The following is a 71,031-nucleotide window of genomic DNA, read 5'->3' as shown; positions in this document are numbered from 1 at the left end:
GTGTGATATACCACTCTGTGCATACCTGTTAACTGCACCTGTGTGACTGCACATTGTATTAGTAAAGTCAGTGCATACCTTTCACTTCATCCCCCCCCGATATGGAAAAAACGGACAAAACAGATAGAGGTAGAGATAGAGGCAGACCCAGAGGAAGGCCACGTGGCAGGTCTGTGCGAGGTTGTGCTGATGTGATTTCGTGCGGCCCTGGACCAAAGTACAGTGCTCAGAAGAAGGCACGTCCCATCAATTCCCAAGATTGTCAGGAGGTGGTTGACTATTCAACACAGAACACCTCATCTTCCGCAGCCACCAGCGCTACTACAAGCACCACATCCGCTGCATTTGACAGTTCGCAGGAGTTATTTGGTGGGGAAATCACTGATGCACAGCCATTATTGTTACAACCAGATAAAGGCGCTAAGCAAGTTACACCACCTCATATGTCTGAGTTAGGCGACACTATGGACGTAACGTGTGAGGAGGAGGATGATGAAGTACCTGCTGTTGGTGCAGTTTTGGATGTGTCTGAGGCAAGCGAAACTGGGCAGGATGATTATGATGATGATGATGATACGGATGCCACGTATGTTCCCAATAGAGGAGATGAATAGGGGGACAGTTCAGAGGGGGAGTCAGAGAGGAGTAGGAGGAGATGAGTTCCTGAAAGAAGCAGAGGGAGCTCGTAGTCCGAAACAGTTAGTGGCAGTGTCCGGCACCATGTATCACCACCTATCGACAGCCAGCCAACATGCCCTTCATCGTCAGCTGCTGAGGCCACCATAGTGCCATCACCCCAGGGAGGCCCAGTGGTTTGGAAATGTTTAAATGTTTCTGCCGAAGATCAGAGCAATGCCATCTGTTCTTTCTGCCACCACCAAAAATTGAGCCATGGAAAGGCCAACACCCACGTAGGGACAACTGCCTTACAAAGGCACATGGAGAAAAGCCACAAACTGCAATGGGAAGAGCACCAGAGGAAAAGCAGCATACTGAGCCAGAGCGGAAGGTGGGAAGCGACGAGTATAAGAACTGACGTCGGCAAGCTAACCACGCCCCTGATGAGTCACTCGGAGTGACGAAACGCGTAGGGTGGAGCTTGCCGGACGTCCAGGAAGTAACGGTGATGTGGTAGCAGCGGCGAGAGTGGGACTACACCTTCTAGTCTACCCGGGAGGCAACCGGGGAGAGCCCGTTTCAAACTCTGTGCCTGATTAACCGCAACGAGACTGTGAGTGTAACTTTATAATAAAACTTTACATCTTTTAACTGAATTACGCTATGGAAGCTTTCTTCTTTATATGAGGTACACATCAACCAACATACATCATTCAGGACACCGTGTTCTAAGAGGAGTTGGCAATCCCAAAGTGCTGGAGTCGCACATTGCTGGGCGCCCATTGACCAGTCTAATAGTGGTCAAACTTGCTGGGTGAGTTCAATCCCACACGGGGTGTATGGTGGTGGAAACAGGACACAGCTGAGCGCTATCTTGTATATTGGAAAACAATACCAGTTGCCTGGCAGCACTGCTGATCCTCTGCCTCTAATACTTTTAGCCATAGACCCTGAACAAGCATACAGCAGATCAGGTGTTTCTGACATTATTGTCAGACCTGACAAGATTAGCTGCATGCTGGTTTCTGGTATTATTCAGACACTACTGAGCTAAATGGATCAGCAGGGCTGCCAGGCAAATGGAATTGTTTAAAATGAAGTAAATATGGTAGCCTCCGTGTTCCTCTAACTTCTGTTGTCCTTTAAGGAAAAGGTGCTACTGTAGATAAAAAACGCAAATTGTATTTATCTTTTTGTCACAAAATTTAAATTAGGTTGCTGGTACAATGTAAATAATTATATCTGATTTTGAATTAAAGGTTTACCCTATATTTGCTGCCACTGTATCTCCATAGAATCAGCCAGTACTGCCACTCCTGTCACACCTCTGCCAGTCATTCAAAAAACATCCAACTGTCTATCTCAACCTCAAGGATATGAGGTCTTACTACTACTTTTGTAGGAGCAATGTCACTAATAAAACATACAGAAAAATGTATTAAAAAGTGTCATCACTCGGGGATACCTTACAAATATATGCAGCTTTATTGGGTATCAAATGACAAAAGACTAGTTCACTTAAAAAAAAATAACTTTAGCAAAGGGGGGAAAAAATAAATCAATACATTGAAAAGTAAGAAGTTAAATAATAGAAGAGAGATGAAGAAATGATTGATATTCACCATGTAATCTGTTCATATTGTTTGATCCACAATCAGACTGCACGTTATCATCTTTACTGCTGGCAGACATGAAAAAAAATCAGCAGCACCATCACTCATGACGTCACACACATGCGCAGAGAGTGCCCGGCAATGGGAGCGCGATCTAGGACGCGCTCCGCCGGGCCAGCGCAGACGTACTACTCCGGGTCATTGCGACCCGGAAGTAGTAAGAGCCACAGCCACATGACAGGTTGGGCAGCCGAACAGTTCGGCTGCAGTTGCGCTAACAGTTCGCCCAACCCTTTCTATAACTACACCCCCTAACAATGCAATAGGCTAAAAGCTTGATTTTTTTTTATAAATATACATATGCACAGAGGGAGATACTGGTTGCTTGGCAGTTGGGAACAGCTGTTATTTCCCACAATGCAATGAGTTTCACAGACAGGAAACTTTCAGGACCTAGGTCATGACATCACACTGTAGGTAAGGTTTCACTACAATATCAGCCACACAGACCCCCCTGATGATCTATTTGAGAAAAGGTAAAGATTTCTCATGGGAAGGGGGGGTATCAGCTACTGACTGGGGTGAAGTTCAACTTGCTTACAGTTCCTCTTTAAAAACACTTAAAATAAGTATTTGTGGAGCGCCCCCACAAACTTCACTGACATGCTTGCCTCATCCACACACTGGGTACTGGTACCACCAATAACCAATATTGTTCCCTGCGCTGCCGACTGGCTGTTCAATTGTGGCCATCCTTTCTGCCATCATTTGTGCCGAGAAACCTCATTTCACCACATCGAAATGAATTAACCCCCCTGCTGGTTTTCCCGACCCAGGCGCGGGGTAAAAAAAATCTGCTATTATCGTTGATCCTGAGCCTGGGTCATGGTGACTCACATGTGGCCGCTAATGCAGTCTGTGCAGAGATCCCGGTCTTCTGCGGTGCGCTCCAGGACTGCATCTCCCTCTCATGTCCGTCCCGATGTGCGGCGCTTCCCTGCGTGTCGCCTCCCACGTTCTGCCCCTCCTGCTGCTGTAATGAGCAGCGCATCCACTACTCTGTCCCCTCCGGCGTATCATCAGTGGCATGTGCTGCGTGATGATCGTCGGACTTGTAAAAAAAAAAAGGTACAGTGTCCCAAAAAATTAAAAATAAAGTTACAGTGAAAAAAAAAATGTAAAAGATACATTGTGAAAAAAAAGGAGTAAAATAAAGTTACACACACATACATACACAGCACGTCACAAACAAGTACAATGTAATTGTCAATAAAGCTTTGAATAAATTAGCATACATAAATAGATATATACTTACCTTAGAGTTATCTGTGGAAGTTTGTTCAGTGAGATTGTCCTTCTGCCAGTGCGATTTTCACAGCATCCATGGCGTCCAAGCGTCTGTGTACCCAAAAAGCTGTTTTAGAGCAGCTTGAAAACATCGACAGTAATTTGGAACAGCTTGATGAGAGTGACAGCGAAAGCTGGAAAAGTTCCTCATCTGACAGTGACGCTTGATATCAGCGATGTGCGCACTTGGTGCCCTCTTGACTGCAGCACACCTCAGGCAGCACCACCAAGATTTCCCTTCACTGGAGCGGCAGGATTGAAAGTGGACGTGGACCACGATGACCCCTTGGCGTTCTTGGCGTTATTCTTGACCGATGACGTCATTGATAAAATTGTTGTGGAGACCAACACATATGTGGAGCAGCAGTTGGCGACTCCACAACTGAGGCTGTCGCGAAACTGTAAGTGGGAACCAGTAACCTCAGATGAATTGTGGTTGTTTCTGGGACTGATCATCCTTCTAGGAGTGGTGGGTAAACCAGTACAGAAATGTTACTGGAGCCCCAACCGCTTACTTGCCACTCTGTTCTTTGGCACAGTCATGTCTGAATGCAGGATTTCGCTTATAATGATGTTTTTACACTTCGCGAATAATGAGGAGTATGATGAAAGTTCTCATCCTGCCCCAAAACTCCGAAAAATCTGGGATGTTTACCAGCTCATCCAAAGGAACTTCAGAGAGACCTATGTGCCAGAAAGGGATATCAGCGTGGATGAGAGCTTAATGGCATATAAAGGGAGACTAAGCTAGATCCAGTATATAGCCTCAAAAAGGGCACAATTTGGCCTAAAGTCTTATAGACTTTGCGAATTATCTTCCGGCTATATATGGAACTCTATATTGTATACAGGCAAGGGTACCCGTTTCAGCCAGTCCTTCAGCAACTACGGCATGGCGACATCATCCGTTTTAACACTTATGGAGCCGTTGCTGAACCAGGGTTACTGCGTAACTACTGACAATTTTTATACATCACCAGGATTGTGTGAACTTCTTGTACAGAACAAGACTGACTGTTACGGAACTGTAAGGCCTAATCGTCGCAACTTGCCGCCATCCTTTGCCTCTAAAAAACTCAGACCTGGGGAGATTGTTGCCTTGCCAAAAAGGCAAAATGATGGCCTTGCATTGGAGAGACAAAAAAGATGTCTGTCTCATGAGTACCGTCCATAACGCCTCAACTACTGTAGTACACACAAGAGGTGGCAAAGACATCCCCAAGACACAGGTTGTTATGGATTATAACAATGCCATGGGAGGAGTTACAAGGCTGACCAAGAGACAACATTTTACCCGGCTATTAGAAAGCAACAGAAGAAATATTACAAAAAAAATCTTCCGCCATCTCTTGGAGCAGTGCCTTTGAAACGCCGACATTTTGTTCCAGAAATACAGCGACCACCCTGGTCAACATGCAGATTTTATCTGGAAAGTGGTGGAGTCTTTCCTGATGAAACATCACATGCCATCAGTGGCTGTGAGGAGACCTGGATGCCGTGCTGTTGGGGTGGTCAACCCGGAACGCCTCACTGGCTGCCACTTTGTGGAGTATGTCCCACCAACTGCAAAAAAGGCAACACCCACAAGGATGTGTGTGGTGTGCTACTCTAAAACAGATGACAGTGGCAAAAAAATCCGCGGGGAGACCAGGTACCACTATCCTGACTGCGATGTTGGACTATGTGCAGTCCCCTGCTTCAAAATGTATCAAACCAGGGATGTGTACTAATTTTTTTCATGTTTTTTTTTTAGCATCCAAAAATATCAGTATTGTATATGAGTAATGCTGCATGTTTTATTATTTGCATTATTTTTTCATGCAAAAAGTATGAATTTTTGTGTTTTTGTTGTTTGCATTATTATTTCCCGCAACAACAAAAAAAATTACCGTATGGTTTATGATTGAGTTATGCAGCAGAACTGCAAAAAAAATGAATTGAATAAATGTATTATGTTATACGGTAATAAAATGTGAAATTCCTTGCCTTGTTATTAGTAAGCTATCCCTAAGAATTACAGGCCAAAAGATTACAGCAAATGTTCACAGAAAAAAAATTGCACCACTTTTGGACCCTAAAATCTAGAAAGAATCAGAACACCAAGGAGATTAATTGAATCAGGAAGAAATAGCTTGGGTAAAGGGAAAAAAAAATCCCAAAACAAGCTGTTTCTTGCACTAATACTTGCCTGGCAGCGTAGTGATAATGAAATCATTTTGGCACTTGCCAGCTCTCATCACTGGCGAGGTTTTGTAATTGCACCAAAGGGCAAGTCTTTGAACACTTTAGTATTTTTTTTTTTTTTTTTTGCTTATAGTTATGTCCTGGCTACTCCATAATAAGTGCAGTAATAAGACAGTTCCAAGTGATTTTTTTTGAAATGCTTGCAGTGTATCTTTCAGTACTGCGGTTCTCTCTATTAACTTTGTCTTTGAAAGATAATGGCAAACATCTGGGGCCATATGCAATTCACTTTTTCTTCTACGTTTTCTCCTAGGTGACATTTTAATATCTTTGTAATAAGATAGGTTTTAAGCCACTAGCAAACAAGGAAATACTCAGAATAATTTTGATAGTACTTTTTCTACTAAATTTTAGTACTTTTTCAATTGCAGATTGCTGGAAAATTTGTTAAATCAGAAAATAAAAAATGATGTCCTACGAAAAAACTTTGGAGATAAAGTGAATTGCATAAGGCCCTTGATGTCAACTTTTACACAATCTAAAAAGTAACCAGAAAATAAAAGGGCACATATACAATTATGTTTTTCACCTGAGTTTTCTCCTAGGTGATATTTTCATAACTTGTAAATAAAATGCATTTAAAATTAAGCAAGAACATGCTCAAAATAATTTTAATAGTACTTTTTCAATTACTTTTTGGTACATTTTCAATTGCAAAATGCTGAAAAGTTATTTTAAATACAAGATAAAAAATCACCTAGGAGAAAACTTAAAAGAAAAAGTTAATTGCATATGGGCCAAGATGTAACATCATTGTATTGGTAGAAGAGCCATGCATATGTAAATATAAAATAATCCACCCATGCCATATTCCTCAAAGACAGTTTATTTTTGTATGACCTCCATGTGGTAAGACCATTATATATTTGCAATTTCACAAAGCATGCACTCTGGGAGAGTAGAAGGCAGAACCACATGAAGAGGAGGCTAGCAAAGAGCAGTGTATATTTAACCACTTCAGCCCACAGTGTTGTTCACTTTCTTTGGGTGGTACATTTTGCTAAGAATTATTTTATTTTAAATCCATTTTAACAGGAAGATTAAGAAAGAAATGGAAAAAAATCATTATTTCTCAGTTTTATAGCCATTATAGTTTGAAATTAATGCATGCTACCATAATTAAAACTCATGTATTTTATTTGCCCATTTGTCCCGCTTATTACACCGTTTAAATTATGTCCCTATCACAATGTATGGCACTGATATTTTATTTGGAAATAAAGGTGCATTTTTTCAATTTGCGTCCATCACTATTCAATTTGCGTCATTCACTATTTACAAGCCTATCAGTTAAAAAATTATATTAACTATATTAACATACTCTCTTGACATGCATATTTAAAAAGTTCAGACCCTTAGGTTTTTTTTTTTTTTTTATTAAAAATTTTATTTGGGTAATTTGTGGTGTGGGAGGTAAACAGCTAATTTTAAATATAATATAATGTATTTATTTATTTAAAAAATGTATGTTGGTGTTGTTTTACTATTTGGCCACAAGATAGCCACAGTCAAAAAGTCCTGGAAGTGAACGATCACGCTTCCGGTGACTAGAATGAGGACAGGGAACATTTTTTTAAGCAGACTGCGGCCTCTGATAAGGTCGGTTTTTCTCCGGGGGACTTAGATCAGTGAATGGGAACTATATTCCCATTCATTGATCGGGGGGCTAACGGCAGGTGGCAGGAGCACAGGATTAAGTGGTTAATAAAGGGGCGTGTCAGCACACACAGACTCACATCAGGCAAGCTCTGTGCTGTTTGAGTTAGGCAGAAGCAGCAGAGCAGAGGGGGAGACTGAAAAAGACCAGCTTAGTATAGAGCTGATACTGCCCTCTACAGTCTGCTGCCCTGAATCAAGTGATTCAGTCTGCTTCCTGGTAAGGCCGCCCGCATGGTCTCAATTCTTTTATTGACAACTAGAAACATACACTCATATTGTTGTCAAATTGGTTAAAAATACCTGCAGTCCTTATTAATCAGCTTTTATTAAAGCGGAATATAACCCTGCATTTCAACTTTGCTCTAAAATATTATTTACAGCATATTATATGCAAAAGGCATTTTTTTTTTACTAGACCAGCATTGGAAGGGTTAAACACAGAAGTTTAAAGTTCCGTGGAGAGATATGCAGAAGTTCAGATTGTTACATTCTATCTAGTTATATGTATCTATTGATAAATGTTACACACTCTTTGGCTGTCCTCCAAGCTCCTTCTCAGTCAGAGAGATGAGTAACATTCAACACTTAGATACATTTATGTAAACAAAATGTATCTATGTCAGCTTCGGATGCGTCTGCAGAAATCTCCAGGAACTTTAAAGCCCTGTGTAACCCTTCCAATGCTGGTCTAGTAAAAAAAAAAATGCTGGTTGCATATAATATACTGTAAATAGTGTTTTAGAGCAAAGTTGAAATGCAGGATTATATTCCGCTTTAACTTTATACGCTGCACTTCACTGTGTTCAAGATGGAAAGAATTAATTTCAGCATGTCAGGTTATATAACATTATCTGGATTCATCTCTACATAACTTCTGAAATAATGAGGAGGTTTTAATCTCTGTTTCGCTTTCACAGAATTCAATTCCTTTCCTGGGAGAATCTAACATTTAGACATACAGTGGGATGCGAAAGTTTGGGCAACCTTATTAATCGTCATGATTTTCCTGTATAAATAGTTAGTTGTTACGATAAAAAATGTCAGTTAAATATATCATATAGGGGACACACACAGTGATATTTGAGAAGTGAAATGAGGTTTATTGGATTTACAGAAAGTGTGCAATAATTGTTTAAATAAAATTAGGCAGGTGCTTACATTTGGGCACCACAAAAAAGTAATGAAATCAATATTTAGTAGATCCTCCTTTTGCAGAAATGACAGCCTCTAAACGCTTCCTGTAGGCTCCAATGAGAGTCTGGATTCTGGTTGAAGGTATTTTGGACCATTTTTCTTTACAAAACATCTCTAGTTCATTCAGGTTTGATGGCTTCCGAGCATGGCCAGCCCACTGTATGCCTGTGTACATAATATTCTCTTCAAACTAAACATTCTAACTATGCAGATTCCTTAGCTCTATAAAGGTGCCCATTAACAATCCAATTTCCAGAACGATGAAGTGTCTGATCCGATGGTTGCAATCCATGCTCTGAACTCAGAATTCTGTCAAGGGCTTGTTAGAAGGAAGATTGTGGTCATGCGCATCCTCAGGCACGAATGTGGCAACAGACCATGCCTGACGAGGAGTGTGGTCCCAGTGTTTTGGAGGGTCCCAGCGAGCAGGACAAGGGAAGCCTCTACAGCATTCAGAGGCTTCACTCTTCTTCAGTAAGTATGTCTTATGTTACCCAAGCAGGGATGTAACAACCAATCCTGCAAGGGATGCAGCTGCAGGGGGGCCCAGAGGGCCCCAGTGGGGGGAGAAGGTTATTTTCCCTGTCCTGAGAGACTAACAACTAAGGGCACAGAGAGAAAAATCTTTCTGCTCTCTGCACAATTGTTCTAATGACTGCATCTCCTCAGCCACTGATAAGGAATCATACAAAGTTTTGTAGACAGTCCCTATTTAGTGTTCAGCAGGGTCTCGTGTACAGCACCCTGTCTCAGCCTCTTTACCCCCTCCCCAAGTGCTCTGTACTGTAGTGTTGCTGGAGTCTGCAGAGGCAGTTCTGCTCCATCAGAAATGGACAGAGTGAGTGTAATAAGCTGAGGCTGGGAGCACAATAGTCTGTCAGTTTATGCATTTTGTGCACATCATGTGTGTCTGTATGTGTGAAAACATGCATGTTTTATCACAGAAGCTAATGTAATTGATTGAGAAAATGTGTGCAGTGCTGCACTGCTGTCTGGTTTTGTCTGCATGGGGATAGCACACTCAAATGTGCACTAGCCAACTGAATAACATTGGTGCTCAGTTTACCTGTGCAGAAGGCAAGGGGTAAAGGGGGTCCCATCCAAAGTTTCACAGGGGGGCCCAGTAATTTCTAGTTATGCCCCTGTACCCAAGGTTCACCTTTGGGTTCTCTTTAAACCTGGTCTCAATAAGATGTGTCCCCTTCCCACTGTAACTTTATTTTATTTGGTCAGTATTTGGCCTATGGTAGCTCTGATATAACCACTATAGAGAAGGGGGCCATTTGGTCTTCAAAGACTTGTGCATGTCTCAAACGAGGACCTTACTCTTTTCTTCTTCTTTTTTAGAATTCCTCCACCATATATGGTGTTCTATTACTTACACTGAACTATGTTCTATGTTGGGCATTCTCAATATTTTGTGTCTAAAAATATTTTTTTCTGTTTCTTAATTATGTGTGACTTTCGTTATGTATTTTGAGTGCCATGCCAAAGTGATTAATTTTATTTTGCCATGATTGCATGCTGTTTTGTTACACCCTAGTAATGTTTCTCTAGACCATCCCACTGATGGCTGGTTGGTGTATTTAAGTAGCACCTGTGGGAAGAGCCAACAGTGATCCTATAACAGCACCTGTAGGAAAAGCCAGCAGTGATTCTGACATCCTTCAGGTTGGCTCACGCCAGGGATTCCAACATCTCACTTTGAGTTGGTGAGTTATTTGTACATTTGTCATGTGATTTCCCTCTCCTTAATGTGTCTTTACATTGTCCGATCATTGTGGCATAAATAGTTTGTACCTCTTTTTCTGTTGGGTTACTTTATACTTTATATGTTGTATTTATAGGCGTTTTCTATTAGTATTGTTAGTTTTCTATAGCATCTTCCTTGCAGGCTCACTTTTTTTAGTAGTATTGCGTGCCAAATATGAGTCACCTTCTGCAGTCACTCCCATTGTAAATGTTTACTAGTCAAAGAGCTTTTATTGTATTCCCACCGTAACTTCCACTGAACATTTCTAGCCTTTTTGTAGATCTAGTATTATTCCTTTTACTAATAACTAACATTTTGTATGTCCATTCAATATTTTCCTTACAGGTAATCAACTTCCAGCATAACACCAAATTTATAATCCTCAAAATGTTACCTTTTATTTCACACTGCCTCATCTTTTTCTTGGTCTTTTAGTTAATGATCAGTATTTCCTTTCTTTTTACTTTTTATTTCTCCCACTGCACCCCTCTTGCTTCTTGTCCCTCTCTGGGCAGCCCGTCAGCTCCAAATTAGTTATTTTAAGTGTACATCCATATTTCACAAAATATAGACAGATTAACTGTCATATGCTGATGAGTTGTTTGAGGTTAGGTATTGTTTTATCTGTCTCAGAGATTTATATGGAAAGGAAGAGGTGCTGTGACCATCCAACATATGATATTACACCCGGAAATGAAGAAATACAATGTATTTATTCATAAAAGCACGAACGCAATCGCCAGATAAAGCGATTTGTGAGCATTTTGCGCTTTTCCTATACCTTCCATTGTAGCAAAATCACCCTGAAAATGGTACATGCAGCACTTTGCTGAGCAGAAAGTGGACAAAACGCGCTGATATTAACTATCCCATAAGGATTCATTGCACTGGCGATTTCAGGGCGTTTTCAAAATTCGCCCACGCTAATAAAAAACGCGAATGGCCCGATGTGTGATCAAGCCCTTAGATAGTAAATGGAGGCTAACACTAGCAGTTCCCTTTAAAAAAATGTATCCCTCCACCTCACCCAACTTTTTCTGCTGGTTCAAAGTTAGCACATTGAAATCCAAACGTGAACAGTGAAATGCATATGTAATGTAAGTACAGCCAATATTTAGCTACTGATATATGTGTTTTTTTTCTCTGAGACCCTATACCTAACAGCTCCTCTTTAAGGTCCAAACCAGTTTTCAATACCTTCACCTAAAGGGAACCTAAACTGAGAAGGATATGGATTTTTTCTTTTAAAATAATACCAGTTGCCTGACTCTCCTGCTGATCCTGTGTCTCTAATATTTTCAGCCACAGCCCCTCAACAAGCATGCAGATCAGGTGCTCTGACTGAAGTCAGACTGGATTAGCTGCATGATTGTTTCAGGTCTGTGATTCAGCCACTACAGCAGCCAAAGAGATCAGCAGGGCTGGCAGGCAACTGGTATTGTTTAAAAGAAAACATTCATATCCCTCTGAGTTTAGGTTCCCTTTAAATTGAAAGATCTCTGGAAATTTTTAGTCCACCCGAACACATCTAGTCTTGTTTTTTCAGGATAAATAGGGCTTTGTTTTGATATTTAATTATAAGAAATCTGTAATTTGCTTGTTGTTTTTTTTAAGGGAAAATGTGCATAAAAAATGAAAAAAAAATTGAATTTTCAACCAAAAATATGTAAATACCTCAAATTACAGCAGTAAAACTTTCAGAAACTGATTGATCCATATGTTTTATATGCAGAAATGTCAAACTTATGTAGATCATTTATTTTTTAGGTACTTTGCAGGGGCACTAAAAACAGGTGAAAATTAAGATTTTAAGAGAGAAAAGGCGATAATTATGCGATCCTAGTGGTCAGTTGATCAGGAGCCAATCAAAATCACTTTTCATTCATTCCAGAAGGTGTCAGCTGTCAAAGGGCGCAATAATTTTGTGGTAAAAATCTACTATGTGTCAGAAACTAACATTCATATAAGCAGAATATGTTGGCGCTTTATAAATAAATAATAATATAAGGTCAATTCATTTTACTACGGGCAATCCTGAAATGGTTCATTCTATTCATACAAATTGTAGTTTTCTCCATGATTATGTTTGTTATGTAAAATATATGAGTTGCTATGAAAAGGAGAGATTGTGGATAGTACATGGGAAGAGGTGATGAGGAGAAAAAAAATGATAGGAAGAAAGAGAGGGAGAAAAAGGGAGAAATTGGAGAGTGAGAGAAGCAGAGATAATGGAACTGATGTATCGGGCTGAGAATGGCAGCTGCATTTACTACCCTTTATCAGATGGCTGAACTTACCTCCTGAGTGACCCAGAAATAATTGGGTTCACCATTATACTATGGCTCACCATTATACTATGGCTCACCATTATACTATGGCTCACCATTATACTATGGCTCACCATTAGGCTGCTTACACACCAAGACGTTACAGGCGCACGTTAGTGCGCCTGTAACGCTCCCCCAACGCACAGCAATGTAACACAAGTGGGCTGTTCACACAGCCCACGTTGCGTTACATGTAACGCTGCACGTTCTGTGCAAAGTGCAGCATGCTACGGCGTTGGAGCGGCTATAGCCGCGTTAGACTGTTTGCACATGCGCAGTGGGGGGCGGAGAGGAGGCGGGGAGAGCCAGCTACAGTAGCCGCGCACATGGCTACTTAATATTCACTGCACTGGCGGGCGCTGATTGGCCGGCGGGACCACGTGATGCGGAGTGTCTCGCTCCGCATCACGTGGTCCCGCTGGCCAATCAGCGCCACTCTGGGAGACATTATAGGACTCGAGCCGCCTAACGCGGCTCACTCTACCGTCGGCTCTTGCAGCACCATACGTTGTGTTAGGTGCACGTTATGCGACCTTAACGTGCCACCTAATGCAACGTCTTGGTGTGCAAGAAGCCTTATACTATGAACATACTGCTATGTTCATAGTAGAGCACCAAGAAAACAATCCTATACTGTGTTGTTGTTGACAACACCCACTCCCATATCTGCAAAAGAACAAGAATGAATGTGAGCACCCACTCACCACCACAAGGCTGAGGATTGAGAAGAAGCTGCCTAAGCCTGATGCGATGTAGTTACAACACTGGCGACTCCCATGCACAGGACGCAATTGTGCATCTCCACCGGCACAAAGCTTGTATATGGTAATCTTGAGTGTAGCTGCTTGACAATGGAAATCGAAACAGACTTGCTAGAAATATGTCATCTTATGGCAGTGTCACATTGCTCTCCACTATGATCCATTCTACAATTAAAAAATTGTTTGTATACTTTATTTTAATCAGTTGATACTCATTAGGGAGGCTGAAATAGCCAAAACATTAGTGAAATCAGATGTGCTCTGTGGCGCTGCCATAGGGTCAACCTGGGCAATTGCCCCAGGGATGCAAGTCAGCTTCAGGGCCTCCAGGTTACCACCCCCCCCCCCCCCCCCAGCTTAACAATGTTTCCTGGGTCCACTGCAAAGTCTTTGGCAAAGTAGCATCTCACCTGTCCTGGTGGGCACGCTTCTCTATCAGATTAATTTTGCTCAGGGACCCCATTGTAAGTAGATCTTGCCTTGGGTGTGCTTATTCACATAGTTTTGCATGTCTTTGTATATTTACGTGAAGGTATTCTTTCTGTCTTTCTGCAAATACTTAAGCTTTTAAAGAGAACCCGAGGTGTGTTTAAAGAATGTTATCTGCATACAGAGGCTGGATCTGCCTATACAGCCCAGCCTCTGTTGCTATCCCAAACCCCCCTCAGGTCCCCCTGCACTCTGCAATTCCTCATAAATCACAGCTGTGCTGTGCGGGCTGTGTTTACATCTGTAGTGTCAGTCTCAGCTGCTCCCCCGCCTCCTGCATAGCTCCGGTCCCTGCCCCCGTCCCTTCCCTCCAATCAGCAGGGAGGGAAGGGATGCAGGCGGGGACTGGAGTTCTGCAGGAGGTGGGGAGAGCAGCAGACTGACACTATAGAGATAAACACAGCCAGCTCTGACAAGCTGTTTGTCAGCAGCGTGGCTGTGATTTATGAAGGATTGCAGAGTGCAGGGGGACCTTAGGGGGGTTTGGGATAGCAACAGAGGCTGGGCTGTATAGGCAGATCCAGCCTGTGTATGCAGATAATATTCTTCAAACCCACCTCGGGTTCTCTTTAATGTTGTTTTCTCTTCTAGTCATAGTACGAAGTAATCTGCAGACTGTGAGTTAGCAGTTCTTAGAAGGAAGAACACAAACAATGGTAGGTTAAATAAAATGAACCACTAAGAATTATGAAGATCTGCACATGGCTGCTTTGATCCAGGTTATATTATAATTTTTGTTGTTGCAGGCGGAACATATGGAAAAAGTACAGATGATACTAGAGGTAGGGATTTTTTTTATAAGTATACATATTGTCACTTTGTTACACATCTGTCCATACTTCATAAGACAAAGGAAAGTGTCTAAATAATGGCAATCCATGCAGAACATCTGGAATAATTTATTCCAGTTGCTTGAATCTGAATCAGAAGAACCTGTGGCCAAGAATTATAAAACAAAAAAAAAACAAAAACAGATACATACCTAAGAAGAGAGAAGTCTCTGGAACCCAATAAGGCGTCCCATAGCATCCTCTGGTCCCCTTTGTGACGAACATTACGGAAAAGCCGTGCGCTACCGCCATCGACTTTCGCATAATCGTGCACAGTACCTGTCAGTCTTGGGTAAATGCACAATAGATGTCAATTTCCCTCTCTCTTACTGAGAACAGTAACCTTCCCCCCACATCCTGTTCAGGTCAGGAAAGGATTCACAAGTAGCCAGACCACCTGGGGAGCAGCATTTGGTCACATAGCTCATGTTCCACCAAACCAGCTCAAACTGGTTGAACTTCAAATTTCCCTCCAAGCTCATAGCTTCACACAATGAGAACCTTTACTTTATTAATAATTCAAGATGGGTTTGGCACAGAAAGACAACAAACACATTTCCTGATACCCAGAAATCAGTTCTATAATTCACATGAATTATCATTCTCTAGCTATCAGGAATCAATTGAGAAACCGCTTTATCCGGCATGCGTAGAGCAAATTCGTTAGACTAGGCGTGTATAGTCTCATTTAATACAGAGTCGCATGCTGCTTATGAATATGGTCTCGGATCTGCGATGCACCCATCTGGGGCGGAATTACACAAATTATTAATAATTGGTACATTCCTTGCTCCAAGTCTGTGGGTGGTAACCTGACTTGCCAGGAGGTAACCCTGCCTCCAACACACCTACTTTCCAGGTAGTGACCGCCCCAAAACTCTGGTCAGTAAAAAGCGTTTGCAAGGAACTCCACCCAGTTCTTCAATTTACATCGACTAGGGAAGTCCAGACATGTGCTCACGGAAGAACCGGGCGCATGTTGTGTACAAAGGACTTTTAAGCTGAATGCCTACGTTTAAACTGGACTATTTTCTTCATGCTTCAAATGGATTGCTCAGCTAACTAAGTAAGAACTTTCTGTTTTATTCCTTTTATTTTTAAGCTCTGTGTTTTATATGTTAATAGGTGTATATAACTGTATGTAATGCATTTGTGTTATTAAACGTTTAAAAATCGTTTAGCGGTTATGACCTGTTGCTGAACATACACAATCGTACCTATTCTCCTGAACTCGCTACCCTGTGTTTAATAGAAGTATACATTTATAACCCGTATGCGAGAACCCGGCCCAGACATAACGATCTGGCCCAGATTCTTGTATACTGCTAGGGGTTACTAAAGTGTTCTCGAAGTCCTAGTAAAATTACAGTAGCGGGCTGTGTAACTCGCTTGGTGGCAGATCTTTGAATTGTATATGTGTGTGGAGTGATTCGGTTGGTATCAGAACGCTCCCTTCGCGAGTCAGTTCATCAAATTGCGAATGCGGGTTACCCTTCGTGATGAACAAATGACCGTGTAAGAGGATTTCTGACGCTGATCGATTTACCCCATCCGCAGACCGGCTCGCGGTCTGTGACATTTGTTTGGCAGCTTTTTGGGATTTGTGTATGTTCAGAACATCAACGGCAACGTTATTTGATTAACCTGCCAGAACAGATCAAAAATCTGTGGTCGGTAACCGGTGCATTACCATTTATATAGACTAAACGTGTAGCACAGAGTTCCCCCCCCCAATCTCTTTTCCTATCCTATCTTTTATTTGGCAAAAATGGCTGCAGCAAGATACAAGAAAATGGCAGTGGCAGACCTAGTGAACTTGTGTGAAGAAAAAGGCATTGTGACTTATAGAAAAAAGAAAGCGCAATTGATTGAGGACTTGTTGCGACTGAATACCCAGCCGGAGCAGATGCTGGGAGAGCACACTCCTGGTTCAGACGGTGCTGTAACTGGGGCAGAGGAAAGTGAGCGGTTGGAGCAAAGCAACCCACTTCCAGACCCAGAGGAAAACGGGACCGCGTCTGAACCGGTCGCTGTAACTGCTGAGGAGCATGGTGGCCGGCAGGAGCCCGTCCATGCAAACCCTTTCTGTGTTCCTGATGCTGGAATGCAACCTGGATTACAAAGGCTGTTGGAGACAAATCCTGAGCTGTACATGCAGATTGTCAGAGGGAATGCTGACCGCTCAGAACGCCAGGCGGAACGGGAAGCCTCTGAGCGCCGGTGGCTTGCTGAGAGAGAAGCGGAAAGAGAGGAGAGAGCAGCCGCACGCAGACATGACCTTGAAATGGCCAACCTGCGAGCGCAAGGCCAAAATCCCTCGCAAAGTGCTCCGGAACCCCGGCCCACAGCAGGCCCGTTTGGGACTCCAAAGTTTAAATTCCCAGAAATGGAGAAGGGAACCGACCCGGACACTTATTTACACTCCTTTGAAAAGACTTGTCGTCAGCATCATCTGCCCCAGGAGCAGTGGGCGAGATATCTGACACCCAACTTGCGGGACAAAGCGCTTGAGGCGTTTGTGGACTTACCCGCTGAGAAAGACAATGACTATAAGGCGATAAAAGCTGCAATTATGGCCAAATACCAGCTGACCCCAGAGGTCTATCGCAAAAAGTTTCGCTCCCTGCAGAAAGGCCACACTGACTCTTACACCGACCTGGAGAGTCGCCTGCTGACTGTGTTCAGGCAGTGGTCACGGGGCCTCAAAAAAGACTCTCACCAAGGTCTGGAGGACCTCATCGTGCAGGAGCAGTTGCTGAATTGCTGCACTCCAGATGTCCGGCAGTTTGTCTTGGAGCGGAAGCCGGACTCCGCCAAAACTGCAGCAGAACTTGCAGACACTTTTGTGGCCACCCGTGTTCCGGACAGCCGCAGACCTCCAGCCCAGAGCTGGAAAGGGGGGAGACCTATGCAACCCAGCTCTCCTCCCCCTGCTAACCGTGGGAATCAGGTCCCACAGCCACAGAGGCCGGATGCTGCACCTGCTACTCATCCGCCTGATGCCACATATGTTCCGAAGTGTTACCACTGTGGACAGCGAGGACACCTCAAGTCTGCCTGCCCCGAGGTGAGGACGCCGTCACCAGAGCCTAGCGCAGAAGTGGCTAGCGCATCCTCTACTGCACACGCCTACCTCGTCATGGGAGCAGCAAATCCTCGACTTTCCGGAAATCATCAAGTCGTGGAAGTTAACGACCAGATCGCTGTTGGTTTCCGCGACACAGGCGCAGAGCTTACCTTGGTTCGCTCTCATCTTGTAGCCAGGGAGAATTTCCTGCCTAATGAGCGTGTCACACTTTTGGGAGTTGGTGGCACACACGCACGCATCGCCAAAGCTCGTGTTGTTCTCGATTGGGGAAGGGGCCGCCAGTCAAAAGTTGTGGGGGTGACAGATGACATCCCAGTGCCTGTGCTGTTGGGCACCGATCTTGGCACCCTACGATCCTTTTATGAACCTGTGATCAACACCCCGGATTGCCAGTCTGGACCCACTCAGGTACTGTACAAGCTTGGGGTGGGACAGAGGGAGGCAGCCAGGGTAATGGTACCTAGCCCTCCTAGGGAAGGAGGGAAGGAAGCGGTACCTGTTTCTAATGGACAGCTGTCTAGTCACGGTTTGTCTGACTCTAAACCTGTCACTGTTGTTCCAGATACCTGTGTACATGTGAAAAATGAACGTAACTGTGATGTTAATGTTGTACCAGATGTTGCTAATAGCTTTCATGCTGAATCTCACAGTGCTAAAAATGATGTATGTTTAAATGTGACAGTCTCTAATCTAAGAGGTAACAGTCTTGTTTTGCCTGGGTCATATCCGTCCAGGGCAGTGGAAGCAGGCCAGGTGTCAGAGCAGGCAGCTGGGGGCCTAGACCTCCCCTCCTGCTATGACAGCCAGAGTGCTCCACCATTGTCTGCTGTTAACAAACAGCTGGTGGAGACAGGCCGTTCCTTCCCTGTCTCACCCTTGCATGTCTTCCCCTTGCAGAAGCAACCCAGTGCAAAACTGCCCACAGGTCCACCCTCTATCCTTCCTGGAGAAGGGGCAAGCCTCGCCACCCAGGTGAAGGCAAATTCGTTTTTAAAATTGTGCTCTAATGTTCACCTAGGTTGTGCTGACCAAAATGTTGTGCCAAGGTGTAGTCAGTTAGAGCAGGGGTATGCTACGCTGCTTCCAGATTCGCAGGCTGACACCCGAGAGTCAGGAAGTGACCCGGATGTCAGCCAACGACTCTCTCCCTTACAGGAAGCGCTATGCAAACCCAGCCAGGCCTTTAGAGGTAAGCCTGTTGGTGTGCATCGCACCGTCCGCAAAGCGGACACTGGGACACACCGGACCATGAGGCCTTACGCTTCTGGTGAGTTGTCTAACGGGCAGTCAGATAAGAAGTCGAGAACCCGGTCAGTAGCTAAGCGCCGCGTAGAGCGGGTCATGCAGACCCACTCTGTGCGTCCGGCTGGTAGGAGGGAGATGTGACGAACATTACGGAAAAGCCGTGCGCTACCGCCATCGACTTTCGCATAATCGTGCACAGTACCTGTCAGTCTTGGGTAAATGCACAATAGATGTCAATTTCCCTCTCTCTTACTGAGAACAGTAACCTTCCCCCCACATCCTGTTCAGGTCAGGAAAGGATTCACAAGTAGCCAGACCACCTGGGGAGCAGCATTTGGTCACATAGCTCATGTTCCACCAAACCAGCTCAAACTGGTTGAACTTCAAATTTCCCTCCAAGCTCATAGCTTCACACAATGAGAACCTTTACTTTATTAATAATTCAAGATGGGTTTGGCACAGAAAGACAACAAACACATTTCCTGATACCCAGAAATCAGTTCTATAATTCACATGAATTATCATTCTCTAGCTATCAGGAATCAATTGAGAAACCGCTTTATCCGGCATGCGTAGAGCAAATTCGTTAGACTAGGCGTGTATAGTCTCATTTAATACAGAGTCGCATGCTGCTTATGAATATGGTCTCGGATCTGCGATGCACCCATCTGGGGCGGAATTACACAAATTATTAATAATTGGTACATTCCTTGCTCCAAGTCTGTGGGTGGTAACCTGACTTGCCAGGAGGTAACCCTGCCTCCAACACACCTACTTTCCAGGTAGTGACCGCCCCAAAACTCTGGTCAGTAAAAAGCGTTTGCAAGGAACTCCACCCAGTTCTTCAATTTACATCGACTAGGGAAGTCCAGACATGTGCTCACGGAAGAACCGGGCGCATGTTGTGTACAAAGGACTTTTAAGCTGAATGCCTACGTTTAAACTGGACTATTTTCTTCATGCTTCAAATGGATTGCTCAGCTAACTAAGTAAGAACTTTCTGTTTTATTCCTTTTATTTTTAAGCTCTGTGTTTTATATGTTAATAGGTGTATATAACTGTATGTAATGCATTTGTGTTATTAAACGTTTAAAAATCGTTTAGCGGTTATGACCTGTTGCTGAACATACACAATCGTACCTATTCTCCTGAACTCGCTACCCTGTGTTTAATAGAAGTATACATTTATAACCCGTATGCGAGAACCCGGCCCAGACATAACGATCTGGCCCAGATTCTTGTATACTGCTAGGGGTTACTAAAGTGTTCTCGAAGTCCTAGTAAAATTACAGTAGCGGGCTGTGTAACTCGCTTGGTGGCAGATCTTTGAATTGTATATGTGTGTGGAGTGATTCGGTTGGTATCAGAACGCTCCCTTCGCGAGTCAGTTCATCAAATTGCGAATGCGGGTTACCCTTCGTGATGAACAAATGACCGTGTAAGAGGATTTCTGACGCTGATCGATTTACCCCATCCGCAGACCGGCTCGCGGTCTGTGACACCCTTGGGTGCTGCTTGTGGACCCTACAGCTTAACAGGGCTGCAATCCTCATCTGGCATAAGCACTGTGCAGTACAGCCGCGCTCATGCTTGAAGAGGAGCGTGGCTCTGATCAGCGTGCTTGCGCATACACAGTACGGAGCCGCCCATCTTTGGGAGCATTCTGGCTCTCAAAGACTTACGAAGCCTCCTGTGGTGGGAGATGTGAACAAAGGATCCAGCTCTGGAATGTGAGAGGAATCATTAGGACCGAGAGCCTTCCCTTTCCATAGGTTTTTCTTTTTTTTTAAATCACTTCAAATTCACTTTAAGAAAGCAGGACTGTTATTAACCCAAGTTGGGTGGAATAGCTCAGAGAAGCTCCTTTGCATAGATAACAACTGAAGTTTTTTTTTTTTTTTCAAACCAATTTTTATTATTGGGTAAAGAAGCATAATATCAAAAACAGTATGTTTAAAATAACTTCACTTGATTAGCCAAACATACACCGTTATGCAACCTCAATAAAAAGTAGTGCGATATTAGCCATCCCAAAAAATTTTCCCCATTTTTCCCACCCCTCACCTCCCAAAATCAACAACCCCAACCAAACCCAGCCAACTTTATGCTGACAAAATGGATTATTGGAGCAACTGAAGTTTTTTAACTAATCCTGTACTGGAAAACAATATAAGACTCTTTTCTTTGTCACTGATGTTTTATTTCTTAGCTGTACTACACATACAGTTCATTATATCAGAAGTTTATTTAAAGAGAACCTGAACTAAAAATAAAAAGTCAAAATAACCATACACAGATCATACTTACCTCCTGTGTAGTCTACTCCTCAATCTCTTTCTCCTCTCCTGCATCCCATTTGTCCACTGTGATCAATGGAATTCTCCGTCCTCCATTTTGAAAATGGACATTACCCCATAACAGCTTCCTGGTCAGCACACTGTTAAACTGTAATATCACCCACTTGAGCCATAGGGAAACATGGACATTACCTTGCACATTCAGTTGTAACTGACAGCTGCTGATGTATAACTGACAGCAACTGGTATATTTCAGTTCTGACAAAATATTGTCAGAACTGGAAGGGATCACTGTAAGAAGAAAATGGTGAGCTTCTGAGAGGAAATGACAGTAAGTTTAGTATGTAATATTCATTTGCAGTTACATCATGTGTTTATTTTAAATAATTTTACTCGCTTCAGGTTCCCTTTAAGCTTCAGGTTCGGGTTAGTGGCGTGCCCAATTCATTCACATTTAATTGTTCTGTCAAACAAATTGTGAATCCTTTAGCCTGTTTGGATTGCTAGTATTCTGTACTAAACATGCTTTCCTTCCTTATTTTTTATTACTGTGCACAGATAGCAAAGTTGGCTCAACAGTATGAAGACCAAGCATCACTTTTGGAGACAGCCATTTCACAGTGTGTTAACGGACTGCTCAGTATTGCCGATGACATAGACAAGTTCCATAAGGGAGCCACCATCACCAATGTCGTTGGAAGTTCACTTGGAATTGCAGGTGGAATCACCACCATTGTAGGCCTGTGTCTGGCTCCAGTGACATTTGGTGCATCTCTGATTGTCAGCGGTGTTGGAATCGGTGTTGCTACAGCTGGTGGAATCACTGGGGCATCTGCTTCTATAGCTGATATTGTAAACATGAAAAATAAATGCAAAAATGCCAGTGAGAGGATAGATGTAGTAAATGAGATTATTAAAACCATGCAAGACCTTGCAAAAAACATCACAGGTATGGTCGAAAGTCTGAGAGTTGTTTTAGAGGTAGAAGAAGAGGATGCAGCTGAAGCTGATATAGCCAGGATTGCAGGAAGGGGGGTGTTTGTAGGAGTGGAAATAGGCAGACTGGCCCAGCTGGGGAGGCTTTCAACTATTGCAGCTCGAGGAGTTGAACTAGCAGCCCAGGGGGCTCGGGCCCTTCGTGTTGTTTCTGGGGTCTTTGCTGCTCTGTTTGTTATAATTGATGTTGCCTTTGTTGCAAAAGCAGCTATAGAGCTACAAAAAGGTGCCAAAACAATTGAAGCAGCACAAATAAGGGAGCAAGCTCACAGTCTGCTAGAAATACAGGATGCCTTGAAGAAAAATGTTGAAAACATGAATTTTGAAAAAACAAAATTTGTTGCAGAAATGTTTAGATAAGAGAAAACATACTTCAGCTCTCGCTAAACCAGGCATGTCGAACTCCTCAAGGGCCGAGGTCCTCACACATTTTTGGCACAGCTCAAATTTAATTGATGGGACTGAATCAGGAAAGGTGTGATTCATTTTTTTAATGAATCAAAATTTTTATTAAGACAGTATTTGAATACATACAGACCCTGATATAAACATTAGTATAAAAAGAGGTACAAAAGTATGAACATTCCACCATGCTGGTACAAAAATTAAAAAAAAAAAGGGAAAGGGAAAAATCTACAACAAAACAAAGAGAGGGGAGAAAAAATCTCAGAAGCACTTTCTAGCGCCCTATACCTAATTAACCCCCTCACTCCTAGAAGGCCCCTAGCATTGATGTATGGCCCACTACAGACATACTTAGAAAAAGAGGAAAGAAAGAAAGAGAAAGAGGAGAAAAAAAGGAAATGCATATCAATATTATTATCTTAGTTTGATATTTAATGGCCACCCCCATCTACGTCTAGTCCCCGATAGTGATCACTCCCCGAGCCTCCCTCTGAACTCCACCCATATTGCCCATTGGCTGTGGAACTTAGCCATTTGATCCTGTGCCAACAGAACCAGTTCCTCCATCCTCATTGTATCATTAATGGCTTCAACAAGATCTAGAGCACAATTTGGCATCTATTTTCCAGTTTTTGGCTATCAGGTACCTGACTGAGCACATTAAATGACCCAAGATGGATCCCTTTGTGTGTTTTATTGCCCCAGGGTACAAGGAAAGTAGCGCAATCTCCAGGGAGTGGGCTATTTGACATGAATTAATTTTTTCAAACCACCCGAATGATAGTTTCCATAGATGAGATATACTATCACACCTCCACCACATATTTATATAATCCCCTGTCTCCTTCCCACATCTCCCGCAAGCATCCAACCCCCCCTCCCGCCATCGGGAGATCTGCGCTGGGGTGTGAAACCAACGGGTCAAAAGCCTATAATTTCTTTCCTGCGCCTTGCTTGACCTAGAGGACCCATGCCTCAGGACCAACGCCTTTTTCCAGTCCCTAGATGAGAACTGTTTGCCCAAATCTGCTTCCCATTGTACTCGAATGTGATTAAATTGGCGGGGAGAGATATCCAAAAGAATCTTGTGAATTTTTGATAGAACATGATCTGGTCGATGTTCGCAGACGCATAGGTTCTCAAAGGCCGTGCAGCTCCTCTTTATCTGAGATATTAGGGAGAGTGATTTAACAAAGCTACATAGCTGTTGGTATTGGAACCATTCCAGCGAATCCGGGCCACTGCTATTCTTAAATAACAAGTCCTTGATAGCTGGAAGCATTTACCAAAAGGCTCCCCATTCTTGGCCAGTCCCCTCTGTTAAGGCCCAAAAAGGACCTAACTCTAACTGCGGGAAGAAATCCCAAGTTATCAAAAATAGAGGTTAGAGGGCTTGGTATAGATGACAGAGAAGGGGGCGAGTTCCGAGCTGACAGAAAACCATCCCAAATATGCAATACATTCCTTACCAGTAGGGAATAACTTCCAGAGACCTCCTAAGACACACTGGGATCCAGGGCAAAGCCCTAACGTCTAAATCCATAATCTGTGATTCTAGTTCAACCCATTGTTTCGCTTCACAGCTATGACTCCAGTCTACTATATGAGATAACCCAAAAGCCTTATGGTACCATTCGATATCAGGTAAGCCGAATCCACCCCCTTGTCTATCTTTTGAAAGCAGGGTATAGCGGAGACGCGGCACCTTCCCAGAACCCCAAATATATCTAGTAAACATTGATTTAACTGATTTAAAAAACTTTTTGGGGATATCTAGGGGAACCGCCTGCATTATACGTAGAAATCTAGGAAGAATATCCATTTTTAACACGTTAATACGGCCTATCCAGGAGGGCTTGCCGTATGTGGGAGAGTTTAAATTCCTCGAGATCTGATGTAACAGTGGGGTATAGTTTAGTCCATAAAGATCACCAAGACAAGTTGTTATAAAAATTACCAAGTATTTAATGTGGTGTGCTTGCCACTTAAAGGAAAACCCGTCTTTCAATTCTATCATTAGTTTTCATGGTAAGTTAATGTTTAAAACTTCCGTTTTCAAAGTATTTATCTTAAAATTACTAAGATCGCCAAAAGTACGAATTTCGGAAAGTATATTTGGGATAGAGGTTTTAGGCATAGTGATAAAAAAACAATATATCGTCTGCATACAATGAAATCTTATGGTGACCAGTCCGGGTTCGGAGCCCCATTATTGATGGATTTTGTCTAATAGCACTTGCAAGATGCTCAATAGTTAAAATATACAATAGCGGAGACAAGGGACACCCCTGCCTGGTACCATTATGAATGCTGAAGGCGTCCGACAGTAAGCCATTTACTCTCACTCTGGCTGTGGGGAAGGTGTATAAAGACAATCAGAATATCAGACCCGAACCCAGGCCAGCCTGGTATAGTGCCATTTCTAAAAATACCCAACTTACTCTGTCTAACGCCTTCTCTGCATCAATGGAAACCAGGCAGCTGGGCATCCCCGTATGTTGAGCATACTCAATCAAAGTAATAACTTTGAGCACATTATCCATCAATTCTCTATGGGGAACGAATCCGGACTGGTCACCATGTACCAGACGTGGGATTAACGGTCGAAGCCTATTTGCAATCAAACCGCCAAAGAACTTCATATCCAGGTTGATCAATGAAATAGGCCTGAAACCAGAGCAATCCATTAGGTCTTTACACAGTTTAGGTAGTACAACAATATGTGCCTGTAATGCCTGGGGAGGAAAACCGGTGGAAGCCGAGATAGAATTGAAAGATTTTAGTATCACTGGTATCAACTTCTTCTGGAAGGCTTTATAGAAAAGAAAGGTGTGGTTCATCAAGTAGAACACAAAAGAGAAAAAACAGAGAGCCCATTATAGTGTAGTATGTATAGGAATTTGAGAGAAATGAAACGTAAGCAATTATGATATTCACAAACCAGGGTTACCGCTTGGGCAACCACTGTAAATCCAGGTGGCGAGATTAAAGCCTGTCCCCACTCAGGGTTAAGATGTTGCTCTTTGTAGTTAAGGAAATAAGTGTATATCACCCCTCCACTGGTATAGCAGAAGATGAACAGAGGATAAAATATGCTAAAATTATTTAAAAAGCTGAGAAGGTAGCGGTGGACTCACCTCCCCAAGCAGACATGAAGCTGTCAATTATTCATCAAAATAAATGTATTGCCATACTCCAAAATACAAGCAACGCGTTTTGCAGGTATAGTCCTGCTTCCACAGCCAAGTGTCTAGTGAATGCCTAGCGCCTAGGACAGAGGCGCTAGGCATTCACTAGACACGTGGCTGTGTGATACTCCTACCTGTTATTGCCTGAGGAAGCAGGAATATACCTGCGAAATGCGTTGCTTGTATTTTGGAGTATGTGAATACATTTATTTTGATGAATAATTGACAGCTTCATGTCTGCTTGGGGGAGGTGAGTCCATCGCTACCTCCTCAGCTTTTTAATAATTTTAGCATATTTTATCCTCTGTTCATCTTCTGCTATACCAGCTAAATATTGTTGCTATAGGGATCGATTTCTGAACACTACAGGGGAAATGAATTATTATTAAAAATAATATTATTATTAATAATAATAATAACAATCAGTATCAGAAAATAATCAAAAACAGCTTATCTGCAGTACTGTTGCAGCTGAGTGGCATAGATGGATATATCCAGTGCATCCATCAACAGTACAGTTAAGAAACTATCCTATGAAGAAGGAGGACAGCAATAGTCACTCTATATTTCTCGTGTGATAGATTACTATGAAGTGGTTAAAATGTGACATGATGAGATAAACATGTGTATGTACAGTACACTCCCTTTCCTGCATAAAACTATGCTGTGTTCCATTTTGGTTTTTTTTCTCACTGCAAGGTTAAGGTTCAGATATGCAAATGACACTTTGTCTTTATTCAGCCTTCTGGTGTATATCACAAATCGCACTGATACCTAATTGCAAACCATGAAACTCTTGCCTTGCCTTTCAAACAACTTTTGAGAGTAGTGAATAGATTTTAAAAAAGGTCAATAGACAATAATAACATTAAACATACTTGTTTTACCTTTTCAACTCAAAATGAAACTGTGGGATGCTAGAAAGATCCTAATTAGAAGTGGAACGATAGAAAAAATTGTTAATCGCAATTTGTCAATTTATTTTCAGTTCAAGTTTGCTCTAACAGATAGATCATTGTTTTTTTAAAAAAATACTTAAAAATGTAACTATTCTAATTACCCTAAAATGTTCAACAATAATTTTTGAAAGGTGATATAATTTGTGGATAATATGTATTTTGTAAGTCTGCTTTAGAATGCATACAGTTTTTTTTTCTATGGAAATTTTACTGTTTGACAATCGGTAAATAAATGAGCCTGACTTTTGCCTCCATTTTTGTTCAACATTATACATGCTTAGTTGTTTTGGGTGAAATGAGAAGAATAATACTGCTAGAAGGTATACACAGCTGTTCTACACTGTGCAGGGGGATCTCTCCCACCATGCTTGGGAAAATCAAGACAACTGAAGAAAGAATTCAGGTGAAATCAAAGCTATGAGAGTTTAGCAAGTAATGTCCCGCAAGGGGCATAATAAATGCACCCATGACTCCCACAACCATGGGGGAAAGGGGGTGCCCACTCTCCTCCTCTCCATGGCCATCTTTCTTCCCTAGATTTGCAGAGTTGTGTAGTGGAGCTTTATCTGTTCCAGTGCCAGGTTGGTCCTCTCTGATGACATTCACCACATCTATTGTACAGGATACCTCACATAACATACATCGGGAGCCGTAAGGAGCAGAGGCATGCTGTATAGATTGCCTGGGGTAAAAAAGATCAGCAGAGATGACAGACCTGGAGCTTGAGCAAGTAAAGCTCATCTGCTCTACTCTGTAAACCAAGAGGAGGAAGTGTTGGGGTGGTAAATTGCCCTGACTTGTCTGGGGGAGCGATGGAGTAAGCTATGTTTATGGAGCTCACACTATTTTTCGGAGGGGAAAGAGTAGTAATTATGTTGTCCACACATGAATTGGCAGCATGTAATATTTGTTATTGGTTTGCTGGATGTGTCGTGGTGGAGGGGCTGAGGAGTTGGAAATTGGCCACACTTGTTTCTGAGAGGCATTTAGTAGAACCTGGGAGGAACCCCATAACATTTTTGCTGGGGGACTTCCTGGTTTTCAGTTACACAACTGAGCCCCAGATTCTTTGATATGGGAGGGAGGCATGGTTTGTCATTTATGGAGGACAGCAGTAATTCTCTAAACCTCCTGCCAAGCGCTACTAAATCCAGCTCCATCCTGCACCAGGACCACTGAGTAGCCCTCAAAAACAGGGGTGTAACAATAGACTCTGAAGGGATGCAGCTGCAGGGGAAACCCAGTAGGCGCAGGGGGTTGAGAGACTGACAACTAAGGGTGCGGAGAGAAAAAACGTTCTGCTCTCTGCACAATTGTTCTAATGACTGCATCTGCTCAGCCACTGATAAGGAATCATATAAAGTTTTGCAGACAAAGATTTGTAGACATTCCCTCTTCAGTGTGCAGCAGGCTCTTCTGGCTCTTCTGTACAGTGCCCTGTCCCCAACCTCTCTACTTATCCCCAAGTGCTCTGTACTGTAGTGATGCTGGAGAAGGCAGAGCCAGTTCTGCTCAATCAGAGATGGACAGAGTAAGCTGAGGCTGGGAGCACTCATCTGTCAGTTTTCTGTATGCGGTTTTTGCACACCATGGGGCTTGATTCACTAAACCGTGATAACTCATCACGGCTGCGCTATCGTTTTCGCGTTTTACGCTGGCGCGGCCGTGATATGACCTGTCACGGTTTAGTAAATCAAGCCCCATGTGTGTCTGTGTGTTTGAAAACATGCACATTTTATCACAGAAGCAAATGTAATTGATAGATTGATAGAGAAAATGTGTGCAGTGCTTCACTGCTGTCAGTTTTTATCTGCATGTAGAAAACACATTCAAGTGTGCACTAGCCAACTGAATAACATTGGTTCTCAGTTTACCTGTGCAGAAAACGATGGGGTGGGGGCCCCATCCAAAGCTTCACAGGGGGTCCCAGTGATTTCTAGATACGCCACTGCTCAAAACTATTTCTAAAAGAACAAAGGGTCTCTTTAGTAGAGATGGCCAGAACCTTCGATTTTCGGTTCACGAACTTCCACAAAAGTTTGGTTCGTGCGAACCTTCGCAAACCACAATAGACTTCAATGGGGAGGCGAACTTTGAAAACTAGAAACACTTATGCTGGCCAGAAAAGTGATGGAAAAGATGTTTCAAGGGGTCTAACACCTGGAGGGGGGCATGGCTGAGTGGGATAGACGCCGAAAGTTCTGGGGAATGATCTAGATTTGACGCACAGCAGCGTTTTAAGGGCAGAAATCATATTGAATGCTAAATTGCAGGCCTAAAGTGCTTTAAAACATCTTGCATGTGTATACATCAATCAGGTAGTGTCATTAGAGTACTGCTTCACACTGAAACACCAAACTCACCGTGTAGCGCACTGCAAACAGCTGTTTGTGTAGTGACAGCTGTGCTGGACTGGTGCGCACAATGGGGAGAGTACAGGCCGTGGCAGTTTTCAAGCCCATATGGTCGCCGGGCTGCGGTAGCTCAATGATAGAACAACAGTGACTGTCCAGCTGATCAAATTTGGTCTGTTCACAATGAAGCAACGACCTTATTATCTTGATTGTGCCCCTCCCCGAGACACTCATATAGCCGTCGGTCACTGCTTCATTGTGATACGCAAGCCCCTTCACCGCGGCAAGGTAATGATCATGAAGGGGAATTGGCACATGTACATGCCTTTTGTTTTGTTGTTGCAGCTGCAGTGCAGGCAGAAAAATTAGACAGGCATGTACACGCACCAGAAAAATTATTATAGCAGAGTCCTGGACCCGGTTGGTGGTGGCGGCGGAGAAGGCAGTCAAGCGGCCTGCGGGCAGAGGTGCTGTGTGGGGAGTGACTTGGTCTTGGCTGGGGCAGGCAGTCACACGGCGTGCAGGCAGAGATGCTGTGTGTGGGGACTGACTTAGTCCTCTGGGATCCATGCATCATTCATTTTGATAAAGGTCCGGTACTGAACACTTTTGTGATTTAGGCGACTTCTCTTCTCTGTGACAATGCCTCCAGCTGTGCTGAAGGTCCTCTCTGACAGGACACTTGAGGCAGGGCAAGACAGAAGTTGGATGGCAAATTGTTTGTGAAAGCTCTGGCCACAGGTCAAGCCTGCGCCTCCCAGTAGTCCATCACTGTTAATACTGTCTATGGTTATTTATTATTATTATTATTATTTAGTATTTATATAGCGCCAACATATTACGCAGCGCTGTACAGTGTATATATATATATATATCTTGTCACTAACTGTCCCTCAAAGGAGCTCACAATCTAATCCCTACCATTCTCTACCATTGTTAAAGAAAGCGTACGGCCGGGGAGTCAGGGTTCGATTCCGGTCTGGAGTTGGAGCCTGAGAAACGGCTACCACCACACATCCAAGGAAGGCAGCAGGCATGGCATGCAAGTCCCGAGGTAGTGACAAAAAATAACAATACAGGAGGACATTCGAGGCCCTGATGTATATGACACTGATCGACTTTACTACCTTTAACGAGAATCTGTTATGGAGGGCAAGTCTGGCATCTATTGAAGTGAAAGGTATGCACTGACTGCCAGGTATAATAAAATGTGCAGTCACAGATGCAGTGAAAGGTATGCAGTGACTGGTATTACAATACAATGTGCAGCTAACACACAGGTGCAGTTAACAGGTATGCTTGGAGTGGTATATTACAAAGCGTGCGGTCACACAGATACTGTGAACAATTATGCAATGACTGGTACTACAAATGTGCACCTGTCACACACACACACACACAGGTACCGAGCAGAAACAGTGACACTGCATGCGCTCACGTAGGTAGGTGGGTGCACTGAAGTGAACAACAGGTGGTAGGTGTATGCAGTGATGGGTATTACAATGTGCACCTGTCACACACAGACATGTACCGGACAGGCACAGAAACACTGTGTGTGCTCACGTAGGTAGGTGGGTGCACTGACTGAAGTGAACAACTTCAACAACAGGTAGGTATATGCAGTGATAGATATTACAATGTGCACCTGTCATACACACAGGTAGTCACTGAATGTGCTGGAGCAAACTAACAAGCCTACAAGAGCCTAACTAAGCTTTCCCAATGAGAGTCTGCAGCAGCTTTCCCTTCTCTAATTAATGCAGGCACACGAGTGAGTCCAATGCCTGACGCTGCCTGCCTTTTATAAGGGGGGGACTCCAGGAGGGAGTGTAGCCTAATTGGCTACAATGTGCCTGCTGACTGTGATGTAGAGGGTCAAAGTTGACCCTCATGATGCACTATGGGGGGCGAACCGAACTTCCGGAAAAGTTTGCGGTTCTCCGCAATTGCGAACCACGGAAGTTTGCCTGGAACTGTTCGTCGGCGAACCGTTCGGGCCAACTCTTTAGAAGCTTGAGGATGAAAATAGAGGGAAGCCTACTCTAAAAATAATGAGCAAAAAAATCTGCAAACAGTTTGCTGAAGACAAGCAGACTAATGGTGTCCATAGATGTTACAATTTTTTCATTTTTTTTAATTAGATAATTTCGTTCGATTATCCCGTTGGATTGAATATAAAGATTTTTCTAACACGTCCAATCAGATTTCTATTAAAAAAAACGGGATAATCGTTCCTTTTTCTTGATTGAAGAAAAAAAAAAGATTCTTTTTGACTTTCATTCGATTCAATTGATTAAATAAACAGGAAAATCAAACATTTTTATTGTACCGTGTATCGGTACCGTAAGGATATGTTGCTTGTCACTCAGCTCAATATCTCACAACCAAACCTACTAAAGTTATTACATCCTTCTCTAGATTTTCAGGACTCACCATCAATGTCAGTAAAACCAAAGATATGAACATCGCATAAGATGAACAATCATGGAAATTACTGAAGATCAATCACCCATTTGATTGGACCACTGCCAGCAAACAAGAGAGCCTGCAGACCGCACAATTTTCTGTATTTTAACATAGAACCTCTAGGTGTTAAACGTCTACCAGCCAAACTCCAAAGTTCCACAGGAAAATGACACCAACACCTGGGTTCATCCACAGAGCATAATCCCTTTTATTGCAAATTTTCATCAGAGTATACAGAGATGACTGACGCAATGTAATCATCGGAATTTTCTAATTTGGAGTTGAAAGTCAGAATTACTGGAATTACTATTTGTAAATTCTGAAATAATTTAGTTTAGAAGTTTCACATTTTTCCAAAGTATTTTCACATTCATGTCCCCTGAGCATGCTCTGTAGACATTTTTCACCTTAATTTTCAAATAAATAGTCAAAAACTTCTGTTGCCAAACATGCAAAAATATAGAAAGTCTAAGCCAATATGCGAAAATTGTCAGCAAAATGGTAATTTTCGCAAATTCATGCTAACCATTTTTAACTTTACAGTTAGCACAAAATTAATTAATGGAACATTTTAAGACAACGCATCTCACAGGTATTTCCCACTTCTTCAGGTCAATACAATGTCTGGAGGTAGAGGCCAGACGATCCCTGATGATTTACCTTCAGACACTACAGTATATTGACCTGAAGAAGGCGAAAAAACTGTGAAACACATTGTCTTAAAGTGGTCAATAAATATTATCTTATTTTTTCCTAATTTGTGCTACTTTATTGAGGTAACACATCTCTTACCATTTTAGACTGTTCTTAAACTTTTCATTATCCTGGAGCATCTCCTCCTTCCTAGTATTGTTCAGTCCACCTTTTCCTGGTACTATTATATAATCAGGGATCTAACAGAAAAAAATCAGGAAACCAAAAAATTGCAAAATATACTATTTCTTTTAATATTTCAAAAAGGTGCAGAAATTAGTATACAAAATCTTCAATCACGTGGTAAAGTGCATAAATGCTAGAGAAGGCAACAACATCAATTTGTTTCGGGTCAATGACCCTTCTTCGGGCCTTTATACATATAATGAACATCTAAAAAGTGTACATTACAATACGATTAAAAATTGCAGTGAAAAACCACAATACAATGAGATATTGATAAACGGAAGAAGAAAAAATGAGCAAAATCTCACCAAGAAAAATGCAAATAAATTAAGAAGAACAGAGCACCATACGCAAGGAGCGTACATAGTTACATAGTTACATAGTTACATAGTTACTTTGGTTGAAAAAAGACATACGTCCATCGAGTACAGTAAAGGAGAATGCAATCCAGTGAGTAACAAAAGGCGAGACACTACAAAATTGTGTCAACCAAGAAAACAGGAAAAATTGTACCTGCACCAACTAGGATATTTTTTTCACTATCCACTATTTTTATTTTTGGAGAGTGACACCTACAAGCTATACCTGAGTGGGGACACATTTTACCCTCATGTCCTATTCCACAGTTGTTGAATAGCAACCCATTTTACCATTGTTTGTGAATACTACGCTATACTGGTTTGCCCAGTTGTGTTTTTTCTCTTTTTGGAAGATTTGCCTCCTGACCACAACCCACATTGAACAAGTGCTGCTTATACTATCTTATAAAATGTGCAGCGGGGCAGCACGGTGGTGTAGTGGTTAGTGGTCTCGCCTTGCAGTGCTGGGTGCCCAGTTAAAATCCCAGCCAGGTCAACCTCTGCAAGGAGTTTGTATGTTCTTCCCGTGTCTGCATGGGTTTCCTCCGGGTAGTCTGGTTCCTCCCACATCCCAAAAACATACAAATAAGTTAATTGGCTTCCCCCAAATTGGCCCTAGACTATGATACATACACTACACGATACATGCATAGACATAAGACTATGGTAAGGGTTAGATTGTGAGCCCCTCTAAGGGACAGTTAGTGACAAGACATTATACTCTGTACAGTTCTGCGGAAGATGTCGGCGCTATATAAATACTAAATAATAATAATAAAATGTCAGTAATTTGACTGACATGTCAGCTCATGTGTCCTTTGCATATGAGTGATGTCACGCTCATGCGCAGAGAGTGCCCGGCAACAGGCGCGCGATCAAAGACACGCAACGCTGGCCCAGCGCAGCCATACTACTATGGGTCATAGCGACGTAGTATCGGCCCATAGAGATTCGCCAGTGAACGGTTCGCCAACATCTCTAATTGCAAAGTGCATAATATGAACGCGCTCTTTGAGTAATTGAAACCTCTTTGAGAGTAAGGTTAAATAACATGATCAGGAAGTCCAAATTCTTATTACCAACAATCAAAAAGGGGCAAGATAAGATCAACCATTTGTAGTAGCAAAAGTCTGTAAACTCCTTGAAACCCATGGTGGTTATTAACATTTTCTGTCAATACCAACGGACAACTTTTTTATTACACAAATAATAGTCTTACTTTAAACTTTTAATTCCCCATAAATAACTATATTTTTATATAACAAGGATAATCTTTTCCTTTCTTCTTTTTAAAATCTCCGGTGGTGATTGGTTTTACGAGTTACTTAAACTCAGACTACTTTCACTTTAACAATATACATAGTTGGCTCATTAGCACTGAAATCTGGCATGCATAACATCTAAGTTCATTATTCCTCCTAGGAAATAATACAGAGTAAATTCTCTTCCAGTAAGTGATCTGCTTGTTTTGCCACCTACAACTGAATAATGAGTTTACCAAATGTATTATTATTTATTGTATGTATAAAGTGCAAACATATTACATAGCCCTGGACAATAAATAGGGATACATGCATTGTAAACAAGGGGTGACAGACAGAGAGGTAGCAAATGGTTGTACAACATAGCACAAGTTTATTTATACAAACAGGGTATAAGATGCAGGATCATGTGATTTTACAGAGACCCAGCAATGCAAATCTGTGTTAGTCCATTGGAAGGGTGTCATAGCTGGGGTTGCAAGATTAAGAAGGACACACTAAGAGGGGGAGGGGGGGAGACCCTGCCAAAGGCTTACAATCTAAAGTAGTACAACTCCCACACTATTTTTTGTTTACATTGTTTTTTTGCTTTAATTATGTGATTTTAACCCTAAAAGGAAATAAGAGTCCAGCCTTGTTAAAGGACGTCTGAAGTGAGAGGGACATCGAGGCCACCATATTTATTTCCCTTTAAACATAAGGCATCATGCTGATCCTTTGGCTAAAGTACTTTTAGCCGTGGACCTGTCCCTGAACAAGCATTTAGATCAGGTGTTTGACTGAAGTTTGACTGGGTTTGCCATGTGCTTGTTTCAGGTGAATTAGTCAGACAATACTAATGCATGAAAGATCCGAAGGATGCTGGACAACTGGTATTGTTTAACCGCTTCACCCCCAAGGGGTTTTTACCATAACTGACCACAGCAATTTCACCTGTCTGTGCGCCTCCCTCTCATTCGCCAATAACTTTATTACTACTTATCGCAACAAAATGATCTATACTTTTTTTTTCACCACAAATTTGGCTTTTTGTGGCGATACTGGTTTTCAGTAATTATTTTATTGTCTATGCATTTTGTAGGAAAAAACAAGAAAAAATATACTATTTTTCCAATTCCATCCCCTATAGTTTTAAAATAAGCAATACTACTATAAATTAAACACATTTTATTTTCCAGCTAGTCCTTTGTAGCCGAATTTGGAATATGGGCTACACCAGGCGCCCTTTGTAGCCGTGCAATCTGCCATTTTATATTGGTCCACAATAGTCCCGTCTATAGTACCAAATCTAGCAGAAGCTGTATAGGTTCAGCAAAACAGGTGAGATATTCACTCGCACATAACCATAGACTATGTGACCAGCAGGAGACACCACGTGCAGGTAAACTTCTCAATACCCCCCTCCCTACACTAACCTGCATCTGCATACTGGAAGCTGCAAAAAAGAGAATTTAAAACACACAAACACTGGTGCACATTGACAGAAGGGTGTGTTTCTTAATCTTCCTTTTTGCAGCTCACAGTATGCAGATGCAGTTTAGTGTAGGTAATTACTAAACAATCCATGCTAAAAATAGAAACCAAACAACAATATAGTGAATATACAGAATAATCTAATAATATAACAGCAGCATAGTATTTGGCCACCATCTAGTGGCCAAATAAAAAAAGGCATAAGAATTATATTAGCATGGAATGTATCAATATACAAAAATGCAAATATACAAAATGTGACACTCAACATCCTTCAGATTTAATTCCAGAGTCTTAACTCTACACATGTAGGTGACTTAGGGACTACAATTCTTTTTTTCTCCTCAGTCTTCTCCTAGGAGATACTTTTTCATCTTTTGTTTAAAATAACTTTTCAACACTCTGCAAATGAAAAAGTGCCAAAAAGTAGGTAAAAAACACTGTGGAATGTTTCTTATTACTGTATTGCTTGCTGGTAGCGTAAAAGGCATTTTATTGAATCAATATGAAATATCACTTAGGAGAAAACTTGGGAGAAAAAGTGAATTGTATCTAGCCCTTAGTGTATAACTTTAAATGAACACCAACAAGATCAATAGTTGCTGAATTGTCAGAACCTGAAATAACTGAATTTGAGTAGGGGCTTGTCATTCACCCCTGCTAATGACTTTGACAACTTTCTCTTAAAAATATGTATTATTTATATAATCATCATGAAAGTGATCCTAATAAGGATTCCCCTGACCCCCTGTGTAGCCCTGATTCCCCCCCCCCACCCCCACACACACACACACAACCACCATCACCACCTAAAAAGCCACAGCAATATTTACTTCTGAGATCCAAAACAGACGCGGTACCAGCTTCCTCCCCCCTGGGCTCCAATGTAACTGACACAAGACGCCTGCGCAGTAAACCGGCCAGATTGGGCTCAGCTATTTCCACTGGAGCCCAGAGGGAAGATGGTACTGCACCTGCGCTGGATTCCAAAGGTAAATATTGCCATCTGGTACTGATTGAAGGAGCCAGTGCTAGAACAGTGTTGCACAGGAGGAAGGTGGACTTGTGACTTGTGTGACTTGTACATCTTGGTAAGTGAAAATAAGGTGGATAAACAACCACAAAGAAGCTTCAAACCTTGATCCAGGTACCTGCCCACCTTGACAATAAAAAGAATGGATTGGGGTCGCACACCTTCATACGTATACCAAAATATAAATTTATTGATAGCTTAACTACAGATCATCCCATAAATACCCACAAGTGTAATTGCATAAATCCCAAACAATTAAAACCAACAAATGCGGAGCATCAATAGCTATATGCATGTGACCACACTGTGATGATGCTTATATTGGATATAGCTATCCTGGCCAGGAAATATACCATACCACCAATGCAGTCATCCGCGCAATCTCACTCTTTTCACACTTGTGCCTGAGCTGATCAAAGTGTTGGGGGGCCCCCTTATCCAAACAATAAAGTCTGATGCACCATGACTCCAGCAAGATATGCTTTGAAAGTTATGCACATTTCATTTCGCTGCCGCATATAGCCTGGCAGCATTGGTTGGTCTCACCCCTCCTCTCGTCAGCTACTTCTCAGTAGTGTATTCCGGGTACAGGTATTGAACCATTCAGTCCTGCCACACTCGCGCTGGGATCAGTAGAGATGCCTCCTCACAGCGCCGTGTACAGCTACGATGCAAGACGCCAGCCCGGGATCCCGTCCGGCATGTGTAGAGGAGGATGCTGCGTCACACGCATCCGCATAGGCTCCGCCCACCCGGTTCAATACCTGTACCCGGAATACACTACTGAGAAGTAGCTGACGAGAGGAGGGGTGAGACCAACCAATGCTGCCAGGCTATATGCGGCAGCGAAATGAAATGTGCATAACTTTCAAAGCATATCTTGCTGGAGTCATGGTGCATCAGACTTTATTGTTTGGATAAGGGGGCCCCCCAACACTTTGATCAGCTCAGGCACAAGTGTGAAAAGAGTGAGATTGCGCGGATGACTGCATTGGTGGTATGGTATATTTCCTGGCCAGGATAGCTATATCCAATATAAGCATCATCACAGTGTGGTCACATGCATATAGCTATTGATGCTCCGCAATTGTTGGTTTTAATTGTTTGGGATTTATGCAATTACATTGTGGGTATTTATGGGATGATCTGTAGTTAAGCTATCAATAAATTTATATTTTGGTATACGTATGAAGGTGTGCGACCCCAGTCCATTCCTTTTATTGTCTATGTAATATATGGGTTTAACCTTCCCCTCTATCTGTGTATGGGATTAGTAGCCAAATAAGCGACTACACATACAGCCAAATTAATTAATTATATAACCTGCCCACCTTGTCCTGCTCTCCACAGATCGAAGTGTGTTATTATGGGTTGATGATGAAAGATATTGAACTGCTAAATGCAAACAAGTGGAGTAACCAAATTCTCTCCAACACTGAACATTCAGTCAACAACTCAATGCCTTGCTGTCCATTTTCAGCACCACGGAATATGTTGTCACTTTATAAATCAATAATAATAATAATAGTAATAATTAAATAATAATGACATGTCTACAATTTGTATACAGAACCCGGAATGGAATGTAGTACAATGTATCGCAGCAAAGTGTCATTTTACCTAGTTTAATAAAAAATTTCCTATGAAAATGTAAAATTGTTGTTCATGGTCTTTTCTCAAAACTTTTTTTTACCATATTTCTAATAACCTCCCTAACATACTTGGCAACACTTGGTGACAATAGCATGTACAGCGGCTTCGCTATCAACCATAGAAATCAACGCCATTGAATGCATTTTTGAGAAATCTGAATTCGGGTGTTCCGATCAACAGTCAGTTATCTAATAACCATTTTTATAGTAGACTACCAGCAGATCCGACACAGACCTTTAACCTCCCTGATGATGTATGTGCAAAAAGTGGTTCAATTAATGTTCTTGAAATTTTTGCCTTTAAAGTGGACCCAAATTAAAGTGGACCCAAATCTAAAATACATGATTTCAGAAATAACATCTATTTTCTAAATTATAATAATAAATAGCAGCCTTTTTTCAGCCGCATGATGACAAATATAAAATATTTTACATTTATTGGAGGAACCCCTCCCTTCCGGAATTTTTCCGGCAAACTGGTGGAGTAGGTGGGGTCCAGCAAAGGAGGAATTGCTAATGGCTGCCACCAGTATAACCCTAGTTATGAAAAGAGAAGGGTGAAAAGCATGCACTGAAATGCTCATAGGCTTGAAGGAGTGTTTATTTATCTTTGTATGTGTCAGAGTGGTGCAACTAAATATTTTGCATTAAAAAAAAATGTTTGGTTTGGGTCCGCTTTAAAAATACAAGATTTCAGAAATAAAATCTATTTTCTAAATTATAATAATAAATAGCAACCTTTTTTCAGCTGCATGATGACAAATATAAAATATTTTACATTTATTGGAGGAACCCCTCCCTTACTTTCATATTGCCGGGACAGAATCCGGCAAACTGGTGGAGTAGGAGCTGTCCGGCAAAGGAGGAATTGCTAATGGCTGCCTCCTGTATAACCCTAGTTATAAAAAGAGAAGGGTGAAAAGCATGCACTGAAATGCTCATAGGCTTGAAGGAGTGTTTATTTATCTTTGTATGTGTCTAAGAGTGCTGCAACTAAATATTTTGCATTAAAAAAATGTTTGGTTTGGGTCCTAACTTACCAAAATGTCTCAAGTAATGGTCTAGTATACATTTTGAATATAGTAAAAGTTTCAAACACAAAATCATGTAAAAAAATAAACGCAATGTTCCTGTAACGTTTGCGGGTTTCTATTTCCGTGGTCAGCGCACAAGATGCGCGCTGACACAGCGGAAATCCTGCACAAGCGTATAATTAGATAGTACCCAGGTTAGGTGCAATGCACCGGTAGAGGGCAATTCCCACCAGCAGATGGAGCTGTGGAGTGCAGACGAGCACAGCCTCTGCACGGCCACAGATGCCAGTTGGGAATTGTACAGATAAGGCAAAGTAGGGCACGATAGCCCTCTAAGAGAGAGAGCACAAAGACAGACTAAATGTGTGTTCCCCAATCTAGTTGCCACCCAGGGACGATGAACACACATCCGCAGAAACAAAGCGGGAATGCAATCGCAGGAAAGAGGCGATTGCCAGAAGTGACACAAGGCTGAACAGAACAGAGCACGACAGTAGCAAATGCACAGCAAACAACAATGAGAAGATAAAGAAAATAACAAACGCTAACTAAACGCGAACACCGCACTCATTCACAACAGCGAACGCGTTTCAGCACAATCACCGTGCGTTAAGCACCCAGTGATAAGCGTGCCACCCTAACTAACCAATGACAGACAAACACGAAATAGAGAACGCGAACGCTTGCTAAACGGTTACCTCACCGAGCCTACAGCAAGCGTTCGTATCAGACAAGACAGACAGACAGGTGGGGCTGCCAGTAGCAACCGCTGCTCTGGCTAGCACCCCTAAGGCAGAGATACAGGAGGAGGCACTGCCACTACCACTAGGGCAAGTGCGATCCAGACAGATAAACAGAAGGGGCTAGCAGTAGCAACCGCTGCTCTGGTTAACACCCCAAAGGCAGAGATACAGAAGGAGGCACTGCCACTACCATTAGGGCTAATGCAATGCAGACAGATGGAGCAGCCAGTAGCAACCGCAGCTCTGGCCTACACTCCCAGACAGACAGAACGATTCCCTGACGACCGCCGCTGGCGACAAGGCAATCGAGACACAGAAGGAAGCACTGCCACTACCATTAGGGCTAATGCAATCCAGACAGATGAACAGAAGGGGCTACCAGTAGCAACCGCTGCTCTGGTTAGCACCCCCAGACAGACAGAACGATTTCCTGTTGACCGCCGCTGGCGACAGGACAATCGCAACAGAAGGATAGTACAGGCAAAACAGATAATACAATCTGACTGCACTAGAGGGAATGCCTAGTACAGTCCCAAGAATTACTCTAAGAAAATCTTTAACAAACAGGCAGGGCTGACACTCTAGGAGTGTTAATCAGTAACAAACCATGAAAATGACCAGCAAAGGATTCTGGGAGAACATGGTATTTATACTGCCAGCAAATATATGCAAATTCCTCAGCAGCAGAGCAGGTCAGAAACTTGCAAAGCAAAGACAGGTCTCTTTTCCAGAGGCCTGCAGCCCTCAGACTTAAGGAATGGTCAAACAGCTGTCTGTCTGTGCAGACAGCTGAGCGGATCATTACAGTTCCCTTTGGGCTGGCTTCTACTGAGTGGTTGTGCGTCTTACAGGACACATGCCAGGACTTGCAGTGAAGTGAGTACACCTCATAATCCCTGTAGCCATGCCATGCAACACTATAGGGATTTGTGTGCATGCTGCGTTAAAATTGAGCATGCCACTCAAATCGTACTGGTATGCGATTTGTACAACAAAGCTATTATTGGAATAGGCAGCGTTTTCTCGCTTGGATTGCTTGCAGGAAAATGCTGTGGACTCCGCAGCAGTAGAATTAGGCCCTTACTGCCAGATCACAATTTCCTCACTCTTCAGGTTCTTGCTAGAAAATTTTCAGTTTTTCGCATGCAAATTTGTGTTCAGGTGCACATTTTTGCATGTAGTTTTCCAATGCAAATTTTAATGAAAAAATGCACGTGAAAAATGGAACCCTGCCTTAGATCTGCTGTACGAGTCAGGCTCGTCCATACAGTCAGGACGGTTATAGCAAAATTGGAAGAAATTCTCAAAGATGGTGTGTAGAGCGGTGTCATTTCATAAAAAGAACTGAGCTTTATCAAGGTAAATACCTACTTCCTACCCACCCAATGTTCTCCTGGACTAACTATTGTTTCAGGAACTGGAGGAATGTTAGAGAATAGTTGTCAATTTCTTTATTTTTCTCTTGCACACAAGGATTGTATTCATATCTTCTTCACACCATAGATTTATTCAACAAGATTGATCAGATCATCATCTTTCTGTCTAGTATATACATTATTAGAGATTTCATGTGATATTGAATCACTGTATACTAATATTAAACATGAACATAAATTAACAGCTGAAAAATATTTTCTGGACATGGAGGCTATTGATACTAGAGAGTTCCACCAATTTATTGTGAAACTATTGGAATTATTGTTGACACACAACTATTTTGCCTTTGATCAAAAATGTTAACTTCAAACCCATGACATTGCAATAGGCACAAAGTGTGGTCTGTGATCTCTTGATAACTTGTTTTTAGCGGGTAAGAGAGAGATTGTATGGGGAAGAGAGATGGAACAATAACATTACCTCCCATACATTTTGGGGTGGCATTACAGTATTTTATTGATGACCTGTTTACCATTTGGGGAGGCACACATACTTGATGTAAGGAATTTCTGGATAAATTAAACTTCAAGGATCTGAACATCTTTTTGTTTCATGAAATTTCTAATACCCAGGTTTCCTTCCAGGATTTGACACTTACCCTGGATACCACGCTAGTGAAGTATCGCGGTCGCGCTACAGCACTTTTGCACGGATGTTAGAAGGATTGCGCATAACTTAAGAGCGCACGGTATGCTGACAGCACTGTGTGTAATGTGTGCACGCTAATTTTATCCCACGGTGCTTGTGCATGGTGGGTTTACCACACTTAAGTGAATCAAGCTGTTTGGCCCTTATTTTATTTACCTTTTCTCCTTTGTTTTCTCCTAGAAGATAATATTTCACCTTCTGTTTATACTCACTTTCCAGAACTCTGGCCCATATGCAATTAACTTTTTCTCCTGAGTTATCTCCTAGGAGATAATTTTCATCTTCTCTTCAAATTAACTTTTCAGCATTTTACAATTGGAAAAGTACCAAAAAGTTGGTGAAAAAGTACTAACAAAATTGTTCTGAGTATTTTCTTGCTTGCTGGTGGTTTATAAGGCATTTTATGACAAGGTTTGAAAATATCACTTTGGAGAAAACTCGGGAGAAAAAGTTAATTGCATATGGGCCTCTGCAACTGAAAAAGTACCAAAAAGTATTCAATTTTCTTGCTTGCTATTGGTTTAAAGGGCATTTTATTGACAAGGACCCATATGCAATTACATTTTTCTCCAAAGTTTTCTCCAAGGATATAATTTTTGCATTCTCTTTAAAATAACCTTTCAGCACTTTTTCAGCACTTTATAAACTGAAAAAGCACCCAAACGGTTTTAAGTATTTTCAATCTTCCTGGCATTTTATGACAAGGTGTGAAGAAATCACCTAGAAGAAAACTCAATTTGCAATTTACTTTTTCTCCTTAGATTTCTCCTAAGTGATATTTTCACAATTTCTCAATTAAATGCCTTTTAACCACTTCAGGATCACATGTTTTTTCCCTTAAAAACCAAAACAACTTTCACATTTCAGCGCTCCTCCCATTCATTCAGCGATAACTTTATTGTTACTTGACACTGAAATGATCTATATATTGTTTTTTTTGCCACAAATTAGGCTTTCTTTGGGTGGTAGTTTTTGCTATGAATTATTTTATTTTACATGCATTGTCAAGGGAATAATAAGGACAAAATGAAAAAAAAAAGATTATTGTTTTGGTACATAAAACCCACACATACCCCCCTGATCCGCACGTAAAGTTTAAAGGGGCGTAGATATGCGTACCAAGGATCCTAAAGTGGTTAAGCCACCAGCAAGCAAGAAAATAAATACTCCACACAATGGTGATAGTACTTCACCTACTTTTTGGTATTTTTTTAATTGCAGAGTGTTGGAAAGTTATTTTAAAGAGAAGATGTAAAATTATCTCCTAGGAGAAAACTCAGGTGAAAAATGTAATTGCATATGGGCCTAATGACTCTTCCTCAGGCCTAAAAAGATCTTGCAATTATTATTATTATTATTATTTATTGTATTTATATAGCGCCAACATATTACGCAGCGCTGCACAATAGATAAAAGGGTTAACATACAAGGTAGGACATACAGGAAACTCACAACAAAACAAGATCATGCAAATGATTTGATAATACAGTGTCATGGGTCAAAATAGAGACTGTTCTAGTCCACAAGAGGGGTGATTGTCAGTAAGATTGCATAATCAAGCTGGAAACACTAAGGGAGATGGCCCTGCCAGAGGCTTACAATCTAAAGGGTGGGGGTGGAGACAATAGGTGTATCTGTTGAGAGGGTGTCTAACAGAACATATTATGGTGCTGGTGTAGGGGGGTATGCGAGCATGAAATGGTGAGTCTTCAGAGCTTGTGTGAAGGTATTAACCATCCTGGCGGTATGGACGAGCTCAGCTCGTCCATCACCGCCGGAGGCTGCCGCTCAGGCCCTGCTGGGCCGATTTGCACCAAATAAAGAGCAGCACACGCAGCCGGCACTTTGCCAGCCGCGTGTGCTGCCCGATCGCCGCCGCTCTGCGGCGATCCGCCGCGAGCAGCGGCGAAAGAGGGTCCCCCCAGCCGCCTGAGCCCAGCGTAGCCGGAACAAAAAGTTCCGGCCAGCGCTAAGGGCTGGATCGGAGGCGGCTGACGTCAGGACGTCGGCTGACGTCCATGACGTCACTCCGCTCGTCGCTATGGCGACGGTGTAAGCAAAACAAGGAAGGTCGCTCATTGCGGCCTTCCTTGTTTATTCTGGGCGCCGGAGGCGATCGGAAGAACGCCTCCGGAGCGCCCTCTAGTGGGCTTTCATGCAGCCAACTTTCAGTTGGCTGCATGAAATAGTTTTTTTTTTATTTAAAAAAAAACCCTCCCGCAGCCTCCCTGGCGATCTTATCAGAACGCCAGGGTGGTTAAAGGTGGGGGCGAGTCTGGTGGCTGGAGGGAGCGAGTTCCAGAGAGCAGCTTATTGCGGGTGGACCTGGCATTCCAGAGGCCACAGGAAACAGGGAGTGAATGCCTAGGGGAAGGATGGATAGGAATAAGGTTATGCCGAGGGGGTGTGTGGGTAGAGTTTGGGGGGGAGGGAAGGGGGGTGGATGGGGGTTGAGGGCCAAAAGGGAGTCTAAAGACAGAAGGGGAGAGGGTGTGGGGGAACAGAAGGGGGACAAGGTGTAGAAGGAAATGGAGGTAGAGCATGTGGTGATGGGGGAGAGCAAGATGGGGAGGGAGATAGCTTGCAAATGGTGAAGGGGTAAGGGAGTGAATAGGAGGAAACATTTTGTACTGATGGGATAAGGTAGAATGGGGTGTGGAGAGTGGAAGCATAGACAGGGGGACAGCAGTTAGACTAAGATGAGATAAATGTCACCAATGATGTGGCTGAAGGGGTTCAGCAAAGTTGCATCAGTAATCAATCTGGTAAGAAGCAGTCCACAGGAGATCATCAGTGAAGTTGGCAGAACGTCAAGGATGGCCAAAAAAAAAAAAAATCCAGCTGTGTGTGATTGGTAGATGGGGTGTCTGGTTGGTAATGACGTAGCTTGTCTGGAGGTCGGCGATGGATCAGCTGATAGAGAGTTCAGCAGTGAAGCAGCCAGCGAAGATCAGCAGTGGTGTGGTTGGTGAGGCACGGTGAAACCATCAGTAGTTTGGTAAGCGGGTGTGCAGTGCTTAAATTTAGCTGGCTGTATGTTTAGCTGGTGTATGTTCAATATGGTATTGAAGGTACTTCTATGCAGGGTGTAGAAAACCAGCAGATGACCAACAGCCCAGAGTTCTGTGCTAGTTCACTTCTGTTCCCTTCTGGCTCAATTCTGGTATAATTCGGTTTGTCTAAAGTACCCTTAAAATTAATACCCTTTAAATTTATACACTGCTGACCAAGGTCATGCTGACTATATGATCTACTAATATACCCCTGACTAGATTGATGCTAACAAGCAGACTGCTTGCAGCTGTGAATATACTAGACACTAGACTCTAGCCATACGGGGCAGGGCCAGTCTAAAGATATGCAAATTGTGACTAATGAAATGAAGTAGGCAAATGGTAACACAGGAAGAAGCCCCAATTATTAACACTTATAATTAACCTCCTTGGCGGCAGATATCCCCACAAAATGCAATCAAATTGGCGGCAGATATCCCCACAAAATGCAATCAAATTGGCGGCAGATATCCCCACAAAGTCAGGTCCCCTGTTAGTGGGGGCCCCCATGCTGGAAGGGGGTGCAGTGGGCACAGAGCGGCAGGGAGGGGGGGAAGCCTCCCCCTCCTCCCTCACCTGGAGCTCCCCCCTCCCTCACCTGGAGCCCCCCCCCAGTTTAGGTAAGCAGGTCACAGGTGTCCCCAGTTAGGTAGGTCTAAGTTCCCCCCCAGCTTGGTAGGGGGGGCAGTGGGCACTGAAAGCGGCGGGGAAGCTTCCCCCCCTCCCTCACCTGGAGCCACCCCCGTTTAAGTAGGCAGGCCGCAGGCGCAGGTCACAGGTGTCCCACAGCGCAGGAAGGGGGCAGTGGGCACACAGAGCGGAGGGGAGGGGGGGAGCCTCCCCCCCTCCCTCCCTCACCTAGAGGCCCCCCCCTTCCGCGCTCTCCCTTCTGCACTCCCCCTCCCTCCAAAATCTCAGCCAGCGGCAGCGAGCGGGGAATAGCTTACTGGCATGAAGCCATCAGTCATCAGAGTCTCCGTCTCTACTGCAATGCACTGACCAATCACCGCAGTACTTCCTGTGAGAGCGTGATTGGTCAGTGCATTGCAGGAGAGACGGAGACCAGCCAGCGGCACGCAGAGCGATGGATCTCCTCTGTCATCATGCATGCCGGTAAAGCTATTCCCCGCTCGCTGCCGCTGGCTGAGATTTTGGAGGGAGGGGGAGTGCGGAAGGTGGAGCGCGGAAGGGGGGGCCCCTAGGTGAGGGAGGTGGGGGAAGCTTCCCCACTCCTCGCCGCTCTTTGTGCCCAATTTCCCCCCTTCCTGCGCTGTGCTGGCTCTGGGGCCCCCTGGGGCCCCCAGGAGGCGGGGCCCACCGATGGAATCATTGGCAGTTCGGTGGGTCAGTCCGATGCTGCTGGTGGGGAGGACAGCAGGAGCTGGCAGAAGTGTCAGGGCTTGCTATACTATAGCATAGTCTCCAAGGCATCCCTTCATTGCTCTCATTTCATCAGTGGGTGAGCATCTGGTTGTGCAAATTCTGTCTAGCACAAATGGGGGCTTTGCTATTAACCGCTAAAGTAGGGAGTATTCTTCAATTACATTCCACCCCAAAAATTGCAGATGAATTAGCAGTAATGTGAATGAAATGAAAATGAATGTGCATGTATGCTATTATCACAATTATTCGTAGTAAGCAAAAAAGGCTAAATTCACCAGGAGATTGAGCATCAAAAATGTGCTCACTCATCCCTAGTTCTAAGTATATTTTATACCAGAGCCTATTCCCGTAAATGGTTGTGTTACTGAGAGGAAATCACATGATCATTAGTAAACAGTAGGTATGGCATCTGCCCAATATAGGGTTGCCACCCAGCCGGTATATGGCCGGTACTGCCGTTTTTTTCACTGAAAAGCCGGAAGCCGGTATCTAATTTATACCGCCACGTCATCTACCGGAAAATCCCTGCTGCGCAATCTAAGTCATGACACACAGAAGTGTCATTAATATGAAGGAAATATCTAGCCAATAGCAGCAGCAGCACCAGCTTTCCACTAGCCAATGCTGGAGCTGCTGCTTGAGGCTATCCAATGAGGAGTGGAGGAGGGAGGGACACAATTTAGAAACAAAGCACGGCGCTGCAGAACAGGGAAGATCCATCCCTGCTCCTGAATGTTGTGATGTTTTCCTCATTGACAGTCAGAGCAGCTGCAGCTGACAGGAGGTAGAGGAGACCCAGAGAAGATCGTTATCAGTAAGGTCAGCTCCCAGCTCACAGGAGTCACATGCTGAAGCTGACAGGCAGCAGACCTATAGTGAGTAATAATGAAACATCACAGTAAAGAGAGCAGCACTTTGAGTAGCTCTCATCAGTGACTATACTGCTTCCAGATCAGCTCGATTTATGGTACTTCCTTGTGTTTCTTTTTGCATTGTCACTGCCTTTGAATTGCAGACAAAGAACACTGTGGAGAAAGGGTTGTTTAATGTACATTACAGTAAATGTGAAGTGAGGTAAAATCTAAAAGACAGATAGCTATGGACAGGGAAGGATCTCTGGATCCTATAGAGTTTTCCCTGACTTTTCTTGTTCGCCTCTTTTCAGCGCTATCACCCCAGTTTACATTTGCCGCCTAGGGAGGCTTTGGAAGTACTTGTGTCCCCTCCCCGAGTTCTTCTGAAGACGTGTGGCTCTGTACTGCGCGAGAGAGCATGTTCAGTGTACTCATGCACGAATACGGATCCGCCAGTTTTTGGAAGCACTTGAGGAGGACACAAGTGCTTCCCAAGCCTCCCAGTCGTGTATTCAACCAGTTAGTCGAGTATGCACAACAGAGGTGACAGCGCTGGAATGAGGGGCGTAAGGGAAGACAGGGAAGGGTCTATAGTATCCAGAACCTTCCCTGTCCACACGTATCTGACTTTTTTATTTTTTTACCAACTCACTTCACATTTACTTTAAATAGAGCTGAGTATCTAGGCTGTGGTTGACTAAGCAGAACGATAGCCCTACAACTGTTTCATACGCCTGCGCTTCTTAATGGGGCTCTTTGTCATGACAGCTCTATTTACTGCTGTTTTTCTACACTATTATACACTGCACAGCGTTAAATTACACCTGACCCATGAAAAAGTTAATGGAAACATGGTGGGCTAGATTACCTTTTCCTACATGTCTAGATGCAAGTTGTTGTCTTCCTCAGGGTTCCTCCCCCCGGTCCACTTACCTCCTTAGCCTTTCCAGAAATCCCTCTGAGCGATTCTATACTGCACAAGAGCTAGTTTAAAGGAACCCTGAGCTGTACTTAAAAACTGAATTTGAACTTACCTGGGGTTTCCTCTAGCCCCCGTAGCCCGTGAGGTCCTCCGGCATTCTCTTCTTTCTTCTGGTCTTGGTCTGGCTGGCGGCTCCAGTAATCAGCGACTTTACTGCAACCTTTGCGTCATTACGCCAGTTGCCGTATGCCTCCTGCGCATGAGTGGTTCACTCCTTAGAGAGCCACACATGCGCAGGAGGCTTATGGCAACAGGCGTGTAGTGGGGGCGCCCACATGCAACTTCACCGCACATGCAACTCCACCGAGCCGCTAGTGGGACCAGGGGAAGGAAGAAGAGGATCCCAGAGGACCTCACTGGCTACAGGGGGCTGGAGGAAGCCCCTGGTAAGTCCAGATTCCTTTTTTTTTTATTACAGCTCAGGATCCCTTTACAACTGCACGTAATTACTGCGATGGTTTAAAGTCTCTTTCACTCCCGTTGCTTGATGACGCGGTACATGATTGCGAAGAAGGCCCAGGGAACGCTTGCATGTCCCATATCCCCTGATCCATCTTCGAGTGAGTATGTAGTTTAGGGTACACTGCTCATGTTGCCAGCCGCTTAGTGAGTAATGAACGTGAATGCCTGCTCCATTCACCCCTCTGCATCTAGATATACAATATAGACTGTACATTAACCTCCTTGGCGGTAACCCCGTGTGTGATACGGGGTAAGCCGCCGGAGGGTGCCGCTCAGGCCCTGCTGGGCCGATTTACATAATTTTTTTTTGCTGGACGCAGCTAGCACTTTGCTAGCTGCGCCAGCACCCCGCTTGCCGCCGCCGCGCGCCCGATCGACGCTATCCGGTGCGGCGCGCGCCCCCCCCCCATACCCCTGCGCTGCCTGGCCAATCAGTGCCAGGCAGCGCCAAGGGGTGGATCGGGTCTCCCAATGACGTCCCGACGTCGGTGACGTCATTCCGCCCCGTCGCCATGGCGACGGGGGAAGCCCTCCAGGAAATCCCGTTCTTTGAACGGGATTTCCTGATCGCCTATCGCCGGAGGCGATCGGCGGGGCTGGGGGGATGCCGCTGAGCAGCGGCTATCATGTAGCGAGCCACATGATTTAAAAAAAAAAATTAAAAAAAAACTGCTGCGCTGCCCCCTGGCGGTATTTTTCATACCGCCAAGGGGGTTAAAGAAGACCCGAGCCGAAGCTCAGGTTCAAAAACACATACTTACCTAATGCTGGGTACACGCGATGCGTTTCCGCGTTCGATGCGACACTCGATTCCCGTCGATTAGTTTATTTCCAACATGTCCGATTTGTGTTTCGATGGATCGTTAGGTCGATTTGCCATACTTTACATGTCATTCGACCTAAAAATCATCGAAATGCGCTTGGAAATGCTCGGAAATAAACGAATCGAGCGGCGCATTCAACGCGGAAACGCATCGTGTATACCCAGCATTAGGAGTAGGAAGCCTCTGGATCCTAATGAGGCTTCCTTTGCTGTATTTTGTACTGGAGCTTTGGCTTTTACAGTCATAAAGAGGGGCTAAGGAGCAGACCAGCAGCAGAGGAAATATAAGGGGGAGGGAGGAAGGGAGGCTATGCCGTTGTCTATATGACCACCTAATGGGGCTTTTAAGAGGACACTGAGCATTTTTTTCTCAAAAGAGTTTTATTTCTGCAGATTCGAGTGCTATTTTGGATAAAAAAAAGGTCGTAACAAACCCCTCCCACTTTTAGGCCACACCCCCAAGCCGGTATTTTTTTTGCCCAAAAGGTGGCAACCCTAGCCCAATATGTCCTGTTTTTTGTAGCATAATTGCAAGCTGTTAAAGGGGAACTGAAGAGAGAGGTATATGGAGGCTGTCATGTTTATTTCCTTTTAATCAATACCAGTTACCTGGCGGCCCTGCTGGTCTATTTCTCTGCAGTAGTATCTGATTAAAACCAGAAACAAGCATGCAGCTAGTCTAGTCAGATCAGACTTATAAGTCTGAACAACTGAAACACCTGATCTGCTGCATGGTTGTTCAGGAGCTATGGCTAATAGTATTAGAGGCAGAGGATCAGCAGGGCTGCCAGGCAACTGGTATTGTCTAAAAGGAAATAAACATGACAGCCTCCATATACCTCTCTCATCAGTTCCCCTTTAATTATGATGTTGACTTCTCAGACGCTGAAGCTTGACAGCAATTTAGGAAACAGTTACCAACAAGAAGGATAGGCTTTGACATGTAACACACTACACCAGGCAAAAGGTGTGTCCAAAACTCTCAGTTTAAAGAGGAACTCCAGTGAAAATAATGTAATAAAAAAAAGTGCTTCATTTTTACAATAATTATGCATAAATGATTTAGTCAATGTTTGCTCATTGTAAAAGCTTTCCTCTCCCCGATTTACATTCTGACATTTATTACATGGTGACATTTTTACTGTGGGCAGGTTATGTAGCTGCTCCTAGCTGTTTTGGCTGTTAGAGACAGCTGTAAACAGCTAATTCCTGTCTGTGAACATTGTTACATTGTGGCAGTTTGCCCAGAGTACCGCGGTACTCAGAGCTTCTTGTGGGAGGGGTTTCAGCACAAAATCAGTCATACAGCGCCCCCTGATGGTCTGTTTGTGAAAAGCATCATATTTCTCATGTAAAAGGGGGTATCAGCTACTGATTGGGATAAAGTTCAATTCTAGGTTGGAGTTTCTCTTTAAGAGTACAAAGAGAACAGTTCCTGAAGTAGCTTTACCTGATGCAGACACTGCAGTTATAGGCCTCATGTTAACTTGCGCATTACACAGTATCACTTGGCGACCTAACCCTTACACGACCTGATCAACATTGCAGGACATTTTAAAGCACTTTATTCAACAAATTTAGAAATGTAATGTGATTTCTGCCCTTTAGACACTAAAACACGACTCTACGTAAAATATTTTTTTTCATGGAAATTTGGCCATTTTTCCCCCTTCGGCATGCCACTGTCTAGGTGTTAGGACCCTTTAAAGCAATGCTGGGTGTGATTTGCCTTCTTAAAGAGGCACTGAAGCGAGACTAAATCTCGCTTCAGCTCTCATATTTAGCAGGGGCACGTGTGCCCCTGCTAAAACGCCGCTATCCCGCGGCTTAACGGGGGTCCCTTCACCCCCAACCCACCCCCCGCAAACCTTGGTCACTTTTTTGGTCTTCCTGGAGGCAGGGCTAACGGCTGCAGCCCTGCCTCCCAGCACGTCTATCAGACGCGCATCGCCGCCTCTCCCCCGCCCCTCTCAGTGAAGGAAGACTGAGAGGGGCAGGGGAGAGGCGGAGATACGTGCTGACAGACGCGCATGGGGCAGGGCTGCGGCGGTTAGCCCTGCCTCAATGCGAAAGCGCTCCCCCGCATTATGGAGGGGATTTGGGGGGACAGGGACCCCCGTTAAGCCGCGGGATAGCGGCATTTTAGCAGGGGCACACATACCCCTGCTATCTAGGAGGTCTGAAGCAAGATCTATTCTCGCTTCAGACTCTCTTTAAAACAGAAGGTACTTGCAATAATTCAGCTTTAAATAAACATCTGTGGTTACCCACAATGCACCGCTACTGAATATGCAAATTATCTATTTACGCCCCTGAAGCCAGGCTTGCATCCAGTCCCGCTGGTGTATAGCACGCCTATAGCTTTATATTTTACACAGCCCCAACAACCCCACATGTAGACAGCCTGTTTCAATGGTTCGCGATTGCGGAGAACCGCCAACTTTTCCGGAAGTTCAGTTCGCCCCCATAGGCATTGGACTCACTCGTGTGCCTGCAGTAATTAAAGGGAGAGCTGCTGCAGACTCTCATAGGGAAAGCTTAGTTAGGTGCTTTTGAGAGCTAATCTTGTTCTCATGATCTAATTTTTGTTTTTTTCTGTGGTCCACTTGCATTATATACAGCCCTGTCAGTCAGTCGCAGCTGACTCCTCCATGTAAAAACTCAGATGTTAGACCCCTTGAAACATCTTATCCATTACTTTTGTAACCAGCATAAGTGTTTCTAGTTTTCAAATTGGCCTCCCCATTGAAGTCTATTGCGGTTTGCGAAAGTTTGCGCGAACCAAACTTTTGCAGAAGTTCGCGAACCGCAAATCGGAGGTTCGGGCCATCTCTATACATGGCAGGGATTTATATAGCTCTATGGGATAGGGTTTGGACCAGTACAACTGAATACCCAAGCAACTCAGGGTGACCCAGAACCACTGGAAAAGTATAGGTGGACTAAAAGAGACCAAGAAACCCTTCTACTAAAAATCATGCTTGGTGTGATTTGCCTTCTTAAAACAGTAGGTACTTGAGATAATTCAGCTTTAAGTGAACATCTGTGGTTACCTACAATGCACTGTTACTAAATCTGCAAATTATCTCTTTATGCTCGTGAAGCCAGGCTTGCACCCAGAACCGCAGGTGTATAGCATGCCTATAGCTTTACATTTTACGGAGCCATTCTTTTGTACTGGTCCAAGCCCTATCCCATAGAGCCATATCAATCTCTGCCATGTACTGAGGAGAACCAAAAGTCCGAAACAGGCTGTCTACATGAGGGGTTGATTTGGCTCTGTAAAATGTAAAGCTTCCGATACACCAGCGGTTCTGGTGGAATTTGATTGAGCCCTTAAGATGGAAAGGGTGACTTTTTTGAGTAATGTTTCAGGACTGGAAGATCTCGCTTTTTCTGTGACAAATCTGACAGAAAGGCTCTCTGCTGAAGGATTGGTGAGAGCCAACGAAAAGCTCACTTTAAAAAAAACAAAACAGGTCTAACAGTTCAGTTTTACTGGGCCTTCAAAGATCTTGAAGGCTTAGTGAGACTGAGAGGTTTATTGGCTGGCTGAAGCATTGTACAAAGGCGCTGAAAGTTTGTCAATGGGTGGGTCGGAGAATCTTTTGAGGTAAAATCTGGTGTGCACCAGGGGTGTCTGAGTTCATTATGGTATGCTTTTGCCATATATTCTTTCATAAGAAGGATTGAGGGTGAAGCATTGAATAAAATACTGGTGGGCATACCATCCCTCAGAGTTGTCACCTACACTGATAATGTAATTGTGGTAGTTTTGGGTCAAGAGAAGGTGGAGGTAATGTGCTTCATGATTACCTACTATTCATTTTTATTTATTGTATTTACAAAGCGCCAACATATTATGCATAGCTGGATAATATATAGTGATACATACAATGTAAACAAGAAATAACAGACAAAGATGTAGCAACGGTTATACAACATAACACAAGGTTACCCATGCAAACAGGGTATAAGATGCATGATCATGTGATTTAACATAGATCTAGCAATTCAAGTCCAAGTTAGTCCATGGGAAGGGTGTCATAGCTGGGGTTGTAAGATCAAGAAGGACAAACTAATAGGAGGCGGGGGGGGGGGGGGGTGGCTAAAGGCTTACAATCTAAAGAGTGGGGAAGGGACACATAAGGTTGGGCTGTGAAAAATGTGCTCAGCTAACAGAGTTAACATGTGGTTGATGGGAGTATGCCATTTTAAAGAAGTTTGACACTTGAAGGTGTTATATGAAGGAGTAAGTCTGGGGGGGGGGGGGCTCTTCCATAGAGTGGGGGCAGCTCTTGAGAATTCCTGTAGACGTGCATGGGAGTGAGAAATGTGTGGTTGGGCAGAGATCATTAGAGAACTGGAGGGGGCAGTGATTGTATAATCTTTTACTCTGGCTCACACTGGGGATTCCAGCATCTCACATGGAGTTAGTGAGTTACATTATTTGTGTATTTGTCATTTACCACATTGTGATTTCCCGCTCCTTAATGTGTCTTTACATTGTCCGATCATTGTGGCATAGTTTGCACCTCTTTTTCTGTTGGGTTACTTTACACTTTATATGTTGCAGTGTTTTCTATTAGTATTGCTAGTATTCTTTAGCATATTCCTTGCAGGCTCACTTTTTTTATAAGTATTGGTGCCAAATATGAGTCACCTACTTGCTTTCACTTTCTGCAGTCATTCCCTTCCGCAAAAGTTCGGTTCGCGCAAACTTTCGCGAACCGCAATAGACTTCAATGGGGAGGCAAAATTGAAAACTAGAAACACTTATGCTGGCCACAAAAGTGGTGGAAAAGATGTTTCAAGGGGTCTAACATCTGAGTTTTTGCATGGATGAGTGGGATAGATGCCAAAAGTCCCGGGGAAAAATCTGGATTTGACGCAAAGCAGCGTTTTAAGGGCAGAAATCACATTGAATGCTAAATTGCAGGCCTAAAGTGCTTTAAAACATCTTGCATGTGTATACATCAATCAAGGAGTGTAATTAGTGTACTGCTTCACACTGACAGACCAAACTCACTGTGTAATGCACCACACACAGCTGTTTGTGTAGTAACGGCCTTGCTGGACTGGTGCGCACCATTATTATTATTATTATTATTTATTGTATTTATAAAGCGCCAACATATTACGCAGCGCTGAACATTAATTTAGGTTACAGACAATATTTAGGGGTGACATACAGCAATATGACAATACAGGAATAATAGAAAACCAGATCACACAGCACAGTATGAGTACAAAGTAATGCTTAGTCAGTCACTGGATTGAGCATAGAGATTAGGCAAGTTAGGTTCACTCAGATGCATAGCATGGGCTCACAGTAATGGAGGTGCATGATCAGGTAGGACACAAAAGGAGGAGGACCCTGCCCAAAGGCTTACAATCTAAAGGAAGAGGTAAGGACACGAACGGTAGGGGACCAGAGTTCAGCTGCGGGTTTAGAGCACTTGTCAGGGGTGGTAGGCCAGAGTGAAAAGGTGAGTTTTGAGGGCTTTCTTGAAGATGTTGAAGGAGGGGGCTGCCTTAATGGGTGGAGGTAGGGAGTTCCATAGTGTTGGAGCAGCTCTTGAGAAGTCCTGGAGGCGTGCATGGGACTGGGTGATGCGGGGGGCGGTTAGGCGAAGTTCATTGGAAGAGCGGAGTGAGCGGCTAGGTGTGTACCTCTGAGTAAGATCGGAAATGTAGGTTGGACAGGTTTTGTGGACAGATTTGTAGGTCAGACACAGGCCAATTAGCCTTAAATGGGTAAAATTGCTTCCCAACTCCAGATGGCAGTCAGAAAAATCCCTGTATCATTATTAGATCATTGTTCATTTACTGTATATACTCAAGTATAAGTCTAGAAATTTAGATCTGACTCGCGTATAAAAAAGTATAGGGGTCGACTTGTACACGAGTCACGGTCAACACTGAGTAAAGTGTATACCATTAGTGACATTCCCATTTGCAGCAATTTATCCAGTTGTAAGAAAATACAAGTGTGAAAGTCCAGACCACTACATTGCCAAGGAAAGGGGCAGGGGAGATACTGGGAAGGGGAGTGAATAATTGCTGGACTTGGGGGCCTGGAGGAATTATTGGCTGCAATTAAAGGGAAGGTTCAGGGAGGGTGGCCAAAAAACAAAAATCAATCTCCACCCACCATGGCCAGAGTGCAGGCCGTGGCGGTTTTCAAGCCCATATGGTCGCCGGGCTGTGGTAGCTCAATGATAGAACAACAGTGACTGTCCAGCTGATTGAATTTGGTCTGTCCACAATGAAGCAACGGCCTTATTATCTTGGGTGTGCCCCCCCCCCCCGAGACACTCATATAGCCGGCGGTTATTGCTTCATTGTGATATGCAAGCCCCTTCACCGCGCAAGGTAACGATCACAAAGGGGAATTTGCACATGTACATGTCTTTTGTTTTGTTGTTGCAGCTGCAGTGCAGCCAGAAAAATTAGGCAGACATGCACACGCACCAGAAAAAATTATTATAGCAAACTTTCAGAATCCGCCTGGAGTCCTGGACCCTGTTGGTGGTGGCAGAGAAGGCAGTTAAGCGGCCTGCAGGCAGAGATGCTGTGTGGGGACTGGGAGTGACTTAGTCTTGGGGCAGGCAGTCACACAGCGTGGAAGCAGAGATGCTGTGTGTGGGGACTGACTTAGTCTTCGGGCAGGCCTGACCGTGCTTTGCAGACCAGGCATCCGTGGTCAGATAGACCCTTGATCCAACGCTGTGTGCCAGAGATGACACCACTTGCCTTTCAACATCACGGTACAGTGTGGGTATCGCCATTTTTGAGAAATAATTGCGGCCTTACATCTTCTACTGCGGTGTGTGGCTTTGCTTTTGTGTGCTGCTTTTCCTCAGGTGGTCATCCCATTGCAGTTTGTGCTTTTTCATCATGTGCCTTCGTAAGGTAGTTGTCCCTACGCGGGTCTTGGTCTTTCCAAGGCTCAATTTTCAGTGGCAGAGAGTACAAATGGCATTGCTCTCATCTGAGGCAGACACACACAAAAATTTCCACACCGCTGAGCCCTTGGACGATGGCACTTTGGTGATGTCTGCTGACGGAGTATTAAGTGGGGTGCCAGAATCAGAGCATGAGGAGGAAGATATGTCACGCTTCCTTGCGGAAGCTGAGGAAGATGCGGTGTTCTGTGTTAAATCGTCAACTACGTCCTGACAATATTGGGGCTTGATGGCAGGTGCCTTCTTCTGAACACTGTACTTTGGTCCAGGGCTGCATGAAATCACGACAGCACGACCTCGAACAGACCTGCCGGGTAGCCCACCTCTGGCTCTGTCTGGTTTACCCATATTGGGGGGGATAAAGTGAAAGGTATGCACTGACTTGACTAATACAATGTGCAGTCACACAGGTGCAGTGAACAGGTGTGCAGTGAGTGACTGGTATCCATACAATGTGCAGCTGTCACACACACACACACACACACACACACACACACACACACACACACACACACACACACACACACACACACACACACACACACACACACACACACACACACAGGTAGCATGAACAGGTGCAGTGACACTGCATGCGCTCACGTAGGTAGGTGGGTGCACTGTGAACAACAGGTAGGTATATGCAGTGATGGGTATTACAAATGTGCAGCTGCCTGGGTGCCGTGAACAGGTTCAGTGACTGGTAGTATTAAATATCACATTGCATGTGCTCACGTAGGTAGGTGGGTGCACTGTGAACAACAGGTAGGTATATGCAGTGATGGTGTTACAAATGTGCACCTGTCATACACACACACAGGTACCGCCGTGAACAGGTGCAATGACTGGTAGTATTAACAATGCGTGCGCTCACATAGGTAGGTGGATGCACTGAACACAACAAGTAGGTATATGCAGTGATGGGTATTACAAATGTGCACCTGTCACACACACACACACACACACACACACACACACAGGTACCGCCGTGAACAGGTGCAATGAATGGTGGTATTAACAATGCATGCGCTCACTTAGGTAGGTGGGTGCACTGAGCACAACAGGTAGGTATATGCAGTGATGGGTATTACAAATGTGCACCTGTCACACACACAGGTACTGCCGTGAACAGGTGCAATGAATGGTGGTATTGACAATGCATGCGCTCACGTAAGTAGGTGGGTGCACTGAACACAACAGGTAGGTATATGCAGTGATGGGTATTACAAATGTGCAGCTGCCTGGGTACCGTGAACAGGTTCAGTGACTGGTGGTATTAAATATCACACTGCATGTGCTCACGTAGGTAGGTGGGTGCACTGTGAATAACAGGTAGGTATATGCAGCGATGAGTATTACAAATGTGCAGCTGCCTGGCTACCGTGAACAGGTACAGTGACTGGTGGTATTAAATATCACACTGCGTGTGCTCACGTAGGTAGGTGGGTGCACTGAACAGGTAGGTATATGCAGTGGTGGGTATTACAAATGTGCAGCTGCCTGGGTACCATGAACAGGTACAGTGACTGGTGGCATTAAATATCACACTGCATGTGCTCACGTAGGTAGGTGCGTGCACTGAACACAACAGGTAGGTATATGCAGTGATGTGTATTACAAATGTGCACTTGTCACACACACACACACACACACACACACAGGTACCGCCGTGAACAGGTGCAATAACCGGTGGTATTAATGCGTGCGCTCACGTAGGTAGGTGGGTACACTGAACACAACAGGTAGGTATATGCAGTGATGGGTATTACAAATGTGCACCTGTCTCACACACACACACACACACACACACACACACACACACACACACACACACACAGCCGTGAGCAGGTGCAATGACTGGTGGTATTAACAATGCGTGCGCTCGCATAGATAGGTAAGTAGGTGCACTGAACAGTGAAAAGGTGCAGTGATTGGGATGGGATTACAAATCTGCAGCTGCCTGTCACACACACAGGTAGTCACTGAATGTGCTGGGCCTGGCAGTGGCACAGTAGGAATTACACCAAAGGCCGGCTGCGACTGACTGACAGGGCTGTATATAATGCAAGTGGGCCACAGAAAAAAACAAAAATTAGATCACAAGAACAAGATTAGCTCTCAAAAGAGCTGTTGAGAGGTGCTTCTTTAGCAATAAGAATCAGCAAGGAGCTAGCTAACAAGCCTACAAGAGCCTAACTAAGCTTTCCCTATGAGAGTCTGCAGCAGCTCTCCTTTCTCTAATTACTGCAGGCACACGCGTGAGTCCAATGCCTGACGCTGCCTGCCTTTTATAAGGGGGGGGCTCCAGGAGGGAGTGTAGCCTGATTGGCTACAACGTGCCTGCTGACTGTGATGTAGAGGGTCAAAGTTGACGCTAATGATGTAGTATAGGAGGCGAATCGAACCGCCATAATGTTTGCGGGCGAACGCGAACCACCGAAATTTGCCGGGAACCGTTTGCCGGCGAACCGTTCGGGCCATCTCTAGCCATGTGCTCAGGAGGACCAAAAGTCTGAAACAGGCTGTCTACATGTGGGGTTGTTGGGGCTGTGTAAAATATAAAGCTATAGGGGTGCTATACACCAGCGGGACTGGATGCAAGCCTGGCTTCAGGGGTGTAAATAGATAATTTGCATATTCAGTAGCGGTGCATTGTGGGTAACCACAGATGTTTATTTAAAGCTGAATTATTGCAAGTACCTTCTGTTTTAAGGCGGCAAATCACACCAAGCATTGCTTTAAAGGGTCCTAACACCTAGACAGTGGCATGCCGAAGGGGAAAAAATGGCCAAATTTCCATGAAAATATATATATATTACGTAGAGTCGTGTTTTAGTGTCTAAAGGGCAGAAATCACATTACATTTCTAAATTTGTTGAATAAAGTGCTTTAAAATGTCCTGCGATGTCGATCAGGTCGTGTAAGGGTTAGGTCACCAAGTGATACTGTGTAATGCGCAAGTTAACATGAGGCCTATAACTGCAGTGTCTGCATCAGGTAAAGTTACTTCAGGAACTGGTTGAACTGGTTGAACTCGATGGACGTATGTCTTTTTTCAACCAAAATAACTATGTAACTATGTAACTGTTCTCTTTGTACTCTTAGACTGAGAGTTTTGGACATGCCTTTTGGCTGGTGTCGTGTGTTACATGTCAAAGCCGATCCTTCTTGTAGGTAACCGTTTCCTAAATTGCTTTCAAGCTTCAGCTTCTGAGAAGTCAACATCATTCTTAACAGCTTGCATTTATGCTATAAAAGACAGGACATATTGGACAGATGCCAAACCTACTGTTTACTAATGATCATGTGATTTCCTCTCAGTAACACAACCATTTACGGGAATAGGCTCTGGTATAAAATATACTTTTTGATGCTCAATCTCCTGGTGAATTTAGCCTTTTTTGCTTACTACGAATAATTGTGATAATGGCATACATGCACATTCATTTTCATTCCATTCACATTACTGCTAATTCATCTGCAATTTTTGGGGTGGAATGTAATTGAAGAATACTCCCTACTTTAGCGGTTAATAGCAAAGCCCCCATTTGTGCTAGACAGAATTTGCACAACCAGATGCTCACCCACTGATGAAATAGGAATACGGGTATTGAAATACCCCTTACCCATTTCCACAAAGAGTTAACCACCCTGGCGTTCTATTAAGATCGCCAGGGCGGCTGCGGGGGGTTTTTTAAATTAAAAAAAAAAACTATTTCATGCAGCCAACTGAAAGTTGGCTGCATGAAAGCCCACTAGAGGGCGCTCCGGAGGCGTTCTTCCGATCGCCTCCGGCACCCAGAATAAACAAGGAAGGCCGCAATGAGCAGCCTTCCTTGTTTTGCTTACATCGTCGCCATAGCGACGAGCGGAGTGACGTCATGGACTTCAGCCGATGTCCTGACGTCAGACGCCTCCGATCCAGCCCTTAGCGCTGGCCGGAACTTTTTGTTCCGGCTACGCTGGGCTCAGGCGGCTGGGGGGACCCTCTTTCGCCGCTGCTCGCGGCGGATCGCCGCAGAGCGGCGGCGATCAGGCAGCACACGCGGTTGGCAAAGTGCCGGCTGCGTGTGCTGCTCTTTATTTGAAGAAAATCGGCCCAGCAGGGCCTGAGCGGCAGCCTCCGGCAGTGATGGACGAGCTGAGCTCGTCCATACCGCCCGGCTGGTTAAATAAGAGTGAAATAAAAACACAATGGCAAAAACAAACAAACAGAGAGTAATGGAGGGATGCCTTGGAGACTATGCTATACAAAAGGTGGCCACTAACAGTCCAATTTCTAGCGAAAAATCGTTCGAGCGATCAGAAATTCTGATCAGATTGGGTGTAAATAATCTCTGTTGGTGGACCCAATCGATTATGAATGAGCGAAAAAAATGTCGTCCGAATGAATTCTCGTCGAACCAAAATTTGGATTTTCCTGTTGGTTGTGATAGATAGGAAGCAAAGATTGGTTCGTTGATGGTGTGGTGAACGATGTATTACAATATTTCACTTCCGATCAGAATTTCTGATCGCTCAAACGATTTTTCACTAGAAATTGGATCGTTAGTGGCCACCTCTAGTATAGCAAGCCCTGAGACTTCTGCCAGCACCTGCTGTCCTCCCCACCAGCCCACATGTATCGCACCTACCTACGCTGGCACCTAGAGCATTCACAGCACCCTGCAATGACGGAGTGCTGTGAATGATCTAGGTGCCAGCGTGGGTGGGATTTGAAAGTAATTTTAAACAGAAGAAAAAAAAATGATCTTCTAGTAGATGACTTAGGAGAAAAAGTGAGTTGAATAAGGGTCATTGGCCCACATGCAATTAACATTTTCTCTTGAGTTTTCTTCTAGGTAATATTTTCACAACTTGCCATAAAATGCATTTTAAGCCACCAGCAAGCAAGAAAATTCTCATGGTAAATTTGATAGTATTTTTTTCCAACTTTTGGGTAGTTTTTTCAATTTTAAAAAGTTGAAAATTTATTTTAAAGAGAAGATGAAAATGATCTCCTAGGAGATAACTCAGGTGAAAAAGTGAATTGCATATGGGCCATCATTCTAAATGATTGCAAGATCTTTTTAGGCCTGAGGAAGAGTCATTAGGCCCATATGCAATTACATTTTTCACCTGAGTTTTCTCATAGGAGATAATTGTTCCTCTTCTCTTTAACCACTTTGTCCTCCTTGACGTATAAAAACGTCAAGGAGGACAGGCGCGCTCCCGCGGCCGATCGCGCGCGTGCACGCGCACTCCCGGCCGTGGAGTCGGTAGCCACGGAATCAATGTATCGGGCTATGGAGCCCGATCACTGATTCTTCTCCCCCGCTGAAAAAGCGACAGCTTCTCTCGGAAGCTTCGCTCTTTCTGAAGCTGTGTCCCTCTAAGCGTACATTGTACGCTCAGAGTGACGTCATGTAAAAAAAATCGAGATTGCCATCTTGTGGCCAAAAAGTAAAACTACAAGTAAATGCCCAAAAACATTACAATACACCAATATTTCCCCAAATAAAACACTTTTATATCCCACCCTCCCAAAAATGCCCACATAAAATGTTTAATAAAAAAAAAAACAACAACATTACTATAAAAAAAAAAAAAAACAACACATAAATATTTACCTAAGGGTCTAAACTTTTTAAATATCTATGTAAAGATGAAATATTTCTCTCTATTTTTTTTTTTATAAGCTTGTAAATAGTGATGTATGCAAAACGGAAAAAATGCTCTTTTATTTCCAAATAAAATATTGTCGCGATACATTGTGATAGGGACATAATTTAAATGGTGAAATCACCGTGACAAATGGGCAATAACAATACGTGGGTTTTAATTATGGAGGCATGTATTATTTTAAAACTATAATGGCCGAAAACTGACAAATAATGAATTTTTTCATTTTTTTTCTTATTCTTCCTGTTAAAATGCATTTACAGTAAAGTGGCTCTTAGCAAAATGTACCCCCCAAAGAAAGCCTAATTGGTGGCGGAAAAAACAAGATATAGATCAGTTCATTGTGATAAGTAGTGATAAAGTTATAGGCTAATGAATGGGAGGTAAACATTGCTCGGATGCATAAGCTGAAAACGACTGAGATGTTAAGTGGTTAAAATAACTTTCCAACACTCTGCAATTAAAAAAGTACCAAAAAGTAGGTGAAGTACTATCAAAATTGTGTCGAGTATTTATTTTCTTGCTTGCTGGTGGCTTAACCACTTTAGGATCCTGGGTACGCATATCTACGCCCCTTTAAACTTTACGTGCGGATCAGGGGGGTAGATATGCGTTCACGATCCCCGCGCTGTTTGGAATGCTTACAATTCGTACAGACTTTATTGTATTCCTCAAACACTGGTTTACATGACAGCTGGGGGCCCCGGACTCTCCCACTGGCTGGGGCCCGCAAACTACTATGCGATACCTAGAGGGAAGTGCGGGTGGGCCTCTCATCACCAGGGAATTCACCCCCACTGCCTCTATACTGAATGCTAACTGCAATACACACAATTGCTCACTCCCAGCTCTAGCAATTTCCTACCCTTATCTGGTCAGCAGGCGCCTGCCCGCCAATTAGGTGCACAGTTATACACCCTTTTCCTTCTGTACCAAATCTATCAGGAATTGCATCAATTAGGCAGCATTCAGGTGGAAGGCTTTCGGTCGGACGTAATCATAGATTATGTCACCAGCAGGACCGCCCCTTGCAGGCATCCATCCCACAGGGGTCCCTCCCTAACCACTCACCTGTCACCCGCATCCTGGAAGCTGCAAAAAAAAAGAAAAAGTTTAAAACCACAAACACTGGTTCACATGACCGCTGGGGACCCTGGACTCTCCCACTGGCCTGGGCCACCAAACCACCATGCAGTACCTAGAGGCAAGTGCAGGTGGCCCCAGAGGCGTAGCTAGGGTTTTCAGCACCCGGGGACAAAGACTATTAATGCGCCCCTCAAAGTCAAGGTTGTGGCGCGCGTAGCGCGCCGCGCCAAAAAGGGGCGTGGTCACATAATAAATGTGGGTGTGGTTATGGGTGGAGCCAAATGTATATGGAGGTTAGCAGGCTCACGCTCACCCACCCTCCCTCAGGATGTACCTTCCAGCATGTTCCAAGACAAATTCAGCAATCATGAGCCCCCCCCATCAAGACAAATTCAGCAATCATGAGACCCCCAACATAACCAACTCAGCAATCATGAGGCCCCCAACAAGACAAATTTAGCAATCATGAGGCCCCCAACAAGACAAATTCAGCAATCATGAGGCCCCCAACAAGACAAATTCAGCGATCTTGAGGCCCCCAACAAATCATGAGGCCCCCAACAAGACAAATTCAGTAACCATGAGGCCCCCAACAAGACAAATTCAGCAGTCATGAGTCACATAAATAGACAGCATTTCACATAAATAGGTAGAATGCCCCCTTAATATGGTAGACACCTCTCACCTGGCAGCAGTTCTCCAAAATACACTCAATCTGACGTGGTTCCCCAAAAATAGGTAGCCCCAGGTCTATAGTTGTCCCCAGAATAGGTGGCCAGCAGTATAGATGTCCCCAGAATAGGTGGCCAGCGGTATAGATGTCCCCAGAATAGGTGGCCAGCGGTATAGATGTCCCCAGAACAGGTAGCCAGGGGTAGAGATGTCCACAGAACAGGTAGCCAGGGGTATATGTGCCCAGTATATGTAGGCAGGGATATGTGTGCCCAGTATATGTAGCCAGAGGTATATGTGCCCAGTATATGTAGCCAGGGGTATATATGCCCAGTATATGTAGCCAGGAGAATAATATGTGCCCAGTATATATAGTCAGGCGTATATGTGCCCAGTATATGTAGCCAGGGGTATATATGCCCAGTCCATGTAGCCAGGGGGTATATATGCCCAGTATATGTAGCCAGGGGGTATATATGCTCAGTATATGTAGCCAGGGGGTATATATGCCCAGTATATGTAGCCAGGGGGTATATATGCCCAGTATATGTAGCCAGGGGTATATATGCCCAGAGTAGGTAGCCAGGGGTATATATGCCCAGTATATGTAGCCAGGGGGTATATATGCCCAGTCCATGTAGCCAGGGGGTATATATGCCCAGTATATGTAGCCAGGGGTATATATGCCCAGTATATGTAGCCAGGGGGTATATATGCCCAGTATATGTAGCCAGGGGGTATATATGCCCAGTATATGTAGTCAGGGGTATATATGCCCAGTATATGTAGCCAGGGGGTATATATGCCCAGTCCATGTAGCCAGGGGGTATATATGCCCAGTATATGTAGCCAGGGGTATATATGCCCAGTATATGTAGCCAGGGGGTATATATGCCCAGTCCATGTAGCCAGGGGGTATATATGCCCAGTATATGTAGCCAGGGGTATATATGCCCAGTATATGTAGCCAGGGGTATATATGCCCAGAGTAGGTAGCCAGGGGTATATATGCCCAGTATATGTAGCCAGTGGGTATATATGCCCAGTCCATGTAGCCAGGGGGTATATATGCCCAGTCCATGTAGCCAGGGGGTATATATGCCCAGTATATGTAGCCAGGGGTATATATGCCCAGTATATGTAGCCAGGGGGTATATATGCCCAGTCCATGTAGCCAGGGGGCATATATGCCCAGTCCATGTAGCCAGGGGGTATATATGCCAAGTATATGTAGCCAGGGAGTATATATATGCCCAGTATATGTAGCCAGGGGGTATATATGCCCAGTATATGTAGCCAGGGGGTATATATGCCCAGTAGATGTAGCCAGGGGGTATATATGCCCAGTAGATGTAGCCAGGGGTATATATGCCCAGTAGATGTAGCCAGGGGTATATATGCCCAGTAGATGTAGCCAGGGGGTATATATGCCCAGTATATGTAGCCAGGGGGTATATATGCCCAGTATATGTTGCCAGGGGGTATATATGCCCAGTATATGTAGCCAGGGGGTATATATGCCCAGTAGATGTAGCCAGGGGTATATATGCCCAGTAGATGTAGCCAGGGGTATATATGCCCAGTAGATGTAGCCAGGGGTATATATGCCCAGTAGATGTAGCCAGGGGGTATATATGCCCAGTAGATGTAGCCAGGGGTATATATGCCCAGTAGATGTAGCCAGGGGTATATATGCCCAGTAGATGTAGCCAGGGGTATATATGCCCAGTAGATGTAGCCAGGGGTATATATGCCCAGTAGATGTAGCCAGGGGTATATATGCCCAGTAGATGTAGCCAGGGGTATATATGCCCAGTAGATGTAGCCAGGGGTATATATGCCCAGTAGATGTAGCCAGGGGGTATATATGCCCAGTATATGTAGCCAGGGGTATATATGCCCAGTAGATGTAGCCAGGGGTATATATGCCCAGTAGATGTAGCCAGGGGTATATATGCCCAGTAGATGTAGCCAGGGGTATATGTGCCCAGTAGATGTAGCCAGGGGTATATGTGCCCAGTAGATGTAGCCAGGGGTATATATGCCCAGTAGATGTAGCCACTAGCCAGGGGTATATATGCCCAGTAGATGTAGCCAGGGGGTATATATGCCCAGTAGATGTAGCCAGGGGTATATATGCCCAGAGTAGGTAGCCAGGTGTCCCCCTCCCTGCCTCCCCAGCAGGAGGGGAGCAGCGCAGAGAAGAGGGAGAGCTGCTCTCTCTCCCTCGCTGTCCCCTCCATTAATGTCCGGGTGCTGGCAGCGGCGGCGGGCGGAACTTACCTCCGTCTCGTCGCAGCGCGGATGGATCTGCCGCTACTCTGGTCTAGTCCAGACCAGAGCAGCGGCTGCGGGATCCGAACTTCCGGCCGGCGCTGGAGCGAGACGGAGGTGAGTCCCGCCCGCTGCGCCAGCACCCGGACAATAACGGAGGGGACAGCGATGGAGGGAGGGAGAGCCCTAAGGTGAGAGAAGGGGGGGAGATGGCCCCCTTCTCCACCGTCCGCATAGCTCTCCCTCTTCTCTTCTCTGCGCTGCTCCCCTCCGCAGAAAAAAAAAAAAAATCAGCTCAGCTGGGCGCCCTTAGGGACCCGGCGCCCGGGGGCACTTGACCTACCCCGACCCCCCCTAGCTCAGCGCCTGGGTGGCCCCCAGACCTCTCACCACCAGGAAATTCACCCCCACTGCCTCTATACTGAATGCTGACTGCAACACACACAATTGCTCACTCCCAGCTCTAGCAATTTCCTACCCTTATCTGGTCAGCAGACGCCTGTCAGCCAATCAGGTGCACAACTATACAACCTTTACCTGCCGTACCAAATCTATCAGGAATTGCATAAATTAGGCAGCATTCAGGTGGGAGGCTTTAGTTGGACGTAATCGTCGATTATGCCGTATTCCTACTGTAACTTCCACTCTGCTGGACTCTGCTAGTCACTTTTGGGACTAGGAAAGAACCATTGGCATATCTAAGGAGCTGTGGGCCCCGATGCAAGTTTGACAATGGGGCCCCCAAGCACTCTATAAATAACAATTGATACGGCGCATCAAAACCTGCCAATGGCAACTACAGTGTCAAGGTGCAAGAGGGGGATGGGAAAGAGTTTGTTAATGGTTACTACTATTCAAAGTATATATAAAAAGTGATTATTAGGAGCACAGGACCAATAGAGCTAATATTGCAGTTGAAGGAGGGCCCTTTGGGGGCCCCTCTGGCCCAAGGGCCCTGATGCGGTTGCAACCTCTGCAACCCCTATTGCTACGCCCCTGGAAGGAACGGGACATTTCAAGGGACACATAAGGTAGGGCTGTGAAAAAGGAGAGTTAAAGTGTGGTAGATGGGGGGTAGGCCATTTTAAAGAAGTGTGTTTTGAGGGCTTGCTTTAAGGTGTTAAATGAAGGAGCAAGTCTGGAGAGGGGGGAGAGGGAGTTCCATGAAGTGGGGGCAGTTCTTGAGAATTTCTGTAGACGTGCATGGGAGTGAGAAATGCGTGGTTGAGCAGAGATCATTGGAGGACTGGAGGAGGCAGGCAGGTATATATCTGTGGATGAGTTTAGAAATGTAGGTTGGGTAGGTCTTGTGCACAGATTTGTAGGTAAAGCACAGAATCTTAAAACTGATCCGCAGAGGGGAGTAGGGGAACAGAGTGGTGGGAAGAATGGATGAGACTAGGGATGGTCGGAACGCCAAATTCCGCCAAATTCCGATTCCGCGGTAATTCCGCATTCCGTCATGTACCGATTATCGATTCCGCTTTCCGCTACCAATTTCCGCATTCCAAGGCGGAATTTCCGCCGGAAATCGCGGAAATTCCGCCCGACTTTAACATCAATTTTCTCAAAAACTATAAGGTCTTTTTAAAAACTTTTTTTTGCATCTTGCTCAGAAGGTTCTGTTTAATAAACCCTGAAAATTTGGTGTTTCTAGGACTTACGGGGGCTTTGCTATTAACTGCTAAAGTCGGCGGATTTTTACTGTAATGTACAATGCAGAAAATAGGCAGATGCAGATTTTCTGCATTTTACATTACAGTAAAAAAACGCTGACTTTAGTGGTTAATAGAAAAGCCCCCTTAAGTCCTAGAAACACCAAATTTTCAGCGTTTATTAAACCAAATCTTGTGAACAAGATGCAAAAAAAAGTTTTCAAAAAGACTTTATAGTTTTTGAGAAAATCGATGTTAAAGTCGGGTGGATTTTCCGCGATTTCCGGCGGAAATTTCCGTGATTTCCGGCGGAAATCCGCCTACGGCACTTGCATTACCGATTTCCGCATTCCGATACGGAAATGCAATTTCCGATCGGAATTTCGGAAATTGCATTTCCGCGGAATCCGAATGAGCATCCCTAGATGAGACTAGCTACTGCATTCTTGAATGATTGAAGGGGTGCAATAAGTTTCAAGGGGAGGCCAGACAGTGGGGCATTGCAATAGTCAAGGCGGGAGATGATGAGGGCATGGATGAGAAGCTTGGTAGTTTCTGGGGTCAGAAATGTGGTGGATTTTGGAGATGTTGCAAAGGTGGAAATTGCAGGCTCTGGTAACATTTTGGATGTGGGGGCTGAAGGAGGGGGCAGAGTCTAGGGTGACACCCAGGCAGCGGGCCTAGGAGGTAGGGCAGATGGAAGTGCTGTTGATCATGATGTGAACATCTGGGAGGGCTGGTGCAGCACCGGGTGGGAAAATGAGGAGCTCAGTTTTATCCAATACAATGAGGCTAATCACTTTTACCCATTCAATAAACGTAACCTTATCTAAAGGTCCATACACACGCAAGATTCAAGTCGCTACACACAAACGATACTGCACAAATAGCTTTAACCCTGGCATAAAGAAACCAAAAGTCTTTTAACCCTCCTGGTGGTTTATTAAAATCTGCCGGGGGGCAGCACAGCGTTTTTTTTTTTTTATTTTTTTTTATATCATGTAGCGAGACAAGGTCTCGCTACATGATAGCCGCCTCCGGCGATCGGAGATCAGGAGATCCCGTTCAAAGAACGGGATCTCCTGGAGGGCTTCTCCCGTCGCCATGGCGATGGGCGGGATGACATCACCGACGTCCTCGACGTCGTGACATCAAAGGGGACTCCAATCCACCCCTCAGCGCTGCCTGGCACTGATTGGCCAGTGTAACGATCGGTGCAACACAGAGAGGATCCGATTATCGGTGATCTGCTGTATCACCGAGAATCAGTGGTGCTCAGCAGAGCTCGAATATTCGAGTAGCTCGAATATTCGAGCTCTTTTCCAGCTATTCGAGCTCGGTATTCGAGCTCCGAATAGCTGGAGCTATTCGAATGGGCTATCCGAGTACACTCGAATAGCCCATTCACTATTCGAGCTATTCGAGCAACCCGGCGCTATTCGAGCTCGGTACCGAGCTCGAATAGCGTCATAGCCCAGATTGATGTCCTTAGAGCCAATCAGAGGGCTCCCAGGCCCTCTGACGGCAGCCAATCACAGAGGGGGACCCTGGCCAGCCCCTACCCTATAAATAGCGGCCGCCATGTTCCGTTTCTCCATGCTTGCCTGAGACTTGTACAGAGAGAGAGTTGCTCCTTTGTGCTTTGGCTTAGCAAGTGCTCTATTGTGATCATTTACCTAGCGTTTTTGCTCACCTACACCTGCCATATACACCTATATTGTTGTTAGTTAGATAGACATTGTATTTTAGTTAGTAGCTTGTGTGTTACATTAGAGACAGGCAGCTGCTGCAAGCTTACAGGTTTAGGCCTCAGGGGGGCCTTGCCTCTGTGGGCAGCTGTCCTCTGTTTATTTCTCTCATCTATACCAGTATTTCTGCTGTCCTTTACTAATAGTATTGTAGTTATACTGTACTAGGAGTAGGACACTCACTGACTGTCACTGTTTATAGGCTACTAGCTAGCTCCTGCGTGTGTGCACTCACTCACTGTCTGTGTGTACACACACTCTATTTCCTTCTGATTACTGATAGATTATTGTTATTTAGTTGTACTTACTTACTACTTACTCTTACTGTACCCGTAGGGACACTCACTGTCACTGTTCATATAGGCTACTAGCTCCTGCGTGTGCGCACTGCACTCACTGTCTGAGTGTACACACACAACACACACTCTATTTCCTTCTGATCGCTGATTGATTATCGTAATTAGTTAGTTGTACTTACTGTTACTACTTACTCTTACTGTACTAGGAGTCTAGGACACTCAGTCACTGTCCATAGGCTACTAGCTCCTGCGTGCGTGCACTCACTGTCTGAGTGTACACACACCCACACTCCATTTCCTTCTGATCGCTGATTGATTATCGTAATTAGTTAGTTCTACTTACTGTTACTACTTACTCTTACTGTACTAGGAGTCTAGGACACTCAGTCACTGTGTTCATAGGCTACTAGCTCCTGCGTGCGTGCACTCACTGTCTGAGTGTACACACACCCACACTCCATTTCCTTCTGATCGCTGATTGATTATCGTAATTAGTTAGTTGTACTTACTGTTAATACTTACTCTTACTGTACTAGGAGTCTAGGACACTCAGTCACTGTGTTCATAGGCTACTAGCTCCTGCGTGCGTGCACTCACTGTCTGAGTGTACACACACCCACACTCCATTTCCTTCTGATCGCTGATTGATTATCGTAATTAGTTAGTTGTACTTACTGTTAATACTTACTCTTACTGTACTAGGAGTCTAGGACACTCAGTCACTGTCCATAGGCTACTAGCTCCTGCGTGCGGTCACT

General features: G+C 44.2%; 1 protein-coding gene across 1 annotated transcript; it reads left to right on the top strand.

Moving 5' to 3' along the window:
* Window positions 1-10,302: 10,302 nt before the first annotated feature.
* On the top strand, window positions 10,303-25,957 carry LOC137570478 (apolipoprotein L3-like). Its single transcript, XM_068279146.1, has 4 exons — window positions 10,303-10,387; window positions 14,597-14,661; window positions 14,752-14,787; window positions 22,024-25,957. Exons 2-4 carry the CDS (start codon window positions 14,659-14,661, stop codon window positions 22,819-22,821), a joined length of 837 nt encoding a protein of 278 aa, XP_068135247.1. The 5' UTR covers window positions 10,303-10,387; window positions 14,597-14,658; the 3' UTR covers window positions 22,822-25,957.
* The last annotated feature ends 45,074 nt before the right edge of the window (window positions 25,958-71,031 follow it).

Source organism: Hyperolius riggenbachi, chromosome 4, assembly GCF_040937935.1.
Source record: "Hyperolius riggenbachi isolate aHypRig1 chromosome 4, aHypRig1.pri, whole genome shotgun sequence".
Lineage (NCBI taxonomy): Eukaryota > Metazoa > Chordata > Amphibia > Anura > Hyperoliidae > Hyperolius > Hyperolius riggenbachi.
This window is presented reverse-complemented; position numbering and strand designations above follow the sequence as displayed.

Bases quoted from the DNA above. Each gene is read 5' to 3' on its own strand.
- LOC137570478 (XM_068279146.1), top strand. The intron at 14,788-22,023 runs GTAGGGATTTTT...TACTGTGCACAG, and splicing joins AAGTACAGATGATACTAGAG to ATAGCAAAGTTGGCTCAACA.